Below are 72,089 nucleotides of genomic sequence, written 5' to 3'. Positions count from 1 at the left end.
GTCTAAAGGTTTAGTGGACCCGAGAGGTCCCGGGTTCGATTCCCGCTTAAGCTATTTTTATTTTCTAATTATTTTTGCTACTTCCGCTACTCTAAAAATATCATAAAAATATTCTAAAATTCCAGAAAATTCATAGAATATTTCTAAAATAGTTTTGAGAATTTTCGGGCGTTACACTACTCTAGAATGCATCACATACACACACACAAGCAATTAATTAATTTAAATTGTGATTAGTCATGACCCTACTACGATCTTCTCAAGCTAATGAGAAGATCAGATGGTCAACCCAGGGTCAACAGCTTCTTCAAGCTTCTCCCTTTGACCGCCGCGTGTTGCTCGCACCCTCCTCGTAACTCTGTCTCGAGTGGACCTTCCACCGCTCCAATTTTGTACATTTCAAATTTGAAACTCAAGTTACATTCAAGTCTAAACTATTTACAATAGGAATATAAAATAAAGGAAGGCACAACGCATAGGCCACGATCATATACAACACGCACAAAACCACAAAATGGCACGCATGCCATATTATGAATTACAACACAATTTTTCCAATCGAATTGGGGTTTTGGGCCATGACCATCACAAAATTATACATAATTCTAAATTATGTATTTTTCTTAAATTTCTGTAATTTGTACTACTATTTTTACAATTTTATGAGTCAAAATTTTTCGGCGGTCCCGTTTAGCGATTTTCGGGTGCGATCGCGGGACAATGCCCCTTGCGGGGTTAGGGGCAGCACCCCTTCTCGTGAAATGAATATCACGGGTGTCCTATGACGATCTTACAACACCTTAAGCCGCTGTCCCAAAATGATTTGAGCAAAACCTTGCCATTTCGAAAAGATTTTCTCGGTAGTCGAAGCATACAAGTGTCCAAACACTTGTTGCTTCGCCTATACGAGAAAAATACCCATACAATCTATAAAAATTGTAAATATACAGAAACTTACATATCTAAATGTTTTTCATAAAATAAAAACGAAACTCGTACACGCTTCGCACGTGGCTCTGATACCACTGTTGGGTCTTTCGGGCTGAAAAACCCGCTTTTTGCGTTACAGAAACCCTGAAATCCCATGCCACCGTATCCATGCAAATAATAAAATTTTACATGTACAAGTTTCTAATCCTAGATCTACTTTAGATCTACATGTTTAGATGTATACCTTTGATGTGAAGCCCTTCGCTTATCCCGCTCGTCCAAGGTTCGCCGGATCTCAAGGGTGTCAAGTGAACACCCCTCTATGTGTATCCACACGAACAAAAAGGTGGAGAAGAAACCTTAGAGTGTGCTAGCACCCTTGAAGGTTTCGGCCAAGGTGGAGAGGGAGAGAAGAAGAATCAAGGAGGAATAATAATGATCGATCATGAAAATAAGAGTAAAAAATGGCTTAAGTATTTTTATCTAATGAAAATACTTAATTTTCATTAACACCATTAATGAGCCTCATTAATGAGCCTTAATGAATATTTAATGAATATTCATTCTTCATTAAATGGCCGTTTTGAAATTCATTCGAAATTTGAATCTAAAATTCAAATTGAATTCCATTTATCATTGAATTCAAAATTCAATGAATATCATCATTAAGCCTCACTTGAGTCTAACTCAAGTCTAGCCTAACTTGAGTCTAACTCAATCGAGTCTTACTCAATTAATCTAATTTGGATTACTCTTAATCTAATTTGGTTTATCACATGAACCTAATCCTCTTGGTTCATTATATGAACCGAATCTCCATCTAATTACTCTTTGTGTGTGACCCTATAGGTTCTTGTAACATTGGCAATGCTCCTAAACTCATTTAGAAGCATAAGTAATGAGCGGTATCTAGCAACACATCATTACTACCCAAGTTACAAGAATGTTGAGATCCAACATCTGTAACACCCACGAAATTATAAAATAGATATATGAATATTATTTTCCTTATAGCATAAAGAAATGAAAAGAATAAGAGAAAAAGGAAAATAAAAACAAAAGAAAATATAGAATAAGAAGAGGTGAGGTCAAGGATTGAACCTTGAACCTCCCACAATTGATGGAGATAAATTGAGGAATGATAACCATTAGGATAAGGAGAAATAATTGGATAGAAAGGAATGAAAAATTTAGTTAAAGGAGAAAAGAAAACTAAGCAAAAAGAACAAGAGAAAACCAAGTTGCTTACCTTCTTTTCCCTCTTGGTTAAGAAAAGGGAGCAAGCAAAAGAGGGATTGTCTACTTCCCTCCCTCTCTCTATTTTCGTGGGAATTAAAGGAGTGGGGGAAAAGAGGAGTTGAGGGAATGAATGAGGACATGTTCCATTTGGCAAAGGGATAAATAGGTTTAGAGAAGAAAAACAAGGGATTAAATTCATTTTTCTTCTTCTCCTTCTCCCTTCTCCATTCCTCACCGAACCAAGAAAACTTCCCTCTCCTCATACCAATTTCTAAGTTAAGTTCTTCTCCAAGAAAGCTAATTTCCAAGGAGAAACCTTCAAGTTCTAGCCCTTACAAGCAAAGGAAACAAAAGGAGGTACAAGAAGAAGAAGCTTCCTCCTTCCTTGTCACCTAGAACACCTTTCTCTCTAAGGAAAACCACAAGCGAAAGGAGGTAAGTTCCCCTCACCTGTGGTACAATAGCTCTTATGGTTCTATGAAGATTCGGTTACATAAAAATATAAGAAAGCATCATGAAGAATTCCAACCAAGATAAAACCAAAGGAAGGATCTAGGAAATGGAAAGATCTAAATTTGATATGCTTGATGTTTTTCTTGTAACATGTATTTTATAGTAAGGATTTATCTCATGTTTCTATGTTAAAAAGTTTGGTAGAACTTAGATTTATGAGTATTCAGCCATGGTAGAACTAAGGGCCCAGGAGAGCTTTAATTTAAAACTAAGCATGCTAAGATCTCCTTAAGATAAGATATGAAACTATTATGATATGCCCATGATTGTATGATAAGTTGAACTCTATCTCATGTCCATGAAGGTTCGGCTATGGTTGGTTTTGAAACCTAGGAGAATTTAAAACAAGTCTAGGATGCTCATGATCTCCTTGATGAAATGTTATGAAGCTAACCTAAGGTTCTTATGGTTATTGTTGCATGGAAATGTAAATTTCATGGCCCATAACATTCGGCCACTTCAAGTTTAAGGACTTAGGAAACTTAGAACCTAACTCAACCATGCTCATGTTATTCCTTGAAATATTTGCTATGAAAGTTGTTAAGATTCTCATGCTTTTAGGACACTTGAACCTTAGCTTTAAGTGCTATAACATTCGGCCACTTCATGATTTAGAGCTTAGGAAACTTAGAACCTAACCCAACTATGCTCATGTTATTCCTTGAAATATTTGCTATGAAAGTTGTTGAAGGTTCTCATGCTTTTAGGACACTTGAACCTTAGCTTTAAGTACTATAACATTCGGCCACTTCATGATTTAGGGCTTAGGAAACTTAGAACCTAACCCAACTATGCTCATGTTATTCCTTGAAATATTTGCTATGAAAGTTGTTTAAGGTTCTCATGCTTTTAGGACACTTGAACCTTAGCTTTAAGTACTATAACATTCGGCCACTTCATGATTTAGGGCTTAGGAAAATTAGAACCTAACCCAACTATGCTCATGTTATTCCTTGAAATATTTGCTATGAAAGTTGTTTAAGGTTCTCATGTTTTTAAGGCACTTGAACCCTAGTTTCAAGCCCCTACAAGTTTCGGCCACTTCATGATTTAGGGCTTAAGAAATTTAGAACCTAACTCAACTATGCTCATGTTATTCCTTGAAATATTTTCTATGAAAGTTGTTTAAGGTTCTCATGTTTTTAGGGCACTTGAACCCTAGTTTTAAGCCCTACAAGTTTCGGCCACTTCATGATTTAGGGTTTAGGAAACTTAGAACTTAACTCAACTATGCTCATGATATTCCTTGAAATGTTTACTATGGAAGTTGTTTAGGGTTCACAAGCTTGAATGATAATTTTTAACCAATGTATGCTCGATAGGTTTCGACCATGATAAGTTGTAAGCTTAAGTAACCTAGAACCCTACCTAAACTTGCTCATGGTGTTTCTTATGGTATAAGAAATGATGCTTACTTAGGGCTCACATGTTGGTATGAAGTTTTTACCAAAAACCCAACCTATATGGTTCGGCCACTAAAAGACATTAGGGTTAGAAATCTAATTATGTTCTCCATGTATCTTATATGCCATGATTTTGTGATTTCTATGCTTCTATGTTTAATTATGCACACTTATGATCTATACATGATGGAAACCTTTATGCTATGGTGTGCATTATTTATGATGAGCTATGTGCCAATTTATGCATGATATATGTGATGAGCTGTGTGCCCAATTTATGCATAAAATATATGATGTGCTGTGTGCCCAAATCTTTACATACCATTATGATGAGCTGTGTGCCCAAAATTCTATATGGTATGATGTGATAAGTGATACGATGTGCAAGAAAAGATAAGAACCATGATATGTAAAACATGATATTTTACTTTGTGTATAGCTTGTACCAAGGGTGGGCTCCATAAGCGTCCCGGGGTCGATGGACTAAGAAACGAGCCTCGTTAGGGATGGGCTCCTAAGTGCCCCTAGGTCGATGGACTAAGAAACGAGCCTAGTATGTATGCCTTGTAGGGTTCAAGACTTGCTACCTTGGACCTACATAGGACGCGCGTATTTATGTATGTGGTACAAGCCGGGGCCCTAACCATATTATGATTATGTTTAAGTATGTATGTAATAAGTTTTCAAGGGACATGTTGCATATATTATTGCATGAATCATGTTTTTGAAAGTCATCTTGCATAACACATTATGATTATGTTATGATTGACCATGATGCCTATGATTATGTTATGCTATGTTAGGATGAACCTTATGATTATGTTATGCTATGTTAGGATGAACCTTATGATTATGTTATGTTATGTTAGGATGAACCTTATGATTATGTTTTGTTATGTTATGATCATGATCATGTGTACTAGAATGCACTTTATGACTTTATGTGGATATGCCATGATACCATATGTTTTTGTTATGATATGATGCTTCTATACATGATATGATGAGTTGTCTTTATGTTTATGCATTGAAGCTTTATCTATGCTATACGGTTTTTGTGAGTAGGAAAGGATCTTACTGAGCCTTGAGTGCTCACAGCTTACTTTCCCTTGTACCACAGATAAGGGCAAAGCATGGATGTACTAAAGGCGCAGCAGGAGGGGGCAAGAAGGATGTGTGTAGTAGTGACCTGGCTAAAGAAGAAAACCTGCTTCTAGATAATAAGAATTATGTTAATGTTGTTTCCTTTATAACTCTAAGACACTTCATCATGCTCTTTAGTATTATGTTTTAAGTTTTATGTTAAGCATGTTATGTGACTCATATGATAAGTAGTTGATGATGACGTGTTAAAATAAAGTAAAAGAAAGGTATAAAGAAAAAAAAATATACATACTATAGATAAGACTTCCGCTGTTTTAAGAAGAAGTGATAAGTAACCCCCGTCAGCTTGAGCAGGAAGGGGCGGGGCGTTATAACATCACCTTTGTGACTACTAATTGTGACTCTCACAATATATGACAATGTCCTTCAATCCTTGACATCTAGATTGATCAATGTGAGGCATATACCGTGTCATCCTCTAATCAATCTAAATCTTGAACTCCAAGTAGACTCACTCGAATCAAATGAGCTCAATATCTCATATTGACTCATTTGGGCATGGCCATGCACTTAGTGGTCTCACTCTATCAAGAATAACGATATTACTCCCGTTATATAGGAGGGATAGATCCCATCTACATCACTCACATCCCTCCGCATAATTTGTTACATACTAGTAATCTCCTTTATAGTCCACCCAGTTACGGGTGACGTTTGACGAAGTCAAAGTATGTAACTCCTTATGTAGGGAACTATGATGACTTCAGGTCCAAGGACTAATAGTCATACTAATAGCCACATGAGAAAGTATATGACACTCATATAACGATCCATGATACTTTCTCATGGTGGGTCATTCAGTATACATTCTCCAATGCATACCCATGTGTCAACTTGATATCTCCATATCCATGACTTGTGAGATCAAGTCATCGAGTTGACCTACATGCTAGTCTTGTCACATTAACATTGTCCCTGAATGTTAATACTTGACTAGGAATGATTAAGAGTAGTGTTCTCTATATCATCTCACTATCGATTTAACCAATCGATTGATATAGATAATAACCTTCTACTCAAGGACGCTATTATACTTAGTTATTTGGTACCAATACAAGTAAGTATAATAACCATAAATAAATACCTTTATTTATATACAAGAATATGATACAACGAGTTTATACAACAATCATCACATGATTGGCTGTAGGGCTCTAACTAACACGGTACATATCCGTTATCTAGGAAACATCCAATCTCCTAGTGGTATACAACCATTATCTTGGAGATATCCATGTTTTTCTTTTTACTCAGATTAAATAATCTTTATTTACATCAATATGAACATCTCTAATCCCTCATAATGACTATTATGTCAAGAGCATGTTCCATATTCAATATTCACAATCATTTCTACATAACAGAAATGGGTCGACTAGTGAATAACATTAAAAGATGCAAATATATTTAATCTTCATTTTTAACTAGAATCTATTCATTTTAATCAGTCATTTTCCTAGTTATGTTCCATAGACCGAATCATCCATAGCCAATAGGAAACATGCAAAAGTAACAGACACTGATTATAACTTTAAGTAAATAGTTAAATAATCATTTATGGTAAAATAGAGATTAATTTATAATCTCAAAGGTCTCACATAGTAGAAAAGTAGGGATCCATTCTCCTACTACCATTCCTGTCGCCATAGAACATGTGGCATGAATCACATGCTACGATGTTATTCTCTTTACTAAAAAGAGCGCATATTTTTCTCAAATTTTAACATTGTACAAATTTCAATCTAGACATACCTAATGTTTAATCCTGAATTCAACATATGAATTCTAATCTGGCCTTAAGCAGATTCAGTAAATGGTGGGTACATTTACTCCTATCATTACATAAATGATCTCATCTTGGTACAATTATCAAGGTGACCTTAACTTATAGTTATGTCTCTAATCACAGCTAAATAAGTTGTCCCATAAGTAACGGTCTTACCTCTATTTATACTTAACAAATAGAGATGATTGTCCATGTGAGTAGACTAATCTCAATCTGCCAACATGCTCATTAAGACTTTAATCCAAAATGTAACAATATATACACTGAATAGATCATGACATTTTACAATGTGTTACATTTTATGAAGTCACAAAGACTTCCCATATCCTTGAAATGACTCTTTAGTCAATGACTTAGTAAAAGGATCTGCAAGCATAGTACTTGTAGAGATATACTCAAGAATGATCATTTTCTTATCCACAATATCCCTTATAAAATTATATTTAATTTTATATACTTGCATTTGCTATGATATTTGGGATCCTCAGCTTGACTGTCACAGTATAATGTAACAGGACTCCCATTGTCCTCAATAATCTTTAAATGCTTCAGGAACCTTTTCAACTAGACATATTTTTTCACAACTGATATGCAAGCCGCGCAGCTTCCATTGCCGACAAGGCTACACAAGCCTAGCCATGTATCTTCTATTGTCGAAAAGGCTACATAAGCTTGGTTCTTGATATTCCATGAGATGACACCACCATTTAGCAAGAAGGTATAACCAGATGTGGATTTTCTGTCATCAAGGTCTCCAACCCAATCCGTATCTGTGTAGCCACTTAGGCTCATCTGTTGTCCTTTTAAGGTATTTTAATATCCTCTTCACCGCTTTCCAATGTCTCGATCTTGGGTATATCTGGAAACAACTAACTAAGCCAACACTATAGTTTATATCAATACGAGTACACAACATAGTGTATATTAAACTACCAATAAAACTGCATATGGTATTACCTTCATTTTGGTTATTTCTTTAGGAGTCTTGGGATACAATGTTGCAATCTAACATATGATGTGTTATAGCATCTTACGATATAAGCCTCTTGAGACAATCCCAAAAGTCTTTTTGATCAATCTTTCATGATCTTCACTCCTAAGATGTACTCAACTTCTCTTCAAATATACTACCCTCCATTTGGATATATCCTTTTGCAACTAGTCGAGATTTGTATCGATTAATCGATCAATCCATTTTCCTCTTGATTTTGAGAATCAACTTATTCCCAATGGCCCTTTGGCCCAGAGGTATTGGGGTTGCAAGGTTGCAAATATAGTCCCACATTGAAAACACATAGGAAAGATCATAGGTTTATGAGAGAAAAGATATCTCCATTGGTATGAGGCCTTTTGGGTATAGCCCAAGAGCAAAGCCATGAGGGCTTAGACCCAAAGTGGACAATATCATACCATTGCGGAGATATCTAAATTCTTTTCGATCCTACAATTGGTATCAGAGTCCGGACTGCCAGAAGGTTTAACCGCCGACTGTGCAGAAGAGCTATGGTCTGATTGAGCCATGTAGGTACAATATTGATATTGACCTCGAATAAAGAAAGTGGGGACTCCTATGTTCGGATCAAGAGGACCAGACACCAGGCAGGAAGTCCTAGTTGTGGCTAGGCAAGAAAGTCCTAGTAGATTGAGTGGACCGAGGGGCAAGAAGACCTGATGGATCCAGGATCAGACGTGGGAAGTCTGTGGCCCTTTATTCGAGGGGGGGATTGTTGGGGTTGCAAGGTTGCAAACATAGTCCCACATTGAAAACACATGGGAAAGACCATGGGTTTATAAGAGAAAAGATATCTCCATGGAATGAGGTCTTTTGGGTAGATTCCAAGAGAAAAATCATGAGGGCTTAGGCCCAAAATGGATAATATCATACCATTGTGGAGATATCTAAATTCTTTTCGATCCTACAATTGGTATTAAAGTCTAGACTGCCAAAAGGTTTAACTATCGACTGTGCACAAGAGCTATGGTCTGATTGAGCCATGTGGGTATAATATTTACCTTGAATAAAGAAAGTGGGGGCTCCTATGTTCGGATCAAGAGGACCAGACACAAGGCAGGAAGTCCTAGTTGCGACTAGGCAAGGAAGTCCTAGTAGGTCGGGTAGACTGAGGGACAGAAAGACCTAGTGGGTCGAGGATTGGACGTGGGAAGCTTGTGGTCCTTTGTTTGAGGGGGGGATTGTTGGGGCTGCAAGGTTGCAAATATAGTCCCACATTGAAAATACATGGGAAAGATCATGGATTTATAAGAGAAAAGATATCTCCATTGGCATGAGGCCTTTTGGGTAGAGCCCAAGAGCAAAACCATGAGGGCTAAGGCCCAAAGTGGACAATATCATACCATTATGGAGATATCTAAATTCTTTTTGATCTTACAATTGGTATCAGAGTCTGGATTGCTAAAAGGTTTAACCGCTGACTGTGCACAATGTGAGAGTGTATACTAAAAGTCTAGCTTTTTGTATAAACATTTGTTTTGAAATAATAATCACATTGGTCAAATGACTACATTTATGCTAAGTATAGTTGTCCATTTAGTTTATATTGTAGATAACATGGTGTGAGGAGACACACAGAAGATCATATTATCAGTTTCTTATAAATTATAAACAGTTGCTCACAACCAAGATGGAATGAGACAAAGCATTGGAGTGGTTGTAGTGTAATTAGGTATTAGTTTATCTTGACTAATAAATTACATTAGTAAACTATGAGTGTATTGAGCAGGACCATTTGAGATAGTATCTTTTTATACTGACTATATAAAAGAACAATACTTCTGTTATTATAGAAGTATGTACTCTTAATCATGATATAATAACAAGCATATATTCTTAATATTTATTTCTTTAATTTATCAAAGGGTGTGATTTAGCTTGTTAAATCAATAGGCCCGATAAATTGGGAAATGATATTATATATATGGTGCGTTATTGACTATAGAATGAAACTATGCCCTAGTAATCTAGGTTGATGATGTCCCCTTGAGAAGCTCATAAGGATTGTCATGTAAACTCTACAGGTGGACTTAGTCCGACATGACAATAAAGTTGAGTGGTACTACTCTTGGAGCTACATATTAATTAAGTGAGTTATCAGTAACGCATTTAATTAGTGGGCATTTAATATCTTAACCACAGGGAAACTAACACACTCATGATAAGAAAGAGCCCATATTATAATAAGGGATTGGTGCGGTAGTGCAATAATAACTCTTTAGTGGAATGAAATATTATTGATGAACTTGAGTTAGGTGTTCGGGGTGAACGCGGGAAGCTCAAGCTCATCGGGAGACCAAAACCAATTCCTTCTCTCGATCCCTATTGTAGCCTCTTATTTATAAAATCTTATATCCACCCAAACCCAACTTCTTACCCACCTTAAGGTTGCCGGCCAAGCCAAGCTTGGAGCCCAAGCTAGGGCCGACCAAACCAAGGTTAGATGGGTTTAAGTTGTGGCCGGCCCTAGCTTGGAGACCAAGCAAGAGTGGTCGGCCATATTGAAATCAAAAGGGAGTTTTTAATTTTGAAATCTTTCCTTTTATAGAGATCCATTAAAAAGATTTAAAAGGATGATTTTAATATAAAACTTTTCTTTTTTAGATCGATCATAAAAGGAAATAAAAGGGAGTTTTTATTTTGTTAAAACTTTCCTTTTATGTTGGTTTTAGTTTTAAATTTTAATCTTTTCTTTTATAAATTTATACAAAGGAATAAAATAGAGATTTGAAATCTTTCTTAATTTGTAGTTATCTATAATGTGAAAGAAAGATTTTAATTTTTGATAAACTTTCCTTTTGAAACCATGTTTTATTTTAAATCTTATCTTTTATAGATATCCATAAAAAGATTTAAAAGAGAAAGATTTTAATTTATAAAACATTCCTTTTATAACTATCCACAAAAGGGATTTTAAAAGAGAGATTTTAATTTTTATTTAAAATCTTTCCTTGCTTGGAGAACAAGCTTGTGGCCGGCCATGCTATGATAAGAAAGAAAGTTTTATTTTTTGTTACAAAACTTTCCTTATTTTCCAAGACCAAGGAATATAAAAGAGAGGGTAGAGGTGCCTCACCTTAGAACAACACATCTTCTATTCCTCTCCTCTCTTCCTTGTTGGTGGCCGACCCTTGCTCTTTCTCTTCTCTCCTTTTTTTTCTCTCTTGGAGGCCAGCAACATCAATTGGTGGTGATCTCTTGGTGGCCGGTTGCTTGAAGGAGAAGAAGAAGAGAAGGAAGCTCTCTTGTCTAGCATCCCTTGGAGGATAGTTGATGGCCGAACTTCATCATCTCTTGGAGAAAGCTGGTGGCCGAAACATGGAAGGAAGAAGAAGGCTTGGGAGGATTCTTGTCTTGGTAGATCGTCGCCCACACAATGTCCGAGATAAGAAGAGGAATACAATAGAAGATCAAGAGATCTATAAGCTATGAAAGGTATAACTAGTTATAAGTTTCCGCATCATAGCTAGTGCATCCTTTTGTATAGATCTTGTAAAACCAAACACAAGAGGTTATCGGTTTTTAATTATCGTTTTTGTTATCGATTTCATGTTTTGATAATACGTTTCTATTGAGATCTCTGTAGTTAAACCTAGTTTACTGTGAGAAGTTTAAATATCCAATTTCTTCGAAAGGCTTTGTCTAGGCAGTGGTGGATGATCCTATACCCAAGAAGGCCTAGTGTCTCACCACGTTTGACCTGAAAGTCGATCCTTGAAATAGATATTTGATCAACTTTTGTAATATGGTTTAACTTAGGAAGATCACATCGGTTGAACTTGAAGTAAAAATGGTAAGTTTCGTTCCCAATTCAAGTTTTCTAAAGGGAAAATTTGGATTAATAATGTTCAGCATCGTTTGCAATTCAAATTTAACTTTAGTAGAATACATGGGTAGCTAGGATAATTCTATGCTTGTACAAACTTTTGTACATGGGAACTAGGATGGTATTCCGAGTAGCAACCAACAATTGGTATCAGAGCTAGGTTTTAGCCTCTGTGTGTTTGGTTTTAGTTTAATTATGCACATGTCATACATAATTTAGGCATGATAATAGTAGGATGTGTAAATAGATTAACGCTGTAGTTGCAGACATCCTAGATCCAACTATTATGGCCATGCTTGTGTTTGTGTGTGATTGGACTCTCAGACATGTCGAGGGCATTTTATGTGTGTGCATGATTGTAATATTAAATACAGTAGGAGATGTATTAGTTATTAGGATTTTACATTTTGTTCGATCTAGATTATATGTACACTAGGTTATTAGGTTATTTGTATATGCCTACACTAACGTGGCATACGAAATTCATGGCGTTTGAGGTAATTTTATTTGTCATAAAGTTAGATTGATAAAATAAAATGGGTAAAACCTCCTCTTACAAACAATTGAATTTGTATACGTCCACACTATCGTGACATACAAAATTCATGGTGTTTGAGGTAATTTAAGGTTGACAAGATAATTAATGGATAAGACCCTCCTCTTACAAATGTTTGAATTTGTATACGTCCACACTAACGTGGTATACAAAATTCACGGTGTTTGAGATGCTGGTGAATTTAAATGATATTGTTTTGAGGAATCAATATTATTTTCAATTCTAAGATTTGACCAAATATTTGATCGAAGACAGACCAAATATTAATTTTATTTATCATAGAGATAGGTTGACAAGACAATAAAATTAATGGATAAAATCTTTTCTTACAAATGTTTGCATTTGTATACGCCCACACTAACGTGGTATACAAAATTCACGAGGATTTTGAGGTGTTGTTCTTTACCAAATTTTTTTTTGTGATTCTTAGGATTTCAAATGTTTTCCAATCCCCTAGATGTTAGAGAATACACTTACTAGTCCCAATTATAATAATTAGAAACAAAACTTGGACACTAAGGTGGGCTGTCCTCTAAGAAATGAGAACAATAAAGGTGTATTTTATTCATTAGTTGTTGAAATATATTTAGTGGTGTTATCTACCGGTATCTGGTGTGTAGATACGGGAGCCACTGATCATGTATGCAATTCATTGCAGGGGTTTTAGGAAACCCGACAACTATATGAAGGGGAAAACACCGTCTACATGGACACTGCTGCAAAAGTAGTAGCTATTACAGCGGGAGATGTTTAAAGGAATAAAATATTTGTTTTGAGAAATTGTCTTTACGTACCAAGTTTTAGAAAGAACTTGATTTCAGTTTCTAAACTATACAAGGATGGATATTCTGTTTATTTTGATAACAAAGGTGTTATCAAGAAAAATAGGGAAGATATCTGTTCTAGTACGTTTGTTGGTAATTTGTATATTCTAAATCCAATAACCCCCATGATGCAACAAATGGAAATTAATAACACATCTTCTAATTCTAATAAGAGAAAGCAACGTTCAGAAATGAACCAAACATATCTTTGGCATCTAAGGCTAGGTCATATTAACTTGAGTAGGATTCAAAGGTTAAAAGCCGATGGACTTTTGGGTTCATTGGTGGTTGAAAACTTTCCAACCTGCGAGTCTTGCTTGAAAGGGAAAATGACCAAGAGACCTTTTAAGGCTAAGGGGTATAGAGCCAAAGATGTGTTGGAATTGGTTCATTCTGATTTGTGTGTACCTATGACTATCCAGGCAAGAGGTAGTTTCGAATATTTCATCTCTTTTATAGATGACTATTCGAGATACAGGTACATTTACTTGATGCAACGCAAGTCTGAGTGCTTTGATAAGTTCAAAGAGTACAAGGCTGATGTAGAGAAATGTCATGGTAAAAGTATCAAGACACTACGATGTGATCGTAGTGGTGAGTACCTCTTAGGAGAGTTTAGGAGTTACTTATCAAAAGTCGGGATTCAATCTCAACTGTCTGCACCTGGTACACCCCAACAGAATGGTGTGACAGAACGAAGGTATAGGACTCTTATGGAAATGGTTAGATCGATGATGAGTTATTCAGAATTACCAAATTCATTTTGAGGATATACTCTAGAAAAGACAATGAACATAGTACCTTCTAAGTCAGAACCCTCTACTCTCATAGAATTATAGAATGGGCGTAAGCCTAAACTGAAGCATATTCAGATTTGGGGTAGTCCAGCACCTGTGCTGAAGGGAGACACTAATAAGTTGGAATTACGAACAGGAGTTCACTTGTTTGTGGGTTATCCTAGATAAATGAAAGGAGGTTTATAGTCCTAAAAATCAGAAGGTCATTGTTGGCACCAATACCTGATTTTTAGAAGAGGACTATGTTATGAACCACAAGCTCATGTGTAAAATTATTCTTAAGGAAATAATAAAGGACATGTCTAATCTAGTACCAACAGTATAAGATGAGATACCACACGAAACTGCAACTCATGTCACAAATGATGCACAAATATAGATAGTATCTCGTCGTAGTGGGAGGGTTGTTAGGCAACCTGAAAGATTCATGTTTTAGGAGAGTCTTTGGACTTGATCCCTGGTAAACATGAACCTAATCCCTGGATATATGACGAAGCACTCCAAGATAAAGATGTAGCATCTTGGCAAAGAGTAATGAATACAGAAATAGAATCTATGTATTCTAATCAAGTCTGGGAGCTTGTAAAACCACCAAATGGTGTAAAAGTCATTAGGTGTGAATAGGTCTACAAAAGGAAAAGAGGGACAGATGGGAAGGTAGAAATCTTCAAAGCAAGGCTTGTTGCAAAGGGGTATACTCAGAAAGAGGGAATCAATTATGAAAAAACTCTTTCGCCAGTAGCTATGCTTAAGTCTATCCAAATACTCTTATCTATTGCTACTCATATGGATTATGAGGTTTGGCAAATGGATGCCAAGACAGTTTTCCTTAACGGAAGTCTTGAAGAAAACATCCATATGAAGCAACCAGAGGGGTTTATTGCAAAGGGCAAAGAGCATCTAGTATGTAAGCTCAATCGATCTATGGACTGAAGCAAGCTTCGAGATCTTGGAACATCCGGTTTAATGAAGTTATCCAGTCTTATGGATTTATTCAGTATCCGAATGAGTCTTGTGTATACAAGAAGTGTAACGAAAATGTGGTGGTATTTCTTGTACTATACATAGACATTTTGATAGTTGGCAATAATATCAAAGTGCTGTCAGAAGTAAGGGTATGGTTGTCCAAGCAATTCGATATGAAGGACTTGGGAGAATGTGGATATATTCTTGGGATCAAAGTAATAAGGGATCGCAAGAAAAGAATGTTGTCCTTATCCCAAGCTTCATATATCGAAATTATCCTAGCTCGTTTTAGCATGTAAGACTCCAAGAAAGGTTTCTACCTTTTCGGCATGGAGTATCTTTATCTAAAGAGATGTCTCCTAACACATCAAAAGATATAGAAGAAATGAAGGCAGTTCCTTATGCTTCAGCCGTAGGAAGCCTAATGTATGCTATGTTGTGCACGAGACCGAATATCTATTTTATCGTGGGCATGGTTAGCAAATATCAAAGTAATCTATGACAGGGACATTGGACTGCCGTAAAGCATCTAAGGACTAGAGATTATATGCTGGTTTACCAAGCAAAAGATTTGCTCCTGTGGGTTACACGGATTCTAACTTCTAATCTGAAAGGGACAATAGTAAGTCAACCTCGGGGTTTTGTGTTTACTTTAGGAGGTGAAGTCATAACTATGGAGGAGTATTAAGCATAGGTGCTTTTCCGGACTCCACCATGGAAACTGAGTATGTGGCAGCCTCAGAGGCAGCCATAGAAGCTGTATGGCTCAGAAACTTCATGATGGACTTAGATGTGATTCCTATTTTGCCCAAAATTATTACAGTGAATTGTTATAATAAGTGGTGCAGTAGAAAACTCGAAGGAACCACGAGCCCATAATGCAAGTAAACACATAGAGCGCAAGTACCACCTAATACGAGACATCGTATAACGAGGAGAAGTTGTTGTCACCTAGATTGCATCAGGAGATAACCTAGATCCTTTCACTAAGGCCCTTAAGGTAAGAGCTTTTGATCGGCATGTTGAAGGGATGAGAATCGAATGTATGGTAGCATTTATAATAGCATAGTCTTTTAGTATAAGTGGGAGATTGTTAGAGTGTATACTAAAAGTCTAGTTTTTTGTATAAACATTTGTTTTGAAATAAGAATCACATTGGTAAAATGACTTCATTAATGCTAAGTGTAGTTGTCCATTTAGTTTATATTGTAGATAACATGGTGTGAGGAGACACGTAGAAGATTATGTTATCAGTTCCTTATAAACTATAAACAGTTGCTCACAACTAAGATAGAATGGGACAAACCATTGGAGTGGTTGTAGTGTAATTAGGTAATAATTTATCTTGACTAATAAATTACATTAGTACACTATGAGTGTATTGAGCAGGACCATTTGAGGTAATATCTTTTTATACTGACTATATAAAAGAACAATACCTCTGTTATTATGGAGGTATTATGGAACAATACCTCTGTTATATAAAAAATTCATTTTTTGTTAAGTGGAAGCATTCCTAAGCTTGGGAACTTTGGTTATAAAGTGTAGCATTCATGAACTCAAACTTATGGCAAGATTATATGTTTCCAGTACAAGCATGGTTTTAAGTTTATGTTTTGCATGACAAATTTATTTAAAGAGCGTGTTATGTACATATTTTTGAATTATGCATTTTAGCATGAATTACTGTCAAGTGCAAGCATGTGTTTTCTTGCAATCATTTGAAAAGCATGTTTCCTTTTTAATGTACTGTTTTGTGAGTAAATGGTACTTACTAAGCATTCTTGCTTATAGATTTGCATTTACTTATACTGCAGATAAAGGTAAAGGAAAGCTCGAGTAAGAGGAGGCAGCAGGAGCAATGTTGGGTGTGTGTGTGGTGGAATAGTGGAAGAAGACCTTGGAACTTGCTAATACTTACAATGTGCTAAATATTTATGCTATCGTGTTGTCTTACCTCCGCTCTGCATGAATTACTACCATGATTTGTTTAAGATGAACTTACTAGTTTGACAGTAATTAGAATACCTGAAGAGTTAGCAATCTAATAGTCCTAATCTTTGCTTCCACAAAATTAAAAGCTTGAGTTACAATTGTATGTTGAAATTGGCTAAATGTTGCTTACGTTAAGTAGCATTATGTGTTGAATACTTGCATACAAATAATTGCTTGCAATGCTTGTTTGACTCCATTAAAACCATGTTTAGAATTGTCAAAGAATAGATGCATCACTGAAATTCTAAGTACTCAATCAAGGCTTCTATATGCCCACATCATTTAATAGAAACAAAAATTTGAAATTTGTAATGAAAGAGTAACGTTTGCCATAAGGTAAGAAGGGCGGGCGTTACAGCATGGTATCAGTGCAAGTTCCACCTTTCCGCCACACACACATCAAGCATTGATCTTGCATCTTCCAAGTAAGAAAGTATCTTCTCACAACTTTTAGGCATTTTGTTTCTGTTAGAAATGTTTGTTAAGATTAAGCATACTTATACATGAAAGTGCTAATGATAGCAAGTAAGAATGATGATGAGCTGACGTATGTTTCATTGGCTTGGTTCAAGGATATGTAGAATGGCCAGAGGACGTCCGAATAGACAGCCGAGAGTTAATGAACCTCAGCAAGAGTCAAATGAGTCTGTACCACCGCCCAATCATTTAGAAGTAGTAACTCAGCTGCAGAGACAGTTGGCAGAACAGTAGTAGGTTATTGCCACTCTGACTGCTAACCAGCAAGCTGCTCCCATAGCCCCACCGGAAGCCAACGTGGAGGCACCAATTACGGCTGAGTTTCCATTAGCTGCACCTGCAACCCTAGCAAGGATAGTGAGGCAAGAAGCATACCTTATCCAGTGGCAGAAACTAAAACCAGATAACTTCTCTGGCACCAGCGAACCATGGGATACTCAGGCATGGTTCAAAACCCTGGAGAGCATAATGTAGAAAAGATAAAGTATGCCTCCTTCTGCCTCACTGGTGATGTAAGAATGTGGTGGGAATGGGTCAAGGCAAAAAGAATAGTGAATCAAATGACTTGGGATAATTTCGAGACTGAGTTCTTCGAAGAGTTCTTCCATATACGAGTCACGAACAAACATTACGATGAGTTCACAAAATTCCGACAAGGAAGTTTATCAGTTGATGAAGCCGTGAAGAAATTCAATAGGCTAGCTCACCTATGCCCTGAGCTCGTCAGCACAGAAAGAGAAAGGGTAAGACTAATGCTCAAGATGCTGAGGCCAGAGATAACTCTGAATGTAGCCGGTGGAATTAATAGACTGCAGACTGTAGAAGAGCTGATTAGTAGTGCTCTGATCACGGAGCATTACCTGAATAGTATCAAGTAGCAAAAGCTAGTCCCGATTGAGAATAAAAGCCAAGGGAGTTTTAGCACTCAGAAACCCCAGAGCCACGGTTCAAACTGGAAGGGGAACCCCAAGAGAAAGCAGTGGAATAATCCAAAGGGAGGATTCGTAAGCAAGCAGCAGCCTAAGTATGCTACGTGTGCCACGTGTGGGAAGATGCATACTGGAATCTATCGCAAGGGCACTAGTGGATGTTATACGTGTGATCAAGAGGGGCATATGGCCAAGTATTGCCCGACCAAGATCAACATACCTCCAACACAGCCTATTCAGTATGGAAGCAAGCAGACATAGCTACACCAGATGTAGGCCATATTGGAGGGTCCTTATATTATCCAAGGAAGACTGGAGGCCCCACCAATTACTACAAATGCTCGGGTTTTCTCCCTTACCAGAGAGGAGGTAGCAAACGCCTCTACTATTGTCACAGGTCAGATACACATTTTTAGTCAATATGCAACTGTGTTATTTGATACTGGGGCAACCCATTCGTTTGTCTCCATGGCATTTGCTGAAAGAATAGGTGTACCTCTGGATGTCCTAAGCGGACAGTTCTTGACGACACTATCCTTGGGAGAGATAATGACATCTGCGCACTGGCTACGTGCTGTGCTAGTCAGAATTGCAGACAGAAAACTGTACAGTGATCTAATAATGCTGAACATGTCCGATTACGATGTTATCTTTGGGATGGACTTTCTGAGCAAGTATGGTGCTTCCATCGAGTGTCGTAAGCGAAGAGTTGTATTCCAACCTGAGGTAGAGTCTAAGTTCGAGTTCATCGGAGAATCAAGGAAGAGAACCCAGAAATTCTTATCAGCCATGAAAGCTCAGAAAATGTTAGCCAATGGATGTGCTGGGATTCTATCCCATATGGTCAATACCCAGCAAGAAAGAGACCAAAAGCTAGAAGAAGTCAGAGTCATATGCGACTACTCAGAAGTGTTTCCGGATGAGTTACCAGGCTTAGTTCTGGATAGGGAAATTGAACTTGAGATTGAACTCATCCCTGGTACCCATCCAATCTCAAAAGCACCCTACCGCATGGCTCCGGCAGAATTGAAAGAACTTCAGGGACAACTATAGGAGTTACTTGACAAGGGTTTCATTTGCCCTAGTTACTCACCGTGGGGAGCTCCGGTGTTGTTTGTGAAGAAGAAGGATGGGCCCATGCGAATGTGCGTGGACTACCAAGCGCTGAACAAAGTAACAATCAAGAACAAGTATCCCCTACCGAGAATTGATGATCTATTTAATCAGTTATAGGGAGCCGTAGTCTTTTCCAAGATAGACTTGCGGTCAGGATGTTATCAAGTGAAAGTGAAAGCAGATGACGTATCGAAGACAACATTCCGAACAAGGTATGGATACTACGAGTTCATAGTCATGCCTTTCGGAGTGATGAATGCTCTTGCTACATTTATGGATCTGATGAATAGAGTATTCAAGGCATATCTGGACAAGTTTGTGATTGTCTTCATAGACGATATCCTTATATACTCCAGAACTCAGGAAGAACATGCTGAACATCTAAGGACAGTATTATAGATTCTTCAGCAGAGTCAGTTGTATGCGAAGTTCTCCAAGTGTGAGTTCTGGCTCGATCAAGTGTCCTTCCTAGGTCACATTATTTCCCAAGATGGGGTTATGGTGGACCCAACAAAAATAGAAGCTGTGAGTAACTGGAATAGACCCGAGAATGCCAGTGAAATCAGAAGTTTCCTTGGGCTAGCGGGCTACTACAGGAAATTTGTAGAGGACTTCTCAAGGATCACCTCCCCATTGACAGTTCTTACCAAAAAGAATAAAAAAATTTGAGTGGATAGAGGATTGTGAGAAGAGTTTCACTGAACTGAAAAGGAGACTGACCAGTGCTCCAATCTTGACCCTTCCAGAAAATAGCTAAAACTTCGATATTTATAGTGATGCTTCTAAATTGGGGCTCGGAGTTGTACTGATGAAGAATGGCAAAGTCATTACCTACGCCTCGAGATAACTCAAGGATTATGAGAAGAACTATCTGACTCATGACCTTGAGCTAGCAGCAGTAGTCTTCGCTCTCAAAATCTGGAGGCATTACTTATACGGAGCTCAGTGCAAGATTTACACAGATCACTAGAGTCTGAAGTATTTCTTCACTCAGAAAGACCTGAACATGAGATAGCAGAGATGACTTGAGCTGGTCAAAGACTATGACTGTTAAACCCTCTACCATCCAAGGAAGGCGAACAAAGTGGCAGATGTGCTAAGTAGAAAATCTTGTGCAACTTTATTGTCCTTATCTGTTGTGTCACATCCCCTACAGAAAGAAATAGTAGACTTTGGGCTTCAATTTGTTACCGGGCAGCTCTCCACTTTGACACTAGTGTCAACCCTGCTTGAAGATATATAGAAAGGGCAGGCTAAAGATCCTGATATCCAGAAGATCAAGCAAGGGATACAGGAAGGAGAAAATGAAAAGTTTCGAGTATCAGACCGTGGGATGTTGCATTATGGTGATCGCCTATGCGTCCCTAATCAAGAAGAATTGTGAAAGAAAACTCTAGATGAAGCCCATGGAACACCCTATGCAGTGCATCCTGGTTCCACCAAGATATACCAAGATATAAAGGAACGTTTCTGGTGGTCTAGAATGAAAAGAGATATTGCTAGATATGTGAGTACCTGTCTGACATGTTAACGAGTTAAACCAGAACATCAAAGACCAGGCGGAGTTCTACAGCCTATCCAGATCCTAGAGTGGAAGTGGGAAGATATATCTATGGACTTCATAGTAGGTCTACCCAGAACCATGAATGGTTACGATGCTATCTGGGTAACAGTGGACAGATTGACCAAGTCTGCTCATTTTCTAGCTATCAGAATATCCTACTCTATTGAACAACTAGCATAATTGTATGTTAAAGAGGTTATCAGATTGCATGGAGTACCCAAGACAATAATTTCTTATAGAGATGGTCACTTTACTTCACACTTCTGGGAGTGTGTCCAGAGAACTTGATATTATGTCTTTTTTTATAACAAAGTTGCTATCAAGAAAAATAGGGAAGTTATCTGTTCTTGTATGTTGGTTGGTAATTTATATATTCTAAATTCAAAAACTTCCATGATGCAATAAATGGAAATTAATAACACATCTTCTAACTCTAATAAGAGAAAGTAACCTTTGGAAATGAACCAATCATATCTTTGGCATCTAAGGCTAGGTCATATTAACTTGAGTAGGATTCAAAGGATAATAGCTAATAAACTTTTGGGTTCATTGGTGGTGGAAAACTTTCCAACCTGCGAGTCTTACTTGGAAGGAAAAATGACCAAGAGACCTTTTAAGTCTAAGGCATATAGAGCCAAAGATGTGTTGGAATTGGTTCATTCTGATTTGTGTGGACCTATGACTATCCAGGAAAGAGGTGGTTTCGAATATTTTATCTCTTTTATAGATGACTATTCGAGATACGGCTACATTAACTTGATGCGCCGCAAGTCTAAGTGCTTTGATAAGTTCAAAGATAACAAGGCTGATATGGAGAAACGTCAAGGTAAAAGTATCAAGACACTACGGTGAGATTGTAGTGGCGAGTACCTCTTAGGAGAGCTTAGGAGTCACTTATCAGTGTTGGATCGTGAAACGTCGATAGAGGGGGGGGGGGGTGAATATCGATTCGAAAAGACAGCGTTAAAAAGAGTTAAGCGCAGCGGAATAAAAAAACTTTAGACAAATGGACACGATGTTTTTTACTTCGTTCGGAGCCTGTGACGACTCCTACTCGAAGGCCCGTACTCCGTGAGTACTTTCGTTGGGCAATCACTAGCAGTTCGAAAACTATTACAATTTAAAGTACAGGAATGCTAATGAAAATAAAGCAAATACCGACAAGAATTAAGGAAAAAGGAAAGGAGCGTATTGTCGGATCTTTGTTAGCGTCGCAGGAGCGTAGAGCAGTAGAGCAAGCAGTGGAAGACTTTCTTTTCGTTGTTGTTCTGAAGCTCCCCTCTGACCCTCCTTTTATACGAGGCTCGGGGCGTCCCGGATCCCTTCCGGGCGCCCTAGTGGGACGTGGCAGGTCCAACCAGCAAGCTCCACGTGGTGACACACGAGTTTGGATAAAACTTACCTCCGGGCGCCCGGACCTCCTATTTCCAGGAACTCCTTCTCCTGCAAAATAGAGTTAGTCCGAGGCAAATATATCCTGTAAAATAGATTGTTAGCACAATTAAAGTTCAACAAAGTAATAGCAAAGAGTATGACTTAGATTCCGTCTTTCCGAGACCGAAATCTAGTCACGATCTCGACTTAGATATCCGAAATGGATCTAAGCCGGATCGACGCCTAATGTTCCCTTCCCGGGAACGTGTCCTCGCAGTCACTCCCCTCCAGTGACTTACCTCACTTACCTACCAGACGTCCGGTCAGCCCGTCGACCCGTCTGGACTTCGTGCCAGCTATCCGGTCAGCCCGTCGACCTAGCTGGAATTCGTGCCTAAGCATCCGGTCAGCCCGTCGACCCGCTTGGACTTCGTGCTAGCTATCCGGTCAGCCCGTCGACCTAGCTGGGCTTCGTGCCTAAGCGGCCGGTCAGCCCGTCGACCCGCTTGGACTTCGTGCCAGCTATCCGGTCAGCCCGTCGACCTAGCTGGGCTTCGTGCCAAACATCCGGTCAGCCCGTCGACCTAGCTGGGCTTCGTGCTAGACATCCGGTCAGCCCGTCGACCTGTCTGGACTTCTCCTGCACACTTGATCAAAGTGTCAGACAACAACAAACTAATTTAACCTCATTTGTCATTCATCAAAACTTAGGTTAAAATGTTAGTGCTAACCGCACCAACAATCTCCCCATTTTTGATGGAATGACAACCTGGTTAAGTTAATGAAAACATATGCAAGTACCATCATGCATTTATGTGGTTTTTAGTTTGTATTTTCAGTTTGGTTTAGTTAACTTAACCACCTAACCCTCCCCCTTTGTCATTCATCAAAAGAACTAACGTCAGGTAAGCATAAATACAGACTGCGGACAAAATAATAAATAATGTCAAGGTAATTTGGGGGAGTTTAAACTTTTTTGAAAATTAGCTTTTAGCTTTTAGAAAAACAGCTAAGTTTAGATAGTCTAATTTTCAAACATGAGTGTATAAGTTCTAAATATCAAGATCAAGTTTTTCAATTTTGAAAAAATTTCAAAACTAAGTTTGAAAAATTAAGGGAAATGATTTTGAGAAGCTTAGTTTGTAAACTTAAGGTGAAAAAAAATAACTTCCATAGTTTTCAATAACAAAGCAATTTTTACAACTAATTTAACTTTTAAATCAAATTGTCAAAATTAAGTAAAATCAAATTTTAAAAACTAGATTTTTAAATTCAATTTTCAAAACTAAGTTAAATCTAATTTTCAAAATCAATTTTCAGTAAAACTTAATTCTTAAAAACAACTTAGTTTTATAAGAGTTAGTTTTCAAAAATAGGTTTAAGAAATTTTTAAGAAAATAGTTTTCAATCACCAACATATAATGTTGAAAGTATTTGCTAAAAATATTCAAAGTAGAATAATTTTTAAAAATGAAGGAGTTTTCAAAATAATTTTGTAAAATTCTTTTTCATAAATTTTCAAAAATAAGTTGAGTTTAAACTTTGTTTTTCAAAAATAAGTTTAAAATTCAATTTGAAAAAAAACTGAAGTAGTTTTATATCTCCCCCTGAACTTGACATTAAATCAAATGTCTAACCAGTTTGTTACTGACTGACTTATCAGAAGACAGCAACTTTCACTTGGTTAGTCAAGTTAAGTTCAACCTTAACTTGATTAATATATATTTTATATTTAACGCCCAGACTTATATCGATGCACTGAAATAAGCATCTTAAGTCTTAGGCAAGTGGCCTATACATCTCACCCCTTTCTATGTTCGTCAAACACAAGCAAGGTAAGCCTAGGGTTTTGGTGAGATGCTCAAAACTAGTCCTATGGGTACATGCTTTCTAAGGATTTTGAACTAGTTTAAGGCTAAAAATATATTTAAAATCCTAAAAATAGGAAAGTTTTGAAAATGAAATATATTTTAACCTATAATTTGAGAATTACCATTTTTGAAAACATTTTTGAAATTTGAAACTCCTAGTCTATTAAGATCGAACATAATCAATCCATATCAGAAAGAACACTAGATAGATCAAAAGTATTCTACAGGTGATGTAGATAACTGAAGTGTCATAACTAGAGCTACTGAGATGAGGAAGGGGGTGGTCCAGATCCCAAGGAGCGGAGTAGTGTCATCAGCTCAGTGTGTCGGGTCTGCCTGTCAGCTCGTAACTCGGAGACCTCTCGCCGCATGTCACGCTGAAAGTCAGAGTTCTCCTGCTGGAGACTCGCCATGGCTCTCTCTAGTCCTGTCATGCGGTCGGCTAGAGTGCGTGGTGCGTGACGTGGTGCTCGAGCTGGTGGTGGAGGTGGAGCGGCCTCCTCCAGAAACAATGCAAGCATGAACTCATCCTGCTCGGCCTCCCCTTGTGCGTCTGGATCGTGCTGGTGCTGTGCCCCCCTCCGCCAAGACATGGTACCGTCGCCCTCATCTATGTGGATACTAGCTAGAGAGAAGTTCCTAGCTGCTATAATGTCAAACTCAGTCATATAGCGAATGTCTCCTCTAGTGACATTAATGTTCAACAAGGACATATATGCTGTCAGAATGTGACAAAAAGGTATGTGGACTCGGCTATTAGTCACGTATCCAGCAGAGTAGATAATGGTGGAGAAGATATGTAGGCTGATGTCAATATCTAACCTATGACTCAGGGCATAGAGTAAAAATGAGTGGAATGGGTGCATCACGGCGATGTCCTGTGTGGTCAGTGGTAAAATGCAGAAGACTAAGACCCTATAAAGAGCGTAGTCCTGGACTCGAAGCTCTACCGACCTAAACTGGGTCACAGTGGGTACTCGCTCCCCCCCAAAAAAATACGAATAAATCGTATCAAGAGTGATATGTGAGTAGGGATCTCCGAATGGTAGATCCCCAGGAGGATAGCACAAAAAGGAACAAGTGGATGGACGTAACCCTAAAAACTCCCGGATCGTCGTAGGGGATAGCGTGATATCAGTACCCGCTTCCCTAGTGGTATAGGTAAGGTCGTCTACTTTCACTAAGTTGTTGTAAAATTCAGCACACAGACTTATGTTTACCGGACTAGTACATTCAACAAGGTTTCGTAAGTTATAGTGGTTTATAACCTCCATAACGGGAGCACACGAAACTAGGAAGAACGTTCTATCTATACATTTAGTCCTAATGGCCATATAAATAGTTGACTCAAACTTAATTCTAAGTTCATCTGTGGGAAACCTAGGGTCAGTACTAGCATTAGAGGGCCTAGCACCAGTATTCTTTCGTTTCCTACTATATATAAAAGAGATATTCTACATGAAAATATCAAGAAAAATTTAAAGAATTCCAAGACAAAAAGAATTTTACCGAGGAGTCATCATAAAATATAGAACTGATGACCTCGGTTGAGTCGCAGCAGCGTCTTCACCGCAAGAAAATTTAATTTTAGAGCACTCTCACACTGAGGTTCGGATAGAACCTTGGTAAGAGTGAAAGGTGGTGAGGCAATTGTTGGAGGCGCCTGCTGCCCCCTATTTATAGGGAGCTCCGGGCGCCCGGAGCCTTTCCGGGCGCCCGGGGTTGATTTTGGACGGGGCGCCCGGATCCCTTTCCGGGCGCTCCGGAAGGGAGTATCAGGGGCGCCCGCCCTTGGTTTTTGACCTTTTTTTTTAAGTTAATTTAAAATAGTTTTTAGAGTTAATTAAAATAATTTTTAAAGTTAATTTAAAATAGATTTTAGATTTAATTTTAAACTAATTTTTAAAGTTAATTTAATAATTTTAAGATAGTTTTTAAAGTTAATTTAATTTTAAAATAATTTTTAAAGTTAATTTAATAATTTTAAAATAGTTTTTAAAGTTAATTTAATTTTAAAATAATTTTTAAAGTTAATTTAATTTTAAAATAATTTTTAAAATTAATTTAATAATCTTAAAATAATTTTTAGAGTTAATTTAAAATAGATTTTAGAGTTAATTTAAAGTTAATTTAATTTAAATTTTAATTAATCGTAGTTCATTTTAGTTTTTTTTTTATTTGAAATTTAATTTAATTAATTTAATTTGAAATTTAATTTAATTAATTTAATTCGAAATTTAATTTAATTAATTTGATTCGAATTTTAATTTAATTAATTTAATTCAAATTTTAATTTAATTAATTTAATTCGAAATTTAATTTAATTAATTTAATTCGAAATTTTAATTTAATTAATTTAATTCGAAATTTTAATTTAATTAATTTGATTCGAATTTTAATTTAATTAATTTGATTCGAATTTTAATTTAATTAATTTAATTTGAAATTTAAATTTGATCCTTAGTCATCTCATCCGATCTAAGTTTTCAATCAGGAAATCCTATAATTTTGTGAGATGAGTTGGATTTTAATTATGGAGTTTGGTTTAACTTGTGTTAGATTCAGGTTTAGCTTTGGTCTCTACAAATAGGCATTCTTCGGATAAACTTCTAAGCTTGGTGAGTCACTTGGACGTCATTAGAAGTAACCAACCTTTCGAGGTTTTCCGAATAGTCCTATCCACGGAGCTTAGTACTAAATCTTGGTCTAACTAGTTAGGGTCCATTTAAGGATAGCTTCGGTCAGTTCCACTTGGCCAAATGCACCAGATCGAAACCATATCTTTCTAGACATGCGATGCCCAAGCTTCCCTAACGTACTATCATCCAAAAACTTCACCAGTACCATGATTCAAGTTAAACTTGGTCTCTTTTTAACTAATCCTAATTACCCTGCCGGGTTAGTTTATTTAGGTTACCCTGTCGGGTAAGTTAGTTTTGGAGGTGCCAGCTATTCTGGAGCCTCCCCCTGAATTATTGGCCTTTAATTTAAATTTTCGTTTTAAGTTTGTGTCGATTTCTTTTATAGTTAAAGTTAACTTGGTGATAATTTATATTTTGTTGAGTTTTAATATGTTTAAATTTTGATTTCTTTGATTTGTATTTTGGTTTTTGATTTGGTTTATTCGAGTTTATATGATATATTTTTTCTTTAGGTATGTAATATTGATTAATTCCTACTTGCGTGGTCAAACACGCTTTCGGTACCCAAGCTTGATTAGTTGATTTGTATTGGGTTATTAATGATTTAAAGGTTTTATTTGAGTTCGACTTGTATCCAAGTCCGGTTTTATTATAACATGCTTTTTGACTTTTCAGGATTAAGTCTAGATTTTTTGATCTTGTAGTGAATTTTTCTTGTATTTCTTTTAAGTTATTAATTTCTGATTTTAATGATGAATTCTCTTCAAGTATTAGATCTTGAGTTGGATTTGAATTTTTTATTTGATCCTTGAGGTCTTGATTTTCCTCAAGGAGTGATTTGTTTTCATTTTCTATTTTGATTAACTTACTATTTAAGAAAGAAATAATTTTAAAAAAATTTTTGTTTAAATTAAAATATACCTCATCCGGGCCTTCGGAAACGAGTACGGACTCATGGCTTGATTTGGGTTTGGACACGTCTTCATCTCCCGACTCATCTTCCGTTTCAGCTTCGCGGGCCATCAACGTGAGGTGGCTCTGGTGCTTCTGTTCTTCTACCTCCGATTCGTTCGAGGAGGAGTCGTCCCACGTTGCTTTGAGGGCCTTCTTTTTGGTTGGCTTCGGTTTGTCGAATTTCAGTCTTGGGCATTCATTCTTGTAGTGCCCCTTTTTGTTGCATCCGTAGCAAGTCACATTCTTTTGTTCCGCGGGAGGACTGATCTTTTGAAGGTCCTTTTTGCTGAAGCTCTTTTTTCTCCCGGTGAACATTTTTTCTTACCAAGTTCACCAGGTATTCTTCATTTTCTGAATCTTGACCGGAATCCTCTTCAGATTCAGACTTGCTCTTCTTTTCTTTGGATGAGCCTGCAAATAAAGCAATACCTTTCTCGGCTCCAGCATTAGTTTGTTCATGTAATTCTAACTCACAGAAAAGTTCGTCTAATTTTAACTTAGATAGATTTTTTGAAATTTTGTAGGCATCTACAATCGATGCCCACAAGCTATTACGAGGAAAGGCATTTACTGCGTACCTTATTAAATCTCTGTTTTCCATCTGGTGGGCTATCGCGTGGAGTCCGTTGAGGACGTCCTTGATTCTCGCATGCAGTTGACTTGCCGTTTCCCCTTCCTGCATTTTTATATTAAATATTTTATTTAAAAGTAGGTCTCTTTTTGTTACCTTTGCATCGCTCGTTCCTTCGTGTAGCTCGATCAGTTTGTCCCACAATTCTTTAGCGTTCTGATGCGGTCCGACCCGATTCAGCTCTTCTCGTGTTAGGCCGCAGTGTAGCGTGTTGATTGCATTGTTTTCTGTTGATGCCTTTTTCCTCATGTCCGGAGTCCACTGTTCCGGGTCTAGTGGATTTCCGGAGTTGTCGACTGGAGTTCGGTATGCCTTTATGACGCTGAACCATTGATCGTAGTCTGTCTTTAGGTACACCTCCATTCTTTTCTTCCAGTACGAGACGTCATCCCCGTTGAATAGGGGAGGACGTACTGTGCTAAAGCCTTCTAGTTGAGACATTCTGTACACAAGTAAACAACGAAAAAGAATATCCCAAGACTTGGTCTTGGATTAGCAGTGCGAAAAAAAAATAATAGGAATATCTAAATTAGTGTTGCACTAATATAGATTTAATTGCAACGAAGAAAAAAAAATTCCTAAATTAATAACAATATCAGATTTGAATTAAGCGTAAAACAAAAATATTTTCACCCCCTGTCTGATTGGTGGTTGCACCAAATCAGAGCGGAACCTGGCTCTGATACCACTTGTTGGATCGTGAAACGTCGATAGAGGGGGGGGGGGGTGAATATCGATTCGAAAAGACAGCGTTAAAAAGAGTTAAGCGCAGCGGAATAAAAAAACTTTAGACAAATGGACACGATGTTTTTTACTTCGTTCGGAGCCTGTGACGACTCCGACTCGAAGGCCCGTACTCCGTGAGTACTTTCGTTGGGCAATCACTAGCAGTTCAAAAACTATTACAATTTAAAGTACAGGAATGCTAATGAAAATAAAGCAAATACCGACAAGAATTAAGGAAAAATGAAAGGAGCGTATTGTCGGATCTTTGTTAGCGTCGCAGGAGCGTAGAGCAGTAGAGCAAGCAGTGGAAGACTTTCTTTTCGTTGTTATTCTGAAGCTCCCCTCTGACCCTCCTTTTATATGAGGCTCGGGGTGCCCCGGATCCCTTCCGGGCACCCTGGTGGGACGTGGCAGGTCCAACCAGCAAGCTCCACGTGGCGACGCGCGAGTTTGGATAAAACTTACCTCCGGGCGCCCGGACCTCCTATTTCCAGGAACTCCTTCTCCTGCAAAATAGAGTTAGTCCGAGGCAAATATATATCCTGTAAAACAGATTGTTAGCACAATTAAAGTTCAACAAAGTAATAGCAAAGAAGATGACTTAGATTCCGTCTTTCCGAGACCGGAATCTAGTCACGATCTCGACTTAGATATCCGAAATGGATCTAAGCCGGATCGACGCCTAATGTTCCCTTCCCGGGAACGCGTCCTCGCAGTCACTCCCCTCCAGTGACTTACCTCACTTACCTACCAGACGTCCGGTCAGCCCGTCGACCCGTCTGGACTTCGTGCCAGCTATCCGGTCAGCCCGTCGACCTAGCTGGACTTCGTGCCTAAGCGTCCGGTCAGCCCGTCGACCCGCTTGGACTTTGTGCCAGCTATCCGGTCAGCCCGTCGACCCGCTTGGACTTCGTGCCAACTATCCAGTCAGCCCGTCGACCTAGTTGGGCTTCGTGCCAGACATCCGGTCAGCCCGTCGACCTGTCTGGACTTCTCCTGCACACTTGATCAAAGTGTCAGACAACAACAAACTAACTTAACCTCATTTGTCATTCATCAAAACTTAGGTTAAATTGTTAGTGCTAACCGCACCAACAATCAGAAGTCGGGATTTAATCCCAACTGACTGCACCTGGTACACCCCAATAGAATGGTGTGGCAGAATGAAGGTATTGGACTCTTGTTAGCAATTCGAGCCGCAAAAACCGCTTTTTGCGTTGCGGAAACCCCGAAGCTAGGTACGGATCCGTGCGAAGATATATTTAAAATTAAATCATGTACATGTTTCTACCCTAGATCTACCTTTGATCTACATGAAAAGAGAGTTACCCTTGTAGCGAAGCCCTTCGCTTATCCCGCTCATCCAAGAGTTGCCGGATCTCGTAGGGTGTCAAGTGTACACCCCTCTATATGTATCCACATGGACAAAAGGTGGAGAAAAAAAAACACTTAGAGTGTGCTAGCACTCTTGGTGGTCACGGTAATGGAGGATGAGAGGGAGAAGAGAATAAGAGAGGAGGAAGAAGAAGACTTGATTTCCAACTTGAATTCCAATCAATGTGTGGTCGGCCACTCTTGAGAGGTTTTAAACCTCCATGTAATACCAAGAGTCATGACTCTTGGTCTCCCTCATGAGGTGGCACACACTTGATATAGCCTTGATGATGTGGACCATCATCATTGGCCGGTCCATGCCAAGTCACAAATGAGGTGGCATTTAGTCAAGTCAAACTTGACCCTTCATATTCCCTCTCAAGTCAAGTCAAACTTGACTTCTTATCTCCCATGGTTGATCAAATCCAACCTTTGATTCAAGTCAATTTAATTTAGTGAATCTCTATCCATTAAATTAAATTGATTCAATGAGTCATAATCTAAATTAGACTTATTGGACACATGAATCAAATTGAGTCCAACTCAATTAGTCTAATTTGGATTACTTTTAATCCAATTTGATTAATCACATGAACCTAATCCTCTTGGTCCATCATATGAACTCAACCTCCATCTAATTGCCCTTTGTGTGTGACCCTATAGGTTCTTGTAATGTTGGAAATGCTCCTAAACTCATTTAGAAACATAAGTAATGAGCGGTATCTAGCAACACATCATTACTACCCAAGTTACAAGAATGTTGAGATCCAACATCACCTTTGTGACTACTAATTGTGACTCTCACAATATATGATAATGTCCTTCTATCCTAGACATCTAGATTGATTAATTGAGACATAGACCATGTCATCCTCTAATCAATCTATATCTTGAACTCCAAGTAGACTCACTCTAAACAAATGAGCTCAATATCTCATATTGACTCATTTGGGCATGGTCATGCACTTCGTGGTCTCACTCTATCAAGAATCATGATGTCACTGTCGTCATATAGGAGGGATAGATCCCATCTACATCACTCACATCCCTCCACATAATTTGTTACACACCCAGTAATCGCCTTTATAGTCCACCCAGTTACGGGTGACGTTTGACGAAGCCAAAGCATGCAACTCCTTATGTAGGGAACCATGGTGACTTCAGGTCCAAGGACTCATAGTCATACTAATAGTCACATGAGAAAGTATATGACACTCATATAATGATCCATGATACTTTCTCATGGCGGGTCATTCAGTAGACATTCTCCAATGCATACCCATGTGTCAACTTGATATCTCTATATCCATGACATATGAAATCAAGTCATCGAGTTGACCTACATGCTAGTCTCATCGCATTAACATTGTCCCTGAATGTTAATACTTGACTAGGAATTATTAAGAGTAGTATTCTCTATATCATCTCACTATCAATTCAACCAATCGATTGATACAGATAAGAACCTCCTACTCAAGGACGCTATTATACTTAGTTATTTGCCACCAATACAAGTAAGTATAATAACCATAAAGAAACGCCTTTATTAGTATATAGGAATATGATACATCGAGTCCATACAACAATCATCATATGATTGGCTCTAGGGCTCTAACTAACAACTCTTATGGAAATGATTAGATCGATAATAAGTTATTCAGAATTACCAAATTCATTTTGGGGATATACTCTGGAAACGGCAATGAATATGGTACCTTCTAAAGTCAGAACCCTCTACTCCCATAGAATTGTAGAATGAGCGTAAGCCTAGTCTGAAGCATATTCGGATTTGGGGTAGTTCAGCACATGTGCAGAAGGGAGACATTGATAAGTTGGACAGGAGTTCACTTATTTGTGGGTTATCCTAGAGAAACGAAAGAAAGATTTATAGTCCTAAAAATCAGAAGGTCATTATTGGCACCAATACTCAATTTTTAGAAGAGGACTATGTTATGAACCACAAGCCCATAAGTAAATTTATACATAAGGAAATAAAAAAGGACACGTCAAATCTAGTACCAACAGTACAAGATGAGATACCACATGAAACTGTAACATGTGTCACAAATGATACACAACTACAGACAGTGCCTCGTCGTAATGGTAGGGTTGTTAGGCAACCTGAAAGATTCATGTTTTTGGGAGACTCGTCGGACTTGATCCAAGGTAAACATGAACTTGATCCCCGTATATATGATGAAGCACTCAAGATAAAGATGCAGCATCTTAGCAAAGAGCAATGAATTCAGAAAAAGAATCTATGAATTCTAACAAAGTCTGGGAGCTAGTAGAACATTCAAATAGTGTAAAACCTATTAGATGTAAATGGATCAACAAAAGAAAAAGAGGGACAGACGGAAAGGTGGAACCCTTCAAAGCAAGGTTTGTTGCGAAGGGGTATACTCAGAAAGAGAGAATTGATTATGAGGAAACCTTTTCACTAGTAGCTATGCTTAAGTCTATCCGGATACTCTTATCTATTGCTACTCATATGGATTATGAGGTTTGGCAAATGGATGTCAAGACAACTTTCCTTAACAGAAGTCTTGAAGAAAACATCCATATGTAGCAACCAGAGGGGTTTATTTTAAAGGGAAAAAAGCATCTAGTATGTAAGCTCAATCGGTCTATTTATGGACTAAAGCAAGCTTCGAGGTCTTCGAACATCCGGTTTAATGAAGTCATCTAGACCTATGGATTTATTCAGTATCTGGATGAGTCTGGTGTATACAAGAAGTGTGATGGAAACGTGGTGATATTTCTTGTACTATACGTAGATGATATTTTGTTAGTTGAAACAATATCAAAGTGTTGTCGGAAGTAAGGGTATGGTTGTCTAAGCAATTCAATATGAAGGACTTAGGAGAATGCGTACATATTCTCGGGATCAAAGTAATAAGGGATCGCAAGAAATGAATGTTGTGCTTATCCCAAGCTTCATATATCGATACGATCCTAGCTCGTTTTAGCATGCAAGACTCCAAGAAAGGTTTTCTATCTTTTAGACATGGAGTATCTTTATCTAAAGAGATGTCTCCGAAGACATCAAAATAGATAGAAGAAATAAAGGCAGTTCCTTATGCTTCAGTTGTAGGAAGCCTACTGTATGTTATGTTATGCACGAGACCGGATATCTGTTTTGCCGTGGACATGGTTAGAAAATATCAAAGTAACCCAGGACTGGGACACTGGACTGACGTAAAGAATATATTAAAGTACCAGAGAATGACTAGAGATTATATGCTAGTTTGCAAGGCAGATGATATGCTCCCTGTGGGTTACACGGATTCAGACTTCCAATCAAATAGGGACAATAGCAAGCTGACCTCGGGATTTTATGTTTACTTTAGGAGGTGAAGCCATAACAATGGAGGAGTGATAAGCATAGATGCTTTTCGGACTTCACCATGGAAGCTGAGTATATGGCAGCCTCTGAGGCAGCCATAGAAGTTGTATGGCTCAGAAATTTCATGATGGACTTAGATGTGATTCCTGGTTTGCCCAAAAAATTATTACAGTGTATTGTGATAATAAGTGGTGCAGAGCAAACTCGAAGGAACCACGAGCCTATAAGGCAAGTAAACACATAAAGCGCAAGTATCATCCAATATGAGACATCGTATAACGAGGAGAAGTTGTTGCCGCCTAGATTGCATCAGATGATAACCTGGGAGATCCTTTCACTAAGGTCCTTAAGGCAAGAACTTTTGATGGGCATGTTGAAGGGTTGGGAATCAGATGTATGGCAGGGTATATGGCAGCATAGTCTTTTAGTAAAGTGGGAGATTGTTAGAGTGTATACTAAAAGTCTAGCATTTTGTATAAACATATAATAATCACATTGGTCAAATGTCTACATTTATGCTAAGTATAGTTGTCCATTTAATTTATATCGTAGATAACATGGTATGAGGAGACACATAGAAGGTCATGTTATCAGATCCTTATAAATTATAAACAGTTGCTCACAACCAAGATGGAATTGGACAAACCATTGAAGTGATTGTAGTGTAATTAGGTATTTGTTTATCTTGACAAATAAATTACACTAGTACACTATGAGTGTATTGAGCAGGACCAATTGAGGTAGTATCTTTTTATATTGACTATATAAAAGAACAATACCTCTGTTATTATGGAAGTGTGTACTCTTAATTATGATATAATAACAAGCACATATACTTAGTATTTATTTCTTTGATTTACCAAAGGGTGCGATTTAGCTTGTTAAATCAATAGGCCCGATAAGTTAAGAAATGATATTATTTATATGGTGTGTTGTTGATTATAGAATGAAACTGTGTCCTAGTAATTTAGGTTGATGATGTCCCCTTGAGGAGCTTATAAGGATTGTCATGTAAACCCTGCAAGTGGACTTAGTCTGACATGATGATAAGGTTGAGTGACACTACTCTTGGAGCTAGATATTAATTAAGTGAGTTGTCAGTAACTCATTTAATTAGTGGGCATTCAATATCTTAAACACAGGGAGACTAACACACTCATGATAAGAAGGAGCTCATATAGTAATATGGGATTGGTGCGGTAGTGCAATAATAACTCTTTAGTGGAATGAGATATTATTGATGAACTTGAGTTGGGTGTTCGGGGCGAACACGGGAAGCTCAAGCTCATCGGGAAACCAAAACCAATTCCTCCTCTTGGTCCCTATTGTAGCCTCTTATTTATAAAGTCTTATATCCACCCAAACCGAACTTCTTACCCACCTTAAGGTGGCCGACCAAGCCAAGCTTGGAGCCCAAGCTAGGGCCGGCGAAACCAAGGTTTGATGGGTTCAAGTTGTGGCCGGCCCTAGCTTGAAGCCCAAGCAAGGGTGGCCGACCACATTGAATTCAAAAGGAAGTTTTATTTTGTAAAATCTTTCCTTTTATAGATATCCATTAAAAGGATGATTTTAATATAAATCTTTCTTTTTTTAGGTCGGTCATAAAAGGAAATAAAAGGAATTTTTTTTATTGAAAACTTTCCTTTTATGTTGGTTTTAAAAGAGAGTTTTAAAATTTTAAAATCTTTCCTTTTATAGCTTTCTACAAAGGAATAAAATAGAGATTTGAAATCTTTCCTTATTTGTAGTTATCTATAATGTGAAAGAAAGATTTTAATTTTTTGATAAAACTTTCCTTTCTTGAAACCATGTTTTGTTTTAAATCTTATCTTTTATAGATATCCATAAAAGGATTTAAAAGAGAGAGATTTTAATTTATAAAACATTCTTTTAGAACTATCCACAAAAGTGATTTTTAAAAGAGAGATTTTAATTTTTGTTTAAAATCTTTCCTTGCTTGGAGAACAAGGTAGGGGCCGTCCATTAAAGGTTTATAAGGAAGTTTTAATTAAATTTTCCTTCTTAGACATTGACAAAGAATATAAGGAAGTTTTTCCTTATTTGCCAAGACCAAGGAATATAAAAGAGAGGGTAGAGGTACCTCACCTCACAAGAATACATCTTCTATTCCTCTCCTCTCTTCCTTGGCGGTGGCCGACCCTTACTCTTTCTCTCTTCTCCTTTGTTTTCCCTCTTGGTGGCCAGCGGCATATTGGTGTGGAGATCCAGTGATGGCCAGTTGCTTGAAGGAGAAGAAGAAGAGAAGGAGGTTCTCTTGTCTAGCATCCCTTGGAGGAAAGTTGGTGGCCGAACTTCATCATCCCTTGGAGAAAGTTGGTGGCCGAAACTTGGAAGGAAGATGAAGGCTTGGGTGGATTCTCATCTTGGTAGATCGTCGCCCACACAACGTCCGAGATAAGAAGAGGAATACAATAGAAAATCAAGAGGTCTATAAGTTACAAGAGGTATAACTAGTTATTAGTTTCCACATCATAACTAGTTCATCTTTTGTATAGATCTTGTAAAACCAAACACAAGAGGTTATCGATTTTAATTATCGTTTTGTTATCGATTTTTGTTTCAATGTCATGTTTCAATAATGTGTTTCTATTGAGGTCTCTATTGTTAAACCTTGTTTACAGTGAGAAGTTTAAATATCCGATTTATTTGAAAGGTTTTGTCTAGGCTGTGGTGGATGATCCCATACCCAAGAAGGCCTAGTACCTCACCACATTTGACCTGGAAGTCAATCCTTGAAATAGATATTTGATCAACTTTTGTAATATGGTTTAACTTAGGAAGATCACATCGGTTAAACTTGAAGTAAGAATGTTAAGTTTCGTTCCCAATTTGAGTTTAACTTCTAAAGGGAAAATTTGGATTAATAATGTTAAGCATCATTTGCAATCCAAATTTAACTTTAGTAGAACACATGGGTAGCTAGGATAGTTCTATGCTTGTACAAATTTTTATACAAGGAAACTAGGATGGTATTTCGAGTAGCAACCAACAATTGGTATTAGAGCTAGGTTTTAACCTCTGTGTGTTTTGTTTTAGTTTAATTATGCACATGTCATACATATTTTAGGCAGGATAATAGAAGGATGTGCAAATAGATTAACTCTGTTATTGCAGGCTCCAACTATTATGGCCTATTGTGATTGCGTATGATTGGACCCTCGGACTTGTCGAGGGAATTTTATGTGTGTGCATGATTGTACTTATTAAATACAGCAGGAGCTATATTAGTTTTAGGATTTTATATTTTTGTTCGATCTAGACTTTATGTACATTCCTTTGAGGAATATAGGATTGATATATGTAAAATTCTATTTTGTCGCGGATCGTATCCTTACGAGGCATGGTTCTATTTGAGGACCAGAGGCGCAGCGAAAAAAGAAGCAAGATAGATGCTGCGACGAGACCCGATTGCGGTGGCTAAATATGACAGCAGCTAGGGTTGGCGGCACACGGAATATAGTGATGGAAAAGGCCATAATAGTTGGAAAATTATTTTTCCATATTTATTGCTTTTATTTGCTGTGATATGTGTGTGCATAATAAAATCCTCATCTTAAAAAACTAAGTGGGAGAGAGATTAGTAAATAAATTCCACGGTCTCCATTACTGGTTTGTAAGTGATGCAACAAACTTACGTGTTGGCTTTGAGTGCCTCCCTCCACAACGGATGAGTTTGTTTGCGGATCACTAGATTAAACTTCCTTTATGCATGGTTATAGGAAATTATTTAGGAGCATGTGATCTTCTCCAACTGAAGGGCCACAATCCTATTTAATGGACTAAGTATCAAGTAATAGTATACACTTAGGCGTATTTAATAGTATCCTCCCCAATATAATTACTGTTATTATTTGTGTGACAAAAGGAAAACCAACTATTAATTTGTCATAAAGCTAGGTAAAACCCCCTCTTACAAACAATTGAATTTGTATACATCCACACTAACGTGGCATACGAAATTCATGGTGTTTGAGGTGATTTTATTTGTCATAAAGTTATATTGATAAAATAAAATGGGTAAAACCTCCTCTTACAAACAATTGAATTTGTATACATCCACACTAACGTGGCATACAAAATTCATGGTATTTGAGGTAATTTAAGGTTGACAAGATAATTAATGGGTAAGACCCTCCTCTTACAAATGTCTGAATTTGTATACGTCCACACTAACGTAGCATACAAAATTCATGGTGTTTGAGATGTTGGTGAATTTAAATGATATTGTTTTGAGGAATCAATATTATTTTAAATTCTAAAGTTTTGACCAAAATATTTGATCGAAGGCAGACCAACTATTAATTTTATTTGTCATAAAGATAGGTTGACAAGATAATAAAATTAATAGATAAAATCTCCTCTTACAAATGTTTGAATTTGTATAATCCTACACTAATGTGGCATACAAAATTCACGAGGATTTTGAGGTGTTGGTCTTGACCAAATATTTTTGTGATTCTTAGGATTTAAAATTTTTTCAATCCCCTAGCTGTTATACTATAGAATAGACTTAATAGTCCCAATTATAATGATTGGAAATAAAACTTGGACACTAAGGTGGACTGTCCTCTCAGAACTGAGAACAATAAAGGTGTATTTTATTCATTAGTTGTTGAAACATGTTTAGTGGTGTTATCTACCGATACTTGGTGTGTAGATACGGGAGCCACTGATCATGTCTGTAATTCATTGCAAGGGTTCCAGGAAACCCGACAACTATATGAAGGGGAAATCACTGTCTACATGGGCACTGCTGCAAAAATAGCAGCTGTTGTAGTGGGAGATGTTTATCCTCTGATAGGAATAAAACATGGATTTTGATAAATTATCTTTACGTACCAAGTTTAGAAAGAACTTGATTTCAGTTTCTAAACTATTCAAAGAACTTGATATTCTGTCTTTTTTGATAATAAAGTTATTATCAAGAAAAATAGGAAAGTTATCTATTCTGGTACGTTGGTTGGTAATTTATATATTCTAAATCCAAAAACTCCCACGATGCAATAAATGAAAATTAATAACACATCTTCTAACTCTAATAAGAGAAAGTAACCTTCGAAAATGAACCAATCATATCTTTGGCATCTATGGCTAGGTCATATTAACTTGAGTAAGATTCAAAGGATAATAGCCGATAAACTTTTGGGTTCATTGGTGGTGGAAAACTTTCCAACCTGCGAGTCTTACTTGGAAGGAAAAATGACCAAGAGGCATTTTAAGTCTATGGGGTATAGAGCCAAAGATGTGTTGGAATTGGTTCATTCTGATTTGTGTGGACCTATGACTATCCATGCAAGAGGTGGTTTCGGATATTTTATCTATTTATAGACGACTATTCGAGATATGGGTACTGTTGGTTGCTACTCGGAAAACCTATAGGTTCCACTGTACAAAAATTTTGTACAAAGGTCTGAATCTTTTCCTAGCTACCATGTGTTCTTTTAAATTAAATTTTGGATCGCCTGCGGAACTTAACACGTTTGATCCAAAACTTAATCTATTTGTTCTTTTAGGTTTTGACTTGGATCTCCTGCGGAACTTAACACGTTCGACCCAAGTCTCCTTAAGTTATTAATTCCATTAAATATTAATTTCCATAAAAGGTTCCCAGTACTGACGTGGCGAGGCACATGACCTTCTTGGATATGGGAGCAACCACCACCGACTAGACAAAACCTTTAATAGAAAGCTAATATTTAATTTCCTAAAATAACTTTAGGTTAACCAAAGAGAACAATCAAATCACAAGGAAAAGAAAAAACAAAAGAACACAACTTCGAAAAAACATATTCGAAATTCTAGAACGTAAGCCTCTTGTATTTGATATTATTTCCATAAATAACTAGCATGATGCGGAAATAGAAATTACTAGTTATACCTTGTAGAAAAACCTCTTGATCTTCTACCGTATTCCTCTTCTAACCTCGGACGTTGTGTGGGCAACGATCTACCGAGATGAGAAACCACCAACCACCTTCTTCTCCTCCAAGCAAGGTTCGGCCACAAAAGAAAAGCTTCACCAAGGAGAAAAACCAAAATACTAACCAAGCTCCAAGAGATACTAGCTTTCTCTCCTTCTTCTTCTTCTTCTCCAAGTAGTATCCGGCCACCACAAGAGCTCCAAGGAAGGGAGAGAGGTTCGGCCACCACAAGAGGAAGAGAGGGAGAGGATGGCCGGCCACACCAAGGAACAAGAGAGGGAGAGGAATAATAGATGTTGTGTCTTGTGAAGGCACCCTCACCCCTTCTTTTATATTCCTTGGCCTAGGCAAATTAGGAAATTTAATTACAATAAATTTTCCTTAATTTCCTTGACATGATTTAATTGAGAGAAATAAAATAAAATTTCCCCAATTAATTTCAAGTGGCCGGCCACATTATTGGAAAACAAAAGAGGACAAGTTTTAATCAACAATTAAAACTTCCTAATTTGTTTCCGGAAATTTTAAAAAATAAAATTTCTCTTTAAAATCTCTTCATGGTTGATAAAAGGAAATTTCTATAATTTTAATTTTATCAACATGTGAATAATTTTTAAAGAAAAAATAAAACATCTCTCCAATCTACAAATAAGGAAAGAGATCTAATCTCTTTCTTTAATCTTTTGTAGATCTTTTACAAGAGAGATATTTTAATTTTAATTCTCTTTAAAATATATCTTCCACATAATAATAAAAATTAAAATTAAATTTCTTTTTAATTTTATTTGGCCGGCCCTACTAGCTTGGGTTCAAGCTAGGGCCGGCCACCCAAATTTATACCTAGGCCGGCCCTAGCTTGTTCCCAAGCTAGCTTTGGCCGGCCCCTATTGGGTGGGTATAGAAGGTGGGTATAGGTGGGTATAGAACTCTACAAATAAGAGGCTACGATAGGGACCGAGAGGAGGAATTGGTTTTGGTCTCCCGATAAAATTAAGCATCCCGTGTTCGCCCCGAACACACAACTTAATTTTATCAATGATAATTCATTCCACTAGAGAACTATCATTGAACTACCGCACCAATCCCAAATTACATTTTTGGGCTCCTTCTTATTATGAGTGTGTTAAGATATCGAATGTCCACTAATTAAGTGAGTTCTGACAACTAATTAATATCTAGTCCACAAGTAGTACCACTCAACCTTATTGTCATGTCAGACTAAGTCCACCGGTTTAACATGACAATCCTTGGGGACATTATCAACCCAGTATCTCAGACACGGTTTCCTTCTATAATCAACAACACACCATAAGTGATATCATTTCTCAATTTATCGGGCTTATTGATTCATCATTTCACCATAAAAATAAATATCAACATATATATTTCAGAGAACACACTTCCATAATAACCGAGGTCATGTTCCTTTATAAAGTCAGAAAAAAACGACCTCAAATGGTCCTACACTCTCAGTGTACTAGTGTAATTATATAGTCAAGATAACCTAATAACACTACGACCTTCAATGGTTTGTTCCTTTCCATCGTCGTTTATAATTTATAAGGTACTGATAACATTATCTTCTGTATGTGACACCACATACTATGTTATCTACAATATAAATTAAATGAACAACTATAAACAAATATAGATAATTAGACCAAATGTGATTCTTTATTCATAATGAATGTTTACAAAGCTTAGGCTTTCAGTATACACTCCAACAATCTCCCACTTATACTAATGACTAAGCTGCCATATCTTCTACCATACATCTGATTCTCATTCCCTCCACATGCCGATCAAAAGCTTTCGCCGGAAGGGCCTTAGTGAAAGGATCTGCCAGGTTATCTGCTGATGCAATCTTGGCGATGACAACTTCTCCTCGCTTCACGATATCTCGTATCAGGTGGTACTTGCGCTCTATATGTTTACTTTGTTGGAGTGTATACTGAAAGCCTAAGCTTTGTAAACATTCATTATGAATAAAGAATCACATTTGGTCTAATTATCTACATTTGTTTGTAGTTGTTCATTTAATTTATATTGTAGATAACATAGTATGTGGTGTTATATACAGAAGATGATGTTATCAGTACCTTATAAATTATAAACAGTAGCTCACGACCAGAATGGAAAGGAACAAACCATTAGAAGGTCGTAGTGTAATTAGGTATTAGTTTATCTTGACTATATAATTACACTAGTACACTCAGAGTGTATTGAGTAGGACCATTTGAGGTCGTTTCTTTATACTGACTTTATAAAGGAACAAAGACCTCGGTTATTATGGAAGTGTGTGCTCTTAATCCTAATATAATAACAAGCACATATATTTGATATTTATTTCTTTAATTTATCAATGGGTGAGATTTAGTTTGATGAATCAATAAACCCGATAAATTGGGAAATGGTATCACTCATAGTGTGTGTTGTTGATTATAGAAGGAAACTGTGTCCTAGTGATACTAGGTTGATAATGTCCTCAAGAGGAGCTCATAAAGATTGTCATGTTAAACCCTGCAGGTGGACTTAGTCCGACATGATAATAAGGTTGAGTGGTACTACTCTTGGACTTAGATATTAATTAAATGAGTTGTCAGTAACTCACTTAATTAGTGGACATTCGATATCTTAAACACAGGAAGACACTTTTAGAAATTGATATTTAATTGAATTTGTAACATGATTTGGATCAATAATGTTAAGCATCATTTGCGATCCAAGTCTAAACCACCAAGAACAGATAAGTTAAATTTGGAATCAATAATGTTAAGTTCTGTTTATGATTCCTAATTTAATTTCTATAGAACACAATAGGTGGTTAGTAAAGGTTCAGGATTTGTATAAAATTTTTGTACAGGGGAACCGGTATGATATTCCGCATAGCAACCAACAATTGGTATCAGAGCTAGGGTTTGCCTCTGTGTGTTTAGTTTTCAGTTTAATTATGCACATGTCATACATATTTTAGGCAGGATAATAGTAGGATATGCTAACTCTATGGTTGTAGGCTCCAACTATTATGGCTTAATGTGATTGTGTGTGATTGGACCCTTGGACATGTCAAGGGCATTTTTTGTGTGTTCATGATTGTATGTATTAAATACAGCAAGAGCTGTATTAGTTTTAGGATTTTACATTTTTGTTTCGATCTAGATAACATGTACATTCATTTATGGAATATAGGATTGATATATGTAAAATTCTATTTTTGTCGCGGATCATATCCTTGCAAGGCGTGGTACTTTTTGTGGACCAGAGGCACAGCGGAAAAGGAAGCAAGATAGATGCGACGACTAGACCCGATTGCGGTGGCTAAAGATGGTAGCAGCTAGGGTTGCCAGCATACGGAGGACAGTGATGGAAAATGCCATAATAGTTGGAAAATTATTTTTTCCATATTTGTTGCTTTATTTGCTATGATGTGTGCTTGCATAGTTAAAATTCCTCACTTTAAATAACTAAGTGGGAGAGAGATTAGTAAATAAATTCCACGATCTCCATTACTGGTTTGTAAGTGATGCGACAAACTTGTGTGTTGGCTCTGAGTGCCTCCCTCCCCATCGAATGAGTTTGTTTGTAGATCACTAGATCAAACTTCCTTTATGGATGGTTATAGGAAATTATTTAGGAGTGTGTGATCTTCTCCATCTGAAGGGGCACAATCCTATTTAATGGACTAAGTATCAAGTAATGGTATACACTTAGGCACATTTAATAGAATCCTCCCCATCGGAGTCACTACTATTATTTGTGGGACCGAAGGAAAAACCAACTATTAATTTTATTTGTCATAAAGTTAGGTTGACAAGAATAAAATTAATGGGTAAAATCTCCTCTTACAAATGTTTGATTTTGTATACATCCACACTATCGTGGCATGCAAAATTCACAGTGTTTGAGGTGTTGGTAAATTTAAATAATATTGTTTGAGGAATCAATATTATTCTAAATTTAGAGTCTTGACCAAAGTTTATTTTGTGATTCTTAGGATGACTTTCAACCCACTTGCCATTATACTGAAAGAGAACAAACTTACTGGTCCCAATTATATAGATTGGAAAAGAAATCTGGACATTGTCCTAACTGCTGAAGGCTATAAGTTTGTACTGCTGGAGGTCTGCCCTAATGTGCCTAATAGTGATTCTAGTGAAAAGGAGATTGAGGCTCATAAGAAATGGGTAAAGGCAGATGAGATGGTGCGGTGTTACATTTTGGCTTCAATGTCAAATGTGCTGCAACATCAACATCAGGATTTACCAACTGCTTATGACATGATGAACAATCTCAAAGAACTCTTCGGACACCAGAATCGGGCTGCTAGGCAAGAGGCAATGAGAAAGTTAATGACAGCCATCATGTCAGAGGGGACACCCGTAAGGGATCATATCCTCAAGATGATGGCATATCTGAATGAAATACATATCCTTAGAGCTGAGATCGATGGGGAAACCCAGATCGATATTATTCTCCAAACGCTACCCAGAAGTTTTGAGCAGTTATGCCTGAACTATAACATGAACAAAAGGGCTTATACGTTGGTGAAACTTCTGACAGAACTACAGGCAGCAGAAGGTATATTTCGTCATAGTTCTCAGATTCACTTTGCTGAAAATGTTTTTACTTCTAAGTCGAAAGGCAAGAAGAAGAAGAAACAGGCTGGCTCAGCAAAGAAGAGATCTCTAGGTACTAGTCCTAAAGCTGGAGCGAAGAAGCCAAAGGGCAAGTGCTTCATCTACAAGCAGACTAAACATTGGAAGGTAGACTGTCCTCATAAGAATCAGAACAATAAAGGTATATCTTATTCTCTAGTAGTTGAAACATGCTTAGTGGTGTTATCTACCAGTACCTGGTGTGTAGATACAGGAACCACTGATCATGTTTGCAATACATTGCAAGGGTTCCAGGAAACCCGACGACTATATGAGGGAGAGATAACGGTCTACATGGGTAATGCTACTAAAGTGGTGGATGTTGCAGTGGGAGACGTCTACTTATCATTCGATAGGAATAAAAATTTGATTTTGAGAAATTATCTTTATGTGCCAACTTTTAGAAAGAATTTAATTTTAGTTTCTAAATTGTTTGTAGATAGATATTCTGTTTCTTTTGATGACAAAGTAGTTATCAAGAAGAATAGGGTTATTATCTGTTCTGGAACATTAGTAGGCAATTTGTATACTTTAAATCTAATTTCTCCCACAAAGCAACAAATAGAAATTAATAACACATCTTCTAATTCTAATAAGAGAAAGGAACCTTCGGAAATGAACCAAACATATCTTTGACATCTAAGACTTGGTCATATTAACTTAAGTAGGATTCAAAGGCTAATAGCTGATGGACTATTGGGTTCATTAGTGTTGGAAAACTTTCCAACTTGCGAATCTTGCTTGGAAGGTAAAATAACCAAGAGACCTTTTAAGGCCAAGGGGTATAGAGCCAAAGATGCGTTAGAACTGGTTCATTCTGATTTGTGTGGTCCTATGTCTATCCAGGCAAGAGGTGGTTACGAATATTTTGTCTCTTTTATAGACGATTATTCAAGATACAAATACATTTACTTGATACGCCGCAAGTTTGAGTGCTTTGATAAGTTCAAAGAGTACAGGGCTAATATGGAGAAACGTCATGGTAAAAGTATCAAGATACTATGGTTTGATCGTGGTGGTGAATACCTCTTTGGAGAGTTTAGGAATTACTTATCAGAGGATGGGATTCAATCCCAATTGTCTGCACCTGGTACACCCCAACAGAACGGTGTGGCAAAACGAAGGAATAGGACTCTTATGGAAATGGTTAGATCGATGATGAGTTATTCCGAATTACCAAATTCATTTTGGAGATATGCCCTGGAAACAATAATGCACATTCTGAACTTGGTACCTTCTAAATCAGTACCTTCTACTCCCACAGAATTATGGAATGGGCGTAAGCCTAGTCTAAGACATATTCGGATTTGGGGTAGTCCAGCACATGTGCTGAAGGGAGACACTGACAAGTTGGAATCACGAACAGAAGTTTGTCTGTTTGTAGGATATCCCAAAGGAACGAAAGGTGGTTTATTTTATAATCCTAAAAATCAGAAGATCATTGTTAGCACCAATGCTCAATTTTTAGAGGAAGATTATATAATGGACCACAAGCCCATGAGTAAAATTATTCTAGAATAAATAAGAGATGACACGCCTAACTTAGTACCAACAGTACAAGATGAAATATCACAAGAAACTATAACACGTATCACAAATGATACACAACCACAGACAGTGCCTCATCGTAGTGGGAGGGTTGTGAGGCAACCTGAAAGATTCATGTTTTTAGGAGAGTCTTTGGACTTGATCCCTGGTAAACATGAACCTGATCCCCAGACATATGACGAAGCACTCCAAGATAAAGATGCAGTATCTTGGCAAACAGTGATGAACTCTGAAATAGAATCTATGTATTCTAATAAGGTTTGGGAGCTTGTAGAACCACCTAATGGTGTAAAAACCATTGGATGTGAGTGGATCTACAAAAGGAAAAGAGGGATAGATGGGAAGGTAGAAACCTTCAAAGCAAGGCTTGTTGCGAAAGGGTATACTCAGAAAGAGGGAATCGATTATGAGGAATCCTTTTTGCCAGTAGCTATGCTTAAGTCTACATGGATACTCTTATCTATTTCCGCTCATATGGATTATGAGGTTTGGCAAATGGATGTCAAGACAGCTTTCCTTAACGGAAGTCTTGAAGAGAACATCTATTTGAAGCAACCAGAGGGGTTCATTGAAAAAGGCAAAGAACATCTAGTGTGCAAGATAAAATGATCTATTTATGGACTGAAGCAAGCTTCAAGGTCTTGCAACATCCGGTTTAATTAAATAATCGAGTCATATGGATTTATTCAGTGTCTGGATGAGTCTTGTGTATAGAAGAAGTGTGATGGAAATGTGGTGGTATTTCTTGTACTATACGTAGATGACATTTTGTTAGTTGGAAACAATATCAAGGTGTTGTCGGAAGTAAGGGTATAGTTGTCCAAGCAATTCAATATGAAAGACTTGGGAGAATGTGCACATATTCTCGGGATCAAAGTAATAAGGGATCGCAAGAAAAGAATATTGTGCTTATCCCAAGCTTCATACATCGATACAATCCTAGCTTGTTTTAGCATGCAAGACTCCAAGAAAGGTTTTCTACCTTTTAGGCATGGAGTAGCTTTATCTAAAGAGATGTCTTCGAAGACATCAAAGGAGATAGAAGACATGAAGGCAGTTTCTTATGCTTCGGCTGTCAGAAGCCTAATGTATGCAATGCTTTTAGGCATGGAGTAGCTTTATCTATTTTGTCGTTGGCATGGTTAATAGATATCAATGTAACCCTAGAAAAGGACATTGGACTGCTGTAAAACATATATTAAAGTACCTGAGAAGCACTAGAGATTATATACTAGTTTACCAAGCAGATGATTTACTCCCTGTGGGTTACACGGATTCTGACTTCCAGTCATATAGGGACAATAGTAAGTCTACATCAGGCTATGTGTTTACTTTAGGAGGTGGAGCCATTGCATGGAGGAGTGTTAAGCAGAAATACATTTCTGACTCAACCATGGAAGCTAAGTATGTGGCAGCCTCTGAGGCAGGCAAAGAAGTTGTGTGGCTCAGGAACTTTCTAATGGACTTAGATGTGATTCCTGGTTTACCCAAAATCATCACAATTTATTGTGATAATAGAGGTGCAGTAGCAAACTCGAAGGAACCACAAGGCCATAAGGCGAGTAAACACATAGAGCGCAAGTACCACATGATAAGAGACATCGTAAAGCGAGGAGAAGTTGTTGTCGCCAAGATTGCATCAGTGGATAACCTGGCAGATCCTTTCACTAAGGCCCTTTCGGCGAAAGCTTTCGATCAGCATGTTGAAGGAATGAGAATCAGATGTATGGCAGCATTAATGACAGCATAGTCTTTTAGTATAAGTGGGAGATTGTTAGAGTGTATACTAAAAGCCTAGCCTTTTGTAAACATTTTATTTTGAAATAAAGAATCACATTGGTCAAATGTATACATTTATATGCTAAGTATAGTTGTTCAATTAATTTATATTGTAGATAATATGGTGTGTGGTGTCACACATAGAAGATCATGTTATCAATTCTTTATAAATTATAAACAGTAGCTCACGACTAAGATGGAAAGGAACAGACCATTGAAATAGTCGTAGTGTAATTTGGTATTAGTTTATCTTAACTATAAAATTACACTAGTACATTTTGAGTGTATTGAGCAGGATCATTTAAAGTAAGTTCTTTTAATACTGACTAAATAAAAGAACAAAACCTTTGTTATTATGGAAGTGTGTGCTCTTAATCCTGATATAATAACAAACACATATATTTACTATTTATTTCTTTGACTTATCAATGTGTTGTTGATTAATCTAGGTTGATGATGTCCCCAAGAGGAGCTCATAAGGATGGTCATCTAAATCCTGCAGGTGGACTTAGTCCGACATGACGATAAGGTTGAGTGGTACTACTCTTGGAGCTAGATATTAATTAAGTGAGTTGTCAATAACTCATTTAATTAGTGGACATTCTATATCTTAAACATAAGGAGACTAACACACTCATGATAAGTAGGAGCCCATATAGTAATATGAGATTGGTGTGGTAGTTCAATAATAACTTTTTAGTGGTATGAGTTATTATTGATGAACTCGAGTTGTGTGTTCGGGGCGAACATGAGAAGCTCAAGATCATCAGGAGACCAAAACTAATTCCTCCTCTCAATCCCTGTCGTAGCCTCTTATTTATAAAGTAGTATACCCACTCATACCCACCTTCTTACCCACCTTAAGGTGGCCGGCCAAGCCTAGCTTGGAGCCCAAGCTAGGGATAGCTAAACCAAGGTGAGTTGGTTCCATTGAGTGGCCGACCCTAGCTTGAACCCAAGCTTAGGTGGCCAGCAAAAATAAAATAAAAGGGATTTTATTTTTTAAAAATTTTTCTTATGTGGAAGTCATGGTTTTAAAAGAGAGTTAAAAATTTTATTTTTTCCTTTTATAACTTTCTACAAAAGATTAAGAGAAAGGTTTGATATCTTTCCTTATTTGTAGTTAAAAGGAAGATTTTAATTTTTGATAAAACTTACCTTTTTTATAACCATCTTCATGATTTAAAAGAAAGTTTTAAAATTAAATCTTTCCTATTATAGTTTCTACAAAAGATTAAGAAAAGATTTGATATCTTTCCTTATTTGTAGATTGAGAGGAAGATTTTAATTTTAAAGAAAACTTTCCTTTTTGGAAATCATCCACATATTTTAATAGAGAGATTTTAATTTATAAAAGTTTCCTTTTATGACCAACCATGAAGGGAATTTTCAAAAGAGAAATTTTAATTTTAAAATTTCCGGAAACAAATTAGGAAGTTTTAATTTTGTGGTTAAAATTTTCCTTATTTGGAGGGATTAAGGTGGCCGGCCATTAGAGGTTTAATAAGGAGATTTTAATTAAATTTTCCTTCTTAAACAATGGAAAGGAATATAAGGAAGTTTTTATTTATAAAACTTTCCTTATTTGCCAAGACCAAAGAATATAAAAGAGAGGGTTGAGGTGCCTCACCTTAGAACATATCCTCTATTATTCCTCTCTCTTTTCTTCCTTGGTGTGGCCGGTCCTATTCCTCTTCTCCTTTCTTCTTCTTATGGCCAAACCACATCATCTCTTGGAGATCTTGTGGTGGCCGGATTTTGCTTGGAGAAGGAGAGAAAGGAGACTTTGTTTCTAGCATCCCTTGGAGCTTGGTGGTGGTGGCCAAACCTCATCCTTTCTTGGAGTTATTGAGGTGGCCGAATCTTGCTTGGAGAGGAAGGTAGCTTGGGTGGATACTCATCTCGGTAGATCGTCGCCCACACGACGTCCGAGATAAGAAGAGGAATACGACAGAAGATCATGAGGTCTATAAGCTATAAAAGGTATAACTAGTTATTAGTTTCCGCATCATAACTAGTTCATCTTTTATTTAGATCTTGAAATACCAAACACAAGAGGCTAATGAATCTAGGTAATCGAATTTATGTTTTCGATTTTGTGTTTCTTTTATTTTTTCAAATTTGTGATTCGATTGTTCTTTTTGGATAAACCTAAGGTTACTAGAAGGAAATTAAATATTAAATTTCTTTAAAAGGCTTTAACTAGGCGGTGGTGGATGATCCCATACCTAAGAAGGTCTAGTACCTCATCATGCAGTCCTGGAAGCCAATTTTAGAAATTAATATTTAATTAAATTTATAACATGGGTGGATTTGGATCAATAATGTTAAGCATCGTTTGCGATCCAAGTCTAAACCACCAAGAACATATAAGTTAAATTTGGAATCAATAATGTTAAGTTCCGTTTGCGATTCCTAATTTAATTTCTAAAGAACACAATAGGTTGTTAGTAAAGGTTCAGGACTTGTACAAAATTTTTGTATAGGGGAACCGGTATGATATTCCGCATAGCAACCAACAATTATTGGCACCAATGCTCAATTTTTAGAAGAGGACTATGTTATGAACCATAAGCCCATAAGTAAATTTATTCTTAAGAAAATAATAAAGCGCACATCTAATCTAGTACCAACAGTACAAGATGAGATACCACAAGAAACTGTAACGTCTGTCATAAATTATACACAACTATAGACAGTGCCTCGTCATAGTGGGAGGGTTGTTAGGCAACCTAAAATATTCATGTTTTTGGAGAGTCTTCGGACTTTATCCCAAGTAAACATGAAACTGATCCCCGTACATATGATGAAGCACTAAAGATAAAGATGCAGTATCTTGGCAAAGAGCAATGAATTCAGAAAAAGAATCTATGTATTCTAACAAAGTCTGGGAGCTAGTAGAACCTTTAAATAGTGTAAAAATTATTAGATATAAATGCATCTACAAAAGAAAAAGAGGGACAGACGGGAAGGTGGAAACCTTCAAAGCAAGGCTTGTTGCGAAGTGGTATACTCAGAAAGAGAGAATTGATTATGAGGAAACCTTTTCGCCAGTAGCTATGCTTAAGTCTATCCGGATACTCTTATCTATTGCTGCTCATATGGATTATGAGGTTTAGCAAATGGATGTCAAGACAACTTTCCTTAACAGAAGTCTTGAAGAAAACATCCATATATAGCAACCAGAGGGGTTTATTGCAAAGGGCAAAGAGCATCTAATATGTAAGCTCAATCGGTCTATTTATGGACTAAAGCAAGCTTCGAGGTCTTGGAACATCCGGTTTAATGAAGTAATCCAGACCTATGGATTTATTAAGTGTCCGGATGAGTCTTGTGTATACAAGAAGTGTGATGGAAACGTGGTGATATTTCTTGTACTATACATAGATGATGATCCTGTCTGGAAGCTGAGAAAACGAACCTGCCGGTGTGACGTGTCTGGAAGGTTGACCGCATCCCCATAACCCGGTCGATGATCTGTCCGCTGCGTTGACCAAGTCGTCTGAAGTCCTCCTCCGGTCAACTATACCTGTATCCAGCGACCAGGTTCCCCCGGTCTCTGGTACCTCGGTGCTCGAGGCGAATCCCACAAATGTATGAGTAACCAGATAATAACAGAATAGTAGTAAAATAAACAGATACCGAGTACGAGAACGTACCCTGGCCCAGGGGGGCGCCCTCGGATGGATGGAGGAGCTGGTCGGATACAGATCGAGTCGTCGCGGCTCTGCCGGATGGATGTATCATCATAGCAGTAATACAAATAGCAAAGAATCACAGCTCGATGGCCGGAAAACACAACGGATGCACAGAAACACCGCTGAGGGCCGGATCTACGACAAAAGCAGTGGAGACAACAAATGTACAACCATCGGAGCCGACTGTCGGGACGCCGGAGTCGGCTGTAGGACTACCGGAAGAGGCGGTAGAGGCTGTGACAGGAGACAACGGCCGTTGTACAGTGGTAAACGCGGAAAGAGGCGGCGGCTGGCGCTGGAAGAGGCGACTGCTGGCCACCGTGGTGGTCGCAGGCGGCGGCTCCGACCACTAGAGGCAGCAACGATGGCTACATGAGGCGACAGTTGTGCTCCGATGCGTTGCCGGTGTGGAAAAGAGAGACGAGGACGAAGAGAGCACGAGGTTCGGCTGCTGGCCGTCGCGAGGGCTGCGGGCGGCTTTGTCGGCGCCGGCGAAGAGCTGGAGAAGGAGAAAAAAAATCTCCTTGATGGCTGGCGGCGGCTCCAAAACCACGAACAGAACCCTCTTTTTTTCTTCCAAACGCGAGGCCTCCTCTCCCCTAAAGAAAACCTAAACATTCAATTACCCAAATGCCCTTTGACCTCCCCTTAATTCCTCCCATGCCACATTCATATCCGGAACACAAGCCTCCCCTTCAAGTCTAGTCGAAGGAGGCGTGAGTCCGACTGACTGGACAAGTCTGTCGCCGAGGGCTGAACCGCTCATGATATCAAAATCAAATCGCTGAACCCAAAGTATACTGTCTCCAGCGCCTGGTCGCTATAATAATGGTGTCGCATGAGATAGTACTCGTGCCGAGTGGATCAAATCTGTAACCGGACCAATGCCTAGTACGCAGCCACGAAGATACCGACCGGACGATCGAAGTGATGCCGATCGGGTGGATAGACGCTGAGCGGACGACAACACGCTGAGTGCTCGATATGTAAACTGACAGCCGACCGAGCGACACGTGGGACACTGAGTAGACCGGCACGAGGCCGGGCGTGCGACCTAGATCAAGCGGTGTGGCCGAACGGATGATCGGAAAGATGTCGATCGAGTGAGTAGACGGCGAGCGGACAACGCCGAACGGGCGACAGAGAAAATGACGATCAGTCGATCATGAAATGCTGGCCTGACGTGCTGAATGAGCAGCATCGAGAATGGTCAACGAGCGAACATAAAATGCTGGTCCGGCAGTCGAGTAGCGAGGAGTTGGCAATGCTGAACGAGTGATCGGAATGATGCCGATCGGATGGATAGATGCCGGACGAATGCTGTCGTGCGAACGATCGTAGTGCTGCCGATCGGATGTATAGATGCCGGATGGATGATGCCCTGCGTGGTGACGCCGATCGGTCAGATAGATGCCGGGCGGACGATGCCACGCGTGCGACTGCGATGACGTCGATCAGTCAGATAGAGGCCGAGCGGACGATGCCGCGCGTGCGACTGCGATGACGTCGATCAGTCAGATAGATGCCGGGCGGACGATGCCGCGCGTGCGACCGCGGTGACGTCGATCGGTCAGATGCCAGGCGGACGACTGCTCGACCCCGAACGGGGGAGATAGATGATCAAGAATCTGGTCCGTGACCAGTGAAGGCCGCTCAGTCGGATAGATGCCGGGCGGACAATACCGCGCGTGCGACCGTGGTGACGTCGATCAGTCAGATAGATGCCGGGCGGACGATTGCTCGACCCCGAACGGGGGAGATAGATGATCATGAATCTGGTCCGTGACCAGTGAAGGCCGCTCAACCCCGAACGGGGGATATAGACATATGATGTGCTGGTCCGCTGAATTGGTCCGAAACCAGTGATGATCGCCATCGAGCCCCTGGCTCGTATATAATCCTCCCGGCGGAACGGCTCGGGGGTCTTCGCCATCGAGCCCCTGGCTCGTATATAATCCTCCCGGCCGAACGGCTCGGGGGCCTTCGTCTTCGAGCTTGTGGCTCGGATATAAACCTCCCAGCCGAACGGCTCGGGGGCCTTCAGTGATAACTCGACCCCGAACAGGGGAGAGAATATATGATATGCTGGTCTGTGCAGAGATCTTCAGACCGGGGGGTTTATAGTCGCCGGTCCGACTGCGGCCCGACTCTTGGTCGGTCGCCCGGGAGGTTTATAGTCGCCGGCCCGACTCTCGATTTTTAACGACGGTGCTCGTCGGCGCGGTTTTTATAGCCGGTCGGCGTGGCTCTCGATTTTTATCGACGGGGCTCGTCGGTGCGTCCGCTCGGATTATTTATAGACGCCGGCTCGTCTCTCGATATTTATCGTCGGAGCTCGACGGCGCGGTTTTTATAGCCGGTCGGCGCGGCTCTCGATTTTTAACGATGGTGCTCGTCGGTCTCCAAGTGAGACTATATACCCGGCCGAACGGCTCGGGCCTTCACATCGAGCGCTGGGCTCAGATATAAACCTCCCGGCCGATCGGCACGGGGGCCTTCGTCTTCGAGCCTGTGGCTCAGATATAAACCTCCCGGCCGATCGGCTCGGGGGCCTTCACATCGAGCGCTGGGCTCAGATATAAACCTCCCGGCCGAACGGCCCGGGGGCCTTCGTCTTCGAGCCTGTGGCTCAGATATAAACCTCCCGGCCGATCGGCTCGGGGGCCTTCACATCGAGCGCTGGGCTCAGATATAAACCTCCCGGCCGATCGGCTCGGGGGCCTTCGTCTTCGAGCCTGTGGCTCAGATATAAACCTCCCGGCCGATCGGCTCGGGGGCCTTCGTCTTCGAGCCTGTGGCTCAGATATAAACCTCCCGGCCGATCGGCTCGGGGGCCTTCACATCGAGCGCTGGGCTCGGATATAAACCTCCCGGCCGAACGGCTCGGGGGCCTTCGTCTTCGAGCCTGTGGCTCAGATATAAACCTCCCGGCCGAACGGCCCGGGGGCCTTCGTCTTCGAGCCTGTGGCCCAGATATAAACCTCCCGGCCGATCGGCTCGGGGGCCTTGGCTCGAAGAACTACTACAAATCACATAACTAACCGAGAACAGATAACGGAAAGACTGACCTAGGTCATGAGGATAGCAGAACTCTCCGGCATCGTCCATCTTCACGTTCCAGATCAGGCGCGTTCCCACAGACGGCGCCAATTTGATCCTGTCTGGAAGCTGAGAAAACGAACCTGCCGGTGTGACGTGTCTGGAAGGTTGACCGCATCCCCATAACCCGGTCGATGATCTGTCCGCTGCGTTGACCAAGTCGTCTGAAGTCCTCCTCCGGTCAACTATACCTGTATCCAGCGACCAGGTTCCCCCGGTCTCTGGTACCTCGGTGCTCGAGGCGAATCCCACAATGAGTAAACTCAGATAATAAATAGTAGTAAAATAAATGATCCAGAGATCAGGCATCCGATGGATGGAACTGGTCGGATACAGATCGAGTCGTCGCGGCTCTGCCGAATGGATGTATCATCATAGCAGTAATACAAATAGCAAAGAATCACAGCTCGATGGCCGGAAAACACAACGGATGCACAGAAACACCGCTGAGGGCCGGATCTACGACAAAAGCAGTGGAGACAACAAATGTACAACCATCGGAGCCGACTGTCGGGACGCCGGAGTCGGCTGTAGGACTACCGGAAGAGGCGGTAGAGGCTGTGACAGGAGACAACGGCCGTTGTACAGTGGTAAACGCGGAAAGAGGCGGCGGCAGCCGCTGCAGACGGTGGCTGGCGCTGGAAGAGGCGACTGCTGGCCACTGTGGTGGTCGCAGGCAGCGGCTCCGGCCACTAGAGGCAGCAACGATGGCTACATGAGGCGACAGCTGTGCTCCGATGCGCTGCCGGTGTGGAAAAGAGAGACGAGGACGAAGAGAGCACGAGGTTCGGCTGCTGTGCGCGCGAAGGCTGCCGGCGAGGGAGGCGCTGTGCGCGCGGAGGCTGCCGGCGAGAGGACTGCTGTGCGCGCGAAGGCTGCCGGCGAGAGGGCTGCTGTGCGCGCGAAGGCTGCCGGCGAGGAAGGAGAGGAGGAGAAGAAGGGAGCGCCGGCGGCTTTGTCGGCGCCGGCGAAGAGCTGGAGAAGGAGAAAAAAAATCTCCTTGATGGCTGGCGGCGGCTCCAAAACCACGAACAGAACCCTCTTTTTTTCTTCCAAACGCGAGGCCTCCTCTCCCCTAAAGAAAACCTAAACATTCAATTACCCAAATGCCCTTTGACCTCCCCTTAATTCCTCCCATGCCACATTCATATCCGGAACAGATGATATTTTGTTAGTTGAAACAATATCAAAGTGTTATCAAAAGTAAGGGTATGGTTGTCTAAGCAATTCGATATGAAGGACTTAGAAGAATGCGCACATATTCTCGGGATCAAAGTAATAAGGGATCACAAGAAAGAATGTTGTGCTTATCCCAAGCTTCATATATCGATACGATCCTAAGTCGTTTTACATGCAAGACTCCAAGAAAGGTTTTCTACCCTTTAGGCATGGAGTATCTTTATCTAAAGAGATGTCTCCGAAGATATCAAAATAGATAGAAGAAATGAAGGCAGTTCCTTATGCTTCAGCTATAGGAGGCATAATGTATGCTATGTTATGCACGAGACCGGATATCTATTTTACCATGGGCATGGTTAGCAAATATTAAAGTAACCTAGGATTGGGACTCTGAACTGCCGTAAAGCATATATTAAAGTACCTGAGAAGGACTAGAGATTATATGCTAGTTTACAAGGTAGATGATATGCTCCCTGTGGGTTACACGGATTCGGACTTCCAATCAGATAGGGGCAATAGTAAGTTGACCTCAGGATTTTTTTGTTTACTTTAGGAGGTGAAGCCATAACAATGGAGTGATAAGCATAGATACTTTTCGGACTCCACCATGGAAACTGAGTATATGGCAGCCTCTGAGGCAGTCATAGAAGCTGTATGGCTCAGAAACTTCATGATGGACTTAGATGTGATTCCTGGTTTACCCAAAAAATTATAACAGTGTATTGTGATAATAAGTAATGCAGTAGCAAACTCGAAAGAACCACGAGCCCATAAGGCAAGTAAACACATAGAGCGCAAGTACCACCCAATACGAGACATCGTATAACGAGGAGAAGTTTTTGCCCCCTAGATTGCATCAGATGATAACCTGGGAGATCCTTTCACTAAGGTCCTTAAGGCAAAAGCTTTTGATGGGAATGTTGAAGGGTTGGGAATCAGATGTGGGCAGGGTATATGGCAGCATAGTCTTTTAGTATAAGTAGAAGATTGTTAGAGTGTATACTAAAAGTCTAGCATTTTGTATAAACATATAAGAATCACATTGGTCAAATATCTACATTTATGCTAAGTGTAGTTGTCCATTTACTTTATATTGTAGATAACATGGTGTGAGGAGACACACAGAAGGTCATGTTATCAGATCCTTATAAATTATAAACAGTTGCTCACAACCAAGATGGAATGGGGCAAACCATTGAAGTGGTTGTAGTGTAATTAGGTATTAGTTTATCTTGACAAATAAATTACACTAGTATACTATGAGTGTATTGAGCAGGACCAATTGAGGTAGTATCTTTTTATACTGACTATATAAAAGAACAATACCTCTGTTATTATGGAAGTGTGTACTCTTAATTATGATATAATAACAAGCACATATACTTAGTATTTATTTCTTTGATTTATCAAAAGGGTGTGATTTATCTTGTTAAATCAATAGGTCCGATAAGTTGGGAAATGATATTATTTATATAGTGTGTTGTTGATTATAGAATGAAACTGTGTCCAAGTAATCTAGGTTGATGATGTCCCCTTGAGGAGCTCATAAGGATTGTCATGTAAACCCTGCAGGTGGATTTAGTCCGACATGACGATAAGGTTGAGTGGCACTACTCCTGGAGCTAGATATTAATTAAGTGAATTGTCAGTAACTCATTTAATTAGTGGGCATTCAATATCTTAAACACAGGGAGACTAACACACTCATGATAAGAAGGAGCCCATATAGTAATATGAGATTGGTGTAGTAGTGCAATAATAACTCTTAAGTAGAATGCGATATTGTTGATGAACTTGACTTGGGTGTTCGGGGTTAACACGGGAAGCTCAAGCGCATCGGGAGACCAAAACCAATTCCTCCTTTCGGTCCCTATTGTAGCCTCTTATTTATAAAGTCTTATATCCACCCAAACCCAACTTCTTACCCACCTTAATGTGGTCAGCCAAGCCAAGCTTGGAGCCCAAGCTAGGGTCGTCGAAACCAAGGTTAGATGGGTTCAAGTTGTGGCTGGCCCTAGCTTGGAGCCCAAGCAAGGGTGGCCGACCACATTGAATTCAAAAGGAAATTTTATTTTGTAAAATCTTTCCTTTTATAGAGATCCATTAAAAGGATTTAAAAGGATGATTTTAATATAAAACTTTCCTTTTTTAGATCGGTCATAAAAGGAAATAAAAGGAAGTTTTTATTTTGCTGAAAACTTTCCTTTTATGTTGGTTTTAAAAGAAAGTTTTAAAATTTTAAAATCTTTCCTTTTATAGCTTTCTACAAAGGAATAAATGAGAGATTTGAAATATTTCCTTATTTGTAGTTATCTATAATGTGAAAGAAAGATTTTAATTTTTTGATAAAACTTTCTTTTCTTGAAACCATGTTTTATTTTAAATCTTATCTTTTATAGATATCCATAAAAGGATTTAAAAGAGAGATATTTTAATTTATAAAACATTCCTTTTAAAACTATCCACAAAAGGGATTTTAAAAGTGAGATTTTAATTTTACTTTAAAATCTTTCCTTGCTTGGAGAACAAGGTTGGGCCCGGCCAAGGTTTATAAGGAAGTTTTAATTAAATTTTCCTTCTTAGACATTGGCAAAGAATATAAGAAAGTTTTTCCTTATTTGCCAAGACCAAGGAATATAAAAGAGAGGGTAGAGGTGCCTCACCTCACAAGAATACATCTTCTATTCCTCTCCTCTCTTCCTTGGTGGTGGCCGACCCTTACTCTTTCTCTCTTCTCCTTTGTTTTCCCTCTTGGTGGCCCGCAGCATATTGGTGTGGAGATCCATTGATGGTCGGTTGCTTGAAGGAGAAGAAGAAGAGGAGATTCTCTTGTCTAGCATCCCTTGGAGGAAAGTTGGTGGCCGAACTTCATCATCTCTTGGAGAAAGTTGGTGGCTGAAACTTGGAAGGAAGAAGAAGACTTGGGTGGATTCTCGTCTTGGTAGATCGTCGCTCATACGACGTCCGAGATAAGAAGAGGAATACAATAGAAGATCAAGAGGTCTAAAAGTTACAAAAGGTATAACTAATTATTAGTTTCCGCATTATAACTAGTTCATCTTTTGTATAGATCTTGTAAAACTAAACACAAGAGGCTATCAATTTTAATTATCATTTTTGTTATCGATTTTTGTTTCGATTTCATGTTTCGATAATGTGTTTCTATTGAGATCTCTATTGTTAAACCTTGTTTACTGTGAGAAGTTTAAATATCTGATTTCTTTGAAAAGCTTTGTCTAGGCAGTGGTGGATGATCCCATACCCAAGAAGGCCTAGTGTCTCGCCACGTTTGACCTGGAAGTCGATCCTTGAAATAGATATTTGATCAACTTTTGTAATATGGTTTAACTTAGGAAGATCACATCGGTTGAACTTGAAGTAAGAATGTTAAGTTTCGTTCCCAATTCGAGTTTAACTTCTAAAGGGAAAATTTAGGTTAATAATGTTAAGCTTCATTTGCAATCCAAATTTAACTTTAGTAGAACACATGGGCAGCTAGGATAGTTCTATGCTTGTACAAATTTTTGTACAGGGGAACTAGGACGGTATTCCGAGTAGCAACCAATAAGGAGATGATGTCATCTACAATAATAGTTCATGGAATCTTTTTTGCACTCCAGATGTACCTTCTTTGTCGTTTAGTTCACCTATAGAAGTCTCTAGAAAATATTTCCCGCAAAATGAAGCAGGCTATCATATGATCACATATTGTTCATATATCATTAATATAATAGATGTATTTGTATATTGAGAATATTTTCTATTAAGCTAATTTTGGTCAAGTATATGTAAAGGATGTAACAAGGTTATTTATGCTCAGCCGGATTTTGCCAAGTCGATCTTATACTAATAGCTTTAGAAAAGTGCGTGTCTATATGCCCGCCCGAGATTCTATTATCTAACATATTATGCCTATCCTCGACCGGATATTTCCATGACGAGCCCGTTCTGATAACCTTAGTAAGTTATATGTCTGCTCGCCCGCCCGAGATTATATTACCGAGTGAGTTATGTTCATGCTCGTCCAGGCTTCAACTACTGAGTGTGTTATATTTATATTGTGTTTATGTTCGACCGGGCTTTGCCTACCAAATCATGTTAAGCCTTATGATACGCAATCGGTCTTCACTTGGCTGGTTATATGACAGAGATTGCTTAGGAATGCATACCTTTAAGATCAGTCGGGTTTTGCCTGCTGAGCGTTCCTAGGTTCATTGACACTCTGTTGCTTTAGTTTAACCAGTACTTTATGCTCGGTCGAACCTTAACTTCTGAGCGTATCTGAACGCGCTAATCCTTTGTCTGTTTTAGTTCAGTCGGGCTTACATTCTCGATCGAGCTTATATTCTCAGTCGGGATTATATGCTCGACCGAGGCTCGCCTGCTGATCGTACGTGCGCGTGCTAATATTTCACCTATTTCAGGTCGTCTGGTACTTCATGCTCGGCCGAGTTTTTCCTGCCGAGCATATTTACATGCGTCATGCCCTTAGTCGATTTTAGCCTGGCCAATCCTACATTCTCGACTGGGATTTGCTTACCAAGCGTATCTATTTCACCCGAGCCTTCCTACTTCTTCTTTCTTCTCCTTATATCCCTTTTCACATTATTATACGAGATCCGCTTCTTATAACCCATATCAATATACATGAACAGTTTATATATTTATGAATTAGATCATGTCTTACCAAGATGAAGATCTAGTCTTGATCTCAACATAGATTTCTAAGTTGGACCAGCACCTACAATCCCACTAGGACTCATACTCACTGGATCTCTCTCCTTCAGTTGCTTATAATCCTACTAGGACTCATCCTCACTGGATCTCTTGATCCACCAGGTATTCTTGTCGGATGTCTCATTAGGACTTCAGCCAGTTGCTAGGTTCTGCTGATCTAACTGGACTTCTTTCCAGTTATCAAGTCCTCTCTTACCTATCTGGATTTCTTGCTAGTTATCTAGTACTCCTGACCTCACTAAACTTTAACATGATGTTTGATCATCTAGACTCATCAAATCTTTCAGCTTACACACTTGGTAAATATATTAGAACACAATAGGATTTAAGTTTGAACTTTTAATAATATCAAAATATATGTATGATTCTAGTACTTTCTACACCAATAACTTCTTCTAATTTGTTTATCCAACTAAATACTAGAGAATACGATCTCAAACTTCATATTTTCTGTGTCTCGTACTCTTGTTCCACCAAGGAATCTAAGTCGTTGAGTTTTGTTTTCTCCTTTAGAAGGGAACCACACTAGAGGGAATGGAAATAGAAAAGGAGCATTTTCCATTATTTACTAATGCAAAGAGATAAATTTTTACTAGGAGCAAAGTTGGGAAATTCCTAACCTCTACACCTAATTTACTTATGTGTCCTATAATATAAATTTCAACAAACTCAACTCATTCATATATTAGCTTGCAAAATGAAATTACATGAGGTATTTATCTATAAATTTTAACTAAGCTAGTTTATTTTAAAAACTAAAAATTGGTGATTAATTTGAAAATAATTATATATCAAGAGCTTGTTCTGTAAAAAAAAAACTCTTAATTTCCCCCCCTTTCGTTCTTATTCCTAATAATAATCACAAAATAAAGCTCACATCTTCCTTCTGCTTGCCTTTGTTTTTTATTTGTCAGGATCTCCTGTTTAACCTAGGAACATTGGATAGTGGAAGACAAATAGGTTCCTGTCTATCGCTGTCACGGACAACGCATGAAGACAGCCGATGGCTTTGGTCCTTCTTTACTTGCCACCGTGTCCTGTCAAAATCTGGAGACGCATCCCTCAACGTTGATTGGATGTTATTTCCAGGCTGATTTGTTTTTCTTGCTTGTAAACTTATTGTAAATAAATCAAAATCAAAATCAAAATTAAAATCGAAAGCCGTTCTAAATTAAGAGAATTGGACACCTCTTTAACCCAAAAAATCAAACATACATTCTATCTGATTTTATCTCAAAAATACTCCTTCACCTAATATTATTATAACAACTACTCATAAGACTATAATATATTTACGATTTTCCTACATTGATCAACTATAATTTCTTAATTTATCTCTTCATATATGATCATGGAATCGATCATATGGGATCATTGAGGTGACAAATTCCATCTTTTGCTATCCTATAATATATTTATGGCGCCCCCACGAACATAGCTGAGGTGGTAAGTAGATGGAAATTTATCACTTAAGGTCGAGGGATTGAATATCACGACTGGCGGGATGTAAATTCTTGCATCCCATGTAACTCACCCTCACATCCACTTGTCTCCTTACTCATAGTGATTTAGCTTCTCCATGTTGATCCTGAGACTGGCTGGTGAGGACGCTGGGAGTGAACGCTTCACCTTTTAATATAATAATATTCAATAACCTTAAATCCTAATTAATAAACTCTAAACTTATCAAGACATAATAGTTACGGGTAACTTCTACACATTATAGTAGCTACCAGTAATTGCTACAATAATACTGAATTAAGAAATATTTTTGAGATAAAATTATTAAAAGGATGTCCTTTTGATTTTTGTTGAAAAAGATATCTCCCTATATGATTTGTAATATTTGAGGCATTCTTTTATTATTATTTTTAAATTTAGTGTTTTTATTTTTTATTTTTAACTAGCACTATGTATCCAGTTCTTTAGGTCAATTAATTGTAAGGATAATTGATTTGGTCCCATAAAAATTTTTCATCAATCATTAGTATAAATTTGGAAGTGTTCGTAGCGGGTGATCTAGGAGTCTAATCTTCTAGATTTGTCATCTCACCAGTGAAAAATATCCTACAATATACTGTAGTTGAGAATTCAATTATGGATATACTTTGGAAACAACATGAGTGCTCTATCATTGTACCATAGTCCGGTGCAAAAAAAAAAAATGCTTTCATTGTCTTAAAAAAAATGAAATCATCATATTGACATCCTTATAAGATAGACCTCATATTTTCTAGAAGAAAATAAATCATGATTTTATCTAACAATAATAACACATGTAGGAAAAGATGAGACAGCTAACAAGGCATTCTATATTTATTTAGAATCGATCTTAAATTTATGTATGATAATATTTCTCTAAGAATCATGCATGTGCGCTAGCCCGTGAAAGCCTAAGTGTTTTCACTGTGATACACAGGACTCTGGTTCATTCGTCATTTGAAAACTTTGTTTGATGCATAGAATCAGAGAAATGCTCAGCAGGAAATCTGCTAGTATGCAATTAGCAGTCCTATCAATCAATCAATCACGTAGTTGTCAAGCCTTCTCTATAGTTTGCATTTGTTTAAAGAAGTATGAATTAGTGAACGAGAAGAGCGACGAAAGTACACACCGCACGCCCACATCATGAGGGAGCAGCGTGGGACGTAGACAATTATTTCTTCACATGCAATGATTTACTGGTCCAAGGTCAACTGGTCAATTAAGCAGCCTTTCTGAAATCTTACTTCAAATTAAATCGAAAGCAAGAACTCGATCGTAACTAGGCTAGTTTTCCTTGCATTTTAATACATGCCAAGTTGCTTATCTGGAGTAGGCCCAGTACTGCCTATAAAATGATCACAGAACATGCTTTCACTTTTGTGTTCCCTCACGTCAAGTTTTGCTTTTCCTTTTTTTCTTTTCTTCTTCTTCTTGATTGCTTGGATGTTATGAAATATTTCCATGATTGTATCCCATGCCCAGTTCAATCTTGTTTCACCTTTTAGAAGACCATTTATTGAAGTTGCAAAGGTAAGACCTTCTTCTGCTAAAACGTAGTAAAGATCTAACACTAGAAATTTTTATTAAGATCATTCGAATTCAGATGGGTAGAAATCAAGAAAAGAAAAAAAATTAACCATATTTTTAAATTTTTAAATTGATACAGAGTATAAGGTCTAATATAGTTAAGTTAAGAAACCCTAAACTCTATTAAAAAAGGAAAAAGTCCAAATTACCCTAAAAGCTATAAATAAATAAATAAATAAATATATAATCTAGCATTCTTCCTCAAACTCAAGATGCTACAGCTAGAAGTATTGAGAATTTGTCAGATAAGAAACGAAAACGTGAAACAGAATGTGCCTTGGTAAACATATCAACAATATGTAGCTTTAAAGGAACAAACGACAATGTGATGGTGTCAATCTGAAGATGGTGACGAGTAATGTGATAATAAATTTCAATATGTTTCGTCCGCTCATGAAAAACTGAATTGCGTATAATTTGAATAGCACTCTGATTATCACAATATAACGGAGTACGTTGATGAAGAGAAATACTCATTTCCGCAAGCAACCTACACAACCAAACTATCTCACAAGTAGTTGAGGTCATGACGCAATACTCAGCTTCTATGGAAGATCTAGAAATAACGTCTTACTTTTTACTCTTCCAAGAAATAAGGGAATCATCAAAAAAAATACAAAAGTCAGTGGTAGATTTGCGATCCGTAGGATCATCAGCCCAATCCACATCAGAGTATGCATGCAGCTCAAGAGATGAAGTAGAAGGAAATAAAAGGCTTTGAAATTGAGTGCCCCAAAAAAACCTGAGAATACGAAAAACAACAACCCAAAGAACTGTAGTTAGTGCAGTGAGAAATTGACTAACCACATGAATAGTATACGCAATATCTGGACGAGTCACAGTGAGATAAACCAGGCTTCCAACAATAATTCTGTACAAACTAGGATCCGACAAAGGTGAGCCATCAGATAGAGAATATCGAGCATTAGTCTCAATAGGAGTATCAACAACTCTATTATCAGTAAGACGAGCACGCTCAAACAGATCAGATATATACTTTGACTGAGATAAAAGATAACCTTTCGGGGAATAAGCAACCTTAATGCCTAGAAAGTAGCGTAGTATACCCAAGTCTTTCATAGCAAAACAATGAGTCAATTTAGACTTCAAATAAGTAATTCCATTAGAATCATCACAGTAATAATCATGTCATCAACATATAATGATAAAAGAATATGACCTGCACTCGTGCATCTAACAAATAATGTTGAATCGTGATTACTAGGATGAAAACTAAATAAAGTAATCACTGTAGAAAACTTATCAAACCAATCACGAGGTGCTTGTTTTAGACTATAAAGCGCTTTACGAAACCTGTAAACTTCACCAGGTTTGTGTGAAATACCAAGAAGAGGTGTCATATAAACTCTTTCATGAAGATCACCATTTAGAAATGCATTCTTGACATCCATCTGAGATATTCTCCATCGAGAAACAGAAGCAACAGCAATCAGAGTACGAATAGTTGTCATTTTTGCAACAGGAGCAAATGTTTCTTCATAATCCATGCTATACTCCTGAGAATAATCTTTAGCAACAACATAAGCTTTGTATCATTCGATAGATCTATCATATTTAGTTTTGATCTTATATACCCAACGAGAACCAATAGTATGTTTTCCTGGTGGCAATGGAACCAAATCACATATATGACTCTGATGCAAAGTAGTTAGTTCTTCAGCCATAGCCTTCTGCCAAAGTGGATTACAAACAACTTCTCTGTAGGATTCAGGCTCAAAAAGACAATGAATAGATGCAACAAATGAAGTAAAAGAATGAGAATAACAAGAGTAAGCAAAATCTGATAGTTTAGTAGACTTACGAACACGAGTGGATTGACGAAGGTGGAGAGAAAGATCATCCACAACCTCAGGAGATAATTGGGTAGTGGCAGAAGGAGGAACATGTGGAGTGGATATCTCTGGAACCAAAGCACCAAATTCAGTTGAACTACCAATAGAATTTATGAGTGAATCTTCCTCAGTATCGGTATTGAAAGGATCAATGCAAAGCAGTTCTGACTTTGTCATATTATGCGAAATAGCCTGAATAGAAAAGAATGGAATATGCTCAAGAAACACAACATGACGAGAGACATATAATTTTTGACTAATGAGATCAAAGCAACGATATCCTTTTTGACTAACACCATAACCCAGAAAGACACAAAGAGCAGACCGAGAGGCTAACTTATTACGCTCTACATGTGGATGAAGGACAAAACAAGAACAACCAAAAACACGTAAAAAGGAATAGACAGGAGCATACCCATACAATTTTTCAAAAGGTGACAAACCTGAATTATGTAAGGTTGGAATTCTATTAATGACATGAGTAGCAGAAAGGATTGCTTCCCCCCAAAAAGCACTAGGAAGACTGGCAGATAATAAAAATGAACGGGTTGTTTCAACAAGATGTCTATGTTTCCGTTCAGCCACTTCATTTTGTTTAGGAGTATCTGTACACAAGATTTGATGAATAGTACTATCAGAAGCAAGTAAATATAAAAATTGATTTGAAGTATATTCACCCCCCAAATCATAACGAAAACACTTTATGATACTAGAATGTTGAGTTTTCACAAGAGCTCTAAAGTTATTAAAAATTATAAGATAATCAGACCTGTGTTTCATAAGATAGACCCAAGAGTAACGAGTAAAATCATCAATAAACGAAACATAATACCTTGACCCCCCCTTTTGTAGAAATAGGAGAGGGTTCCCACACATCAGAATGGATAAAATCAAATGGAGCAGAAGAAAAAGAAAGACTTTTAGAAAATGATAAGGCAGAAAAAGATGTCAAATGTAGAAATCAGTAGCACATAGCGTCGGTGTCAAAATTAGTAGAAAATGACGTCAATGCCGAAATCTGTAACATAGGGCTTCAACACCGAATCGGTAGAAAAGAGCGTCAGCGCCAAAATTGACAGCATAGGACGTTAGTGCCGAAATCGACAGAAAATAACATCGGCGTTGAAATCGACAGAAAATAATATCGGCATCGAAATCGGTAGGACAAGACGTCAGTGCCAAAATCGACAGAAAATAGATGTCAGCACTGTAATCAACAACAACAGGATAGAAAATAGATGTCGGCGTCGAAATCAATAGCAGCAATAGAAGACGGCAGTGGCAACAGGAAGCAATAACAGGTGGTGGTAGAAAAAATTAGGTCAGAGAAGGAGAATCGCTCTGTTACCATGTAGAAATTAAGAGAAGGAAAAAATTAATCATATTATTAGATCTTAAAATTGATACAAAGTATAAAGTCTTATATAGTTAAGTTAAGAAACTCTAAACTCTATAAAAAAAGGAAAAAGTCTAAATTTTCCTAAAAGCTATAAACAAATAAATAAATAATCTAATAAAATTAAGAAAAAAATAAGGTAAAATTTTCATTACAGGAACTTAATAAGTTTCCATCAGACTCGAGTGATTTTAAAAATTATCAACGTCCACAATTTGAAAGGTGAATGCTTCAAAATACCCTTATACTTCAACCGGCCTTGCTAACTAACCAACCAACCAACCAACAGCTCCTGTTTGATCAGAATCACTGGAAATATCCACCTAAATTGAAATCATAAACCAAATTATTCTCCCATTTCACTTTCTCTTTGAACACTCCAACATCCAAAACCGTCCATAAACCCTAATGTTCTCAGCTATCATGATTCTCATTCATATTTAATCATAGTGTTTGGTTAGATGCCAAATGTTTAGGTAAATAGTTTAAACTATGATTATCTTTGTATCATTTGAGTTGTGCAATACTTGATTTTGAATCAGTTGAGTTGACAACTATTCATGTTAAATCATTAAGAATCAGTACATATTATATGATTTTTGTAGATCGAAAAGGTTTGATGTCAGGCTTTCTAGATCGATTATGGAATTTTTCACGATCTAGGATTTGGAGCCGTCGGAAATCGGGCAAATCGGCACCTTTCGGCCACTGTTAGAAAATGGTGATAGCAGCGAGAAGAGAAACAAAAGGATTTCCTTTATTTGATACGCATTATATTGCAGTCTTTGCCATATTTCCGATTTCTTACCATAGAAGTTTCTTTTTAATGATTTCCTTCATATCTTTCTACCGCCTAATTTTAATTATCACATTATGACTTTAGAATTTTAAAGGTTTTATTGTTTCGAATGGCAATCAGTTTCATGGTTTTGGCTTCAAAATTCCAAAGGTTTTGTCTTTTTAGAATTCTAAAGGTTTTGTCCGTTCATATTCCATCACATAATTTTTTGTATAGTCTAAAAAATTTAAAATTTCAATTTATTAAAATAAAGACATGGTTACTTTATATATATTTTTAAAATGAATTAGTTGAAACAAAATGTCACCAAAGTGATCTCTTTTGTAAATCTTAATTTATTTTAAAAAAATATAACAGGTATATATATATATATAATATATATATATATAATTTATATGAATACTAGTCGGCCTAAAGGAAGATGAATATTTAATAGGATTACATATACACTTATGGTAATGATTATTTGATTATTTACATGTGAATAATTCATCGACCCAAAGGAATATTATTATTTGACATGTTATTTACTATCAATGTTTAATTACTACATATGGGATACATTATTTAAATTTATTGATTATTAAATTTTATGGATAATTATTGAGCATATATATTGTTTTGGTTATTTGTTCTCTGTTCAGATATGATTCCTGCTAATATCAGTTCCAACATCATTTCAATTCCAATGTTAAATGGCTCAAACTTCAAATCGTGGAAAGAAAACCTACTTCTAGTTCTTAGAGTCATGGACTTGGACCTTGCGATAAGGATTGATTGCTCTCCTCCCATTACTGATAAGAGTACCTCTGACAAAAAGAGGGAGCTTGAAATATGGGAGAGGTCAAATCGCATGCGTCTCATGATCATGAAGAAAGCCATTCTAGAAACTTTTAGGGGAACAATGTCTACGGACATTACTATAGCAAAAGAGTTCCTTCAAAATATTGAAATGAGATTTACCAAGAGTGAAAAGTCTGAAATTGGTACACTCTTGGCGAATCTAATTTCAATGAGATATAGGGGTAAAGACAACATACGATAGTACATTATGAAAATGTCTCATCTTGCTTCTAGATTGAAAGCACTCAAGCTTGACCTCTCTGAGGACTTGTTGGTGCATCTGGTCTTAATATCTCTTCCACCATAATTTAATCAGTTTAAAGTGAGCCACAATTGTTAGAAAGAGACCTGGTCTCTCAATGAGCTCATATCATACTGTGTTCAAGAAGAGGAAAGGACAAAGACAGATAAGATAGAGAGTGCTCATTTTGCCTCTACTTTAAAATGGAAGGGACAAGTACAGAAAAGGAAGACTAAGGAAGCTGCATATACACCATCTCCGAAGAAACAACTGAAGGGTCCTAATGATCCACAGAAGGATCTAATTAATCCTCAAAGCTCTCGTTGTTTCTTTTGTGGTGGTGAAGGGAATATGAAGAAGTAATGCAGTAATTATCACACTTGGTGTCCTAAGAAAGGCATGCTTCTTAATATGGTTTGTTCAGAGGTTAATTTAATTTCAGTGCCTAGACACACATGATGGATAGATTCCGGTACAATGATCTTGTCCGGAATCTGAGTCAGACGGACTGCCGGGTGAGGTGGATAGAATGTTGAACGAATAGAGATGTCCCGGAGGGGTATGCTGAGATGACTTCTATGTTGATCGAGTCATCAAAAGTCCTCTAGTCAACGCTACCTACAGCTAGCGACCGGGTCGCCTCGGTCTCTGGTACACCAAGGCTCGAGGCAGATCCAACGAATATATAAGTAACAGGCTAATAATATAATAATGAAATAAATGAGGGGCGAGTACGAAAAACGTACCCTGGCCTAGGGGGTTCCCTCGGATAGGACACTGCTCGAATTGTCACGACCCGGAAGAGCAGGTGACTCAGAGCTGGATGAACATCTGGATCTGACAAAGTGGAGCAGGACGCGACACGGAACTGGAAGACGACCTGCGGGTAGGGAGATAATAGCGACACACAGGCCGGGAAGTATTAGCGGCACACAGGCCGAGAGATACTAGCGACACACAGGCCGGGAAGTACTAGCGGCACGCGGGCCGGGACATGATATTGGCACATAGGCCGATTTATAAAACTGACACATAGATCGAGATTCGACCGCAGCTCGAAAGCCGAAACATAATAGCGGTACGAAGAGCGAAACATAGCGGCTTAATGGCCTGCACATAGCAATGGCCTGATCTATACCGGAAGCGGCAACAACGACTATAGAGGGGCTGGAGTCGGCTGCAGCGACATCTAAGGGTGGGTGAATGGGTGTTAAAGAAGGCGGATAGTGGTGACAGGAAGAGAAGGGCTATGGCGTGACGAGAGGGAGAAAGGGGGGGCGTCTATGAAGCGGCTCTGGCGAGAGGCGCTCTGCTACGGTGAGAAGAGAGGAGAGAGAGGGAGAACAAAGGGAGGATGGCGCTGAGGTGGCTCCGGCGAGAGGCGCTCGGAGGCGGCGAGGTCGGTCCAATGGTGACGGCGTCTTACGGCGTGTGATGGTGCCGTGGAGAGGAGAAAGAGGAGGAGGGGAAGTCGTTGTGCTCGCAGGAGGCCTCGTGCATGAGAGAAAAGAGCTGCCGACATCGGACGTCGCCGATGTCGGAGCCGACGAGGAGCGTGAGAGGAAGAAGGCCTTCTTCCTAGCGGCGGCGACCCCCACAACGAAGCAGCCCCCCCTTTTTCTACAGTGTTCTCCCTCTTAAAATCCTACACAGTGCTTTTACCAAATTGCCCCTCCTTCCTCCCTTAATTCCTTCTCTACCCTTCAACCTATATCCATATCACAAGACTCCCCCTCAAGTCTAGTCGAAGGAGGTGCAAGTCCGACTGACTAGACCAAGCCTAATCGTAAAACAGAATCGCTACTGAACGCAAACTCATATCACTGGGCTTGTTTTATAACGTCGAACGAGTAGCTATAACGATGCCGAGCAAGTGACTAAAATAATACCAAGCGAGCAACGAAAAATAGTGTCGAGCGTTTATCGAGCAAGCGATCGATCGGATGTTGAGCGGGAGATCGAGCGATATCGAGCAGACGGTCATACGATGCTAAGCCGAGCGATAGAACGAATGCTGAGCGAGCGATAGGGGGCATGCCGAACAAGTGGAAAGACGATAGGCCGGTGATGTCGAGCGCGTGACCGATGAAATGTCGATCGAGCGACAACAAACCATGATCGGGCAACTAAACAATGTCGATAAAATGACCGTAAAACTCGATCAGGAAATCGAAAAATGTTGACCTGAAAATCGAAAAATGTTGTGGGTCAAAAAATGATGGGCGAGTAGTACCAAACGCACGACCGAAAAAATACTGACCCGGCAACAAAGATAATGTCGATTGGGTGGAATGAGAATGGGCGAGCGAAGGGTTCCAAGGGCATGACTGAAAAAGTACCGACCGAGCAATAGTAAATCGTGACCAGGCCATAGAGAGAATGATGGACGAGCAGAGCTGTGAGCATGACTGAAAAAAATACTGACTGAGCGTCAATAAATCGCGACCGGGCAATGGAGAATTACCGACCAGGAAATAGTGAGAATGCCTAGTGGGCCGATCGAAAAAAAATACTGACCAAGAGTCAATAAATCGCGACCAGGCAATGAAGAATTATCGACCAGGAAATTGTGAGAATGCCGAGCGGGTCAAAAGATGATGAACGAGCGGTGTCAAGCGCATGACCGAAAAATGTCAATCGAGCGTCAGTAATTACGATCGGGCGATCGAAAAATGTCGACCAAGAAGCAGAGAGAATGTCTATCGGGTAAAAATAAGAATGGGTGAGCGATGTCGAGTGGCTAACCGAGAAAAACATTAAGCAATAGGTCGATCCGCATAAAACGAATAGCCAAGTGGTGCCAGTGAATAGTCGAGCAAACGACCAAGCAACAATGATGAGCGAAACATGAATGGCGAGTGTCGGGCAGAGCGGCGAGTGGAGCGAGTATGATGAGCGTCAGGCAGAGCGGCAAGTGGGACGAGTGTGATGAGTGACGGGCAGAGCAGCGAGTGAGCGATGAGCGTCGACCGAGCAACAGCGGTGAGCGAAACGCTAAGGAGGAGTGCTGGGCAGAGCAACGGGTGAAGCGAGTATGATGAGTGTCGAGCAGAGTGGCAAATGAGGAGTGAGTGCCGTCCGGGAGGTTGTTGGGCGTGAGAGCATGCTCACTTATAACTTGTATTGAGGTGAGAGTCTGGAGGCGTGAGAGCATGCTCACTTATAACTCGCACTGGGGCGAGAGTCTGGAGGCGTGAGAGAATACTCACTTATAACTCGCACTGATGTGAGAG

The sequence above is a fragment of the Zingiber officinale genome, chromosome 7B (genome assembly GCF_018446385.1).
Source record: "Zingiber officinale cultivar Zhangliang chromosome 7B, Zo_v1.1, whole genome shotgun sequence".
In the NCBI taxonomy this organism is placed as follows: Eukaryota; Viridiplantae; Streptophyta; class Magnoliopsida; order Zingiberales; family Zingiberaceae; genus Zingiber; species Zingiber officinale.
The sequence above is the reverse complement of the archived record's forward strand: the minus strand, read 5'-3'. Positions refer to the sequence as shown.